The sequence below is a fragment of the Ischnura elegans genome, chromosome 9 (assembly GCF_921293095.1).
Source record: "Ischnura elegans chromosome 9, ioIscEleg1.1, whole genome shotgun sequence".
In the NCBI taxonomy this organism is placed as follows: Eukaryota; Metazoa; Arthropoda; class Insecta; order Odonata; family Coenagrionidae; genus Ischnura; species Ischnura elegans.
In genome coordinates this window covers 85,523,036-85,583,983 of record NC_060254.1, presented here as the reverse complement: position 1 = coordinate 85,583,983, position 60,948 = coordinate 85,523,036, and the positions used below count along the sequence as shown (strand labels likewise).

Below are 60,948 nucleotides of genomic sequence, written 5' to 3'. Positions count from 1 at the left end.
AAAGAATGTACAACAGTCACAGAACCTCTTGTAAGTACAAAAATATTGATGCCTCATTGAATAACCTGTGAGAGACATTTACACAAGAATTTTACACACTGATTTTTCACATTTATAGCAAAAACTGAATGAAAATCATTAGTGACAAACTTCTCAATGAGTGGGGTTAAAAGAGGATATAGGGTAAGGAAACAGCTTCATAACAAAATCTTGCTACTTTCCTTGGCTTTGTTAATGTACAGATATGACATTGTTAAAAATGATCACAAGTACCTTTAGTACAACATTAAACTGAATATTGATGCCTATTATAATTATATAAATATCTCATTTATTTCAATAACTCATAACTTGACAGAACTGTTCCCATAAGAAACCACTCGTTGTTTTGCATATTAATCAAAAGAACATTTTAAATGGAGCAAAATGATACCATTCCCAGTTCAGCTAAATTAAGAAAGCTCATAGGGCAATTTAACGATTAAATGTTAGTTAATTTAGAGTAGTCATTCTCATTTAACGGCTCGAGAATTGTAGATTTAACATGGATCGATTCAAAAGAAATGTCCAAAAGCAGTAATGCACCAAGTATAGTGGTCCATTTATCTAAGCACTCAAGTATATTTAATGCCATGAGACATAACAGAAAGAATACATTTGTATTTGAATACCTGTATTTCAGCGAATTGCAAATGAAAGTAATAATTAGGTACCGATACCTGACCATGAGACTTGAGATACTCCCCTGCATCAGTTAACCCTTTCTTACCCAGAGCTGCTTCTGGGAGAAATTGAATTTCTCATTTTAAAAATGTGAAAATTTTCTGCTCAATCATAATTATTTCAGCATCTGCATATTTCCTCTTCGTACTTTAGTGCAAAAAAGGGCGTGTCCAGTTTTAAATCTTTCCTGAATAGAGCCAAAAATATGTAATTTATGATGTTACTGAGAAGCAACTTCGGGTTATAACGGGCTAAAAGGGGAATAAGTGGGAAATAATAAATCAACATTCAAGGAGCATTAAATAACATTAGTGCTCCCTCCCAACTAACCGCTCCCTTATCGTTAGAGACCAAAACAGGGCAGCTGTCAACCCTTACATGAGTCAAATAGCCTAATACAGTAAAACCTCTTTACATCGTAATGGAGGGGACCAAAATTTGGGCAATTTGATGTATGGATGGTTCACTATAGAGAGGTTTCAGTGATAGGAACAATTTTTTCATATCCTTTGGAAATGAAAGGCACTTCTGTCTTTTATACCATTATATGTGTGTTTAAACAAACATGCATACATCAGTGAACATGTATTTACTAATTAATAATTACAGAAAGCAAGTGCTATCGCATGATTTTCACTAAGATTCGGGAGAAAATGATATGATCTTTCTCAATTCAACAGTCACTTAAAATGATTAGGATAGTTGGATATCTTTTTCTTATTTACTCTAAGGTATGCTCTATGTGGAACAAAATGGCCACAACTAATGGTTAACGTGAAAATTACAGCATATTAAAGGTATATAAGAAAAAAGTAAGAGTGAAACATTCATTGCTGAAAATGTCATTTGATGTAGGTAATCACGGCTGCATTAATGGTCTCTTGTTGTCTCGGTACGATTTGCAGAGGTAGTTAGGCCGTCTCGGGGGTATCTCCTTGGTATGATAAGTGGAGGTTTTACGATATAAAGAGGTTCACTACATAGAGGTTTGCCTATAAATTTACATGTAAATCAGACAGGACCTTAGGGGTGGTATGATGTTTGGAGGTTTATGATATAAAGAGGTTCGCTACATAGAGGTTTTACTGTATTTACATACATTTTCTTAGTGATACACACCCTTACTATCTTAAAACATTAAAAGATATATCACAACATAGGAAATTCTCCAATTTCCAGGGGAAGGAAACAGATTACTGGAGATCTACTTGTCTAACCTTCATCTCAAATATTGGACTCCATTCCTCACTAGTATTAAATTGATGGAGCATGGAGTTACCTTGGTCCATAGAGAATAATTTTAGAAGATTTAAGTATAATAACTCACTAAGGTACTAACTACAGCCATGTCTGAAGCAAGTGCTTTGAGGAGTTAGTATGCTTCACCTATGCAGAAGAGATAATTTGTTACCATATGCACTCATAGCCAGTTCTAATATTGAAATTGTTACCTTATCATCTAGCCTTTAGTAACTATCAGAGCAGGCTTAGTGAACACTTGGGTTGGGTGAACTCAATTGAATACCACGAACGAAGATATACTAATCAGACATCAATTATTATATATTATTCAGACATGGCTTATGTATACTTCGAAACCAATACTAACTCAGGGATTCACGCGAAATTACATTTACATTGTCATGACCATGGTCCTTATATGCAGGTTGCTAATCTCCCGACATATTCCGGCTCGGGAGTGTTGCCTGAGATTCCGCTCTCACCCCTCAAACACAACTATGGGCACAGTGTGCTGTCACTAGCATATACCGCCGCCGACAGTGCAGTTAGTTCCATATTTCCCCTAGTGACAGCGCATGGTGCCCATAGTTGCGTTAGAGGGGAGGCGTGTGAGGGGTGAAAGCGGAATCTCAGGCAACACTCCCGAGCCGGAGATTAGTAACCAGTATATAAGGGCCATGGTCATGACCTAGGAAACATTATCACACCACTTAAATGAACTAATGAATGAAATTGATAACTGTATCAATACAATTATTAACTTGATTTAGTTCAAAAATGACAAATAGGTAGGGCCCGAATGCAGCCACAATGAAAGACCATGTCTATCACCACTGCTGAAAAAGAATAGATGTAAAATAAAAATGACAGATTAATAAATAAATATTTATTGAAAATAAAAATTCAATTATTTACATATCATGATAATCAGTTGAATCACCTATTTCACACTTTTAAGTGCTAATTTGTACTTGGTTTATCCAATAAGAACTAATTAAGAGCTCAATTATGTATTGTTTTTCTCAAACCCAGACCTTCACACATAGAATTCATGTTGACTTGAGATAGATGATAGATAGATATTTACAAACTTTGAATCAAATAGAAGATTAATTTTAGATGTATAGGTCATTTGTCAAAAGCTTTCAAACAAAAAAAATATGATTACCGGATCTTCATTTTCACCACTATCAGGATGTACAGGATGGGAGATCATTTAAATGCAATATACAACAAAACTGCGTCATTACTTCCACCTAGTGGAGTATTGCACAGTCAAAGACTTTAGCACTGAAGTACTTATCTAATATAATATAAACAAGCACTTAAGCTGCTGATGATGCACGTTGTTTCCTACATCATTTCATGTCACCAACAATTCACACACCTAACACCTCCAAGTAACAATGCTTAATTATAGTAATTTCAACTGAGAAATGAAAAAATGAGGCAGAAACCCATTTGAACAATAGGAACAGAAAGTAAAATGGGTCAAAAGCATTAAAGAATGAAAATAAAGAGATGGAAACAGGAACACATTCAAACAAATTTCAAAGAACCAATAACCAGGATGGGATGTACGAAATTCAGAAAATGTCAAATTTTAAAAACAAATTATTAAAAGAAAACGATGATGAGTTAACAAGCGTGTGTACCAGTATCTCTAACAATGGATGTCTCTTATGTACAAACAGATACAATTATCAAAAATTTAGTCAAATTGTAACGCTTGGACTAAGTGCAAATTTCCATTATATGCTTCAACAAGCAGGGCAAATTATTTTGCAATAGTTTCAATTCAATATATACCATAACATTTCTATTACAACAAAAAAGGGGACCAAGTTTCATGATAATCTGACTGGTGGCAGTTGTCATATGACAGGCTGACCTCTTCCGACTGCTGGGCTGAAATTCTTCATTTTCTTGGAATTTTCTGAGCAAGAACAATCTTAATGTAACAACAACATTCACTCACATGCACACACACATAAATTACACACACACACACAAAACTTAAAAAGCACATAATAAACGCCTATGTGCTAGGAGGAAATGACATTCTCACACATTTTCTCTCTCATTCATCCTCGTGCAGAAAAAAAGATGATACTGCTGACAGCTTTTGCAAGAGCATGGTTTCCTGGAATCAAGAAGGACAATTATAAAGAGCAAAACCTTTATGGGAAACAAATGGAGGACGCTGAAGTAACTAACCTCTTGGGAAGAGTATGAAAGAAGCTTGGGAGATGACAGAAGGGACAATTCAATCGGGCCAAAAAATATGTCTCGCCTCTAAAATGAATATTACCTCAAGGATTACTTACGTTTCCTCCAAACTCAAGGAATATAAAGCTGATAACCATTATAAATTCAAGGTTAACTAATTATGAATGGTATCACTATTGCATAAACATGGTGGTGCTCACAAAGTGTCGTGTAGCTCAAAATCACTGCCAGTTTGGAACACATTTGGTCACTCTTTCGAGTCTAATCCCTCCAGTCCCAAATATCCCATCCTAATGCTGCACACTTTTCAGCTAGTAAGTTAAAACACGCAATGATTGTGAGGGCACTGTTCACGTAAAATAATTTGAATCCCTTTACCAAGGGAAGTATTGGAATAAAATCCTATCACACTTCACTATTCTAAAAACATTTAACTGGAAAAAAATCATCCCTAAGTGCTTGGAAGACACAGGAAAAAACATTCCCAGGGTATTATTAATTACCACAACCGACTTTCATAACAACCTGTGAGTTCATACGAGGGGAGAAAATGAAGAAGAAAGGTAAATTTGACGGCAAACCCGAAAATTTCCTGAGTGAAGGAATAGCAACTTAGTAATTTTATGCATTAACTCCACAAAAATTAAGATAAGCATCAACAAAATGAGCTTCAAAGCATTTACGAGCACAAAATGTTTTCCTATATATCTGAAAATGCATTCTATTTTCACCTCAAAAACTGGACAACACACACTCACTCCTAATTCTTCTTCCAGGAACAATCCTGGGCCTTCACTCTATTCACTGAATCCTCTAGACAGGGTAAGAAATTAAATATCTCACTTTAAAACCTATCTCCCTTCCTGGATACACACTAACACTTCCCTAAGAGATCATTTCTGCATTCCCATCTTCCAACCTATTCTCTTCTCTTCTGAATCTTCATGGACTGGAACACCTCGCCGATCAGGAACCTCAGCTGCTACGGGTTGACCTCTTCCTCCCTCTCATGCAATTCTCGGAAGACATACTGACCGAATACTCGTACTGGAACAACCAACAATCAAAACTCATTCTCGCAGATGAATCCTCCATGACTCCCCCTCATTTACATATCTGAATCTTCATTCTGGAACACTGGAACATATCTTTCTTCTGGACTGGAACACAGGATAATTTATCTTCTGTCAGGAACACAGGAACAATCTTTCTTCTCACTGGATCACTGCAAAAATTTCTCTTCTTTCTGGAACTCTGGAACCATCTCTCTTCATGCTGGAACACTGGAATCACCAACTTCATGTAGGTTCAATCTTCAAGCAGGAACGCTGGATCATCTTCATGTTGGAATAACATTGACTTATGCTAGGAATGAACGGCTAAATTCAATCTGGAACTCTGGAACCCCCCAAAAAAATTCTAATATCCCCATTTGACTTTTCAATAGCATTTCACATGTGACACAGGAGCCGGTAAGCCATGTGGTATGCTTTTGTAGACTGATGGGCAACTCTTCTTGTCTCAGGTACTTATTTCAGCTTCATTTATACTGCATTTGTAATGCTGGCCTAATCCAAGACTAATTCCAAAATAAGAAACTGCCATTAGCCTTCAATGACATTTTTCAATCTTCGATATGTTTTCTAAGGGCTCAAGTCTTGACAATACTCCCTGAGAAATTGATGGCGAGCTCTCCATGCTGCTGAAACATTTTCATCCTCCTGACTGGCTAATTCTTCTACTATACCAAACAGCATTGATTTTTTTGATGACATTCCACTCCTAGCTTGCGTATAAAGACAGGTGGATAGCTGCTGCACTCCATACAAAAGCAATTAAGGGATGCAGGCCTTGTCGACTTGATGTGACTTTCCCCTTACTAATTACCTGTTTCAGCTACTCTGAAAACCTTCCACAGAAACTTCATTTCATACTCAAGTCTTTTAACCCATCACATTTCACTGGGTTACAGCAATCTTGGAATCTGACCTTACCAATCACTCAAACATTTGAAAATCCTACCACATACTTCACCTATATCACCATCACCTAGTCTTTTAAAAGGTCCAATAGAAATTTCAAATATAATTCCAGCTAATTTTTTTCTGGAATGATCAGCACTTCCTAGCAAAATGCTAATGATTTTTCTCCCCAATCAAATGATGCTGAACTTGCACTATTACCCTGAGAGAGAGTGGTTATCCATAGAAAACCTACTTATCGCTTAGAGAGTTCCATTCTTTCGAGAGAGATAAATTAACTGTGGTTGGGCTATTCCAGTAGATCCACTAGTGTGTGATCGACAGACGTCATAGATAATCAAAGAAGACAGTGGAGGGGAATGGTATTCTAGTATACGGATCGTGGAAGTTAATGGAGAACGCAGACGTTTCTGGTTCCCTTGTGACAAGGAGTCATTCAGAGGTTAGGGAGGGCAGCCATTGAGGCTTTGCAGTCGATTTTCTCCCCATCCTCTGAGTAAGTAAGGGAAAATGGGGCAGCAAATTCACGGAAGTCCTTCTCAGATTCAAATGCCAACTCCTGGGCTACAAAGATCACGGGCAGGTACTGTCGATAACTGGTTGGGCGACGGAGCAATCCACGGCATTTCAGTCCATGGATTAATGGTTCCGAAATTGGGAAGAGAGAGGTAAGGTTAGAGGAGTTTAATGATGCACAATCATACAAAGATATTGATAAGCATTGCCTGAAAAGTATAGAATAAAAGATTAGACCAGTTAATAGACTATGAATCGCTCTCAGACAAGGATCACAGTTAATATAACTTGCAATGTATTACCCCACATTAACAGCATCTAATTCTTTCAAGATAGGAGTTTTGGCATTAATGTTAAAATATATGTGCTAAGCAGATGCCAAGACTCAATGGGGTAAACAGACGACATGAAATCAACTTGATTAAGACAATATTCACACACTAAGATATTCCTAGATTCAGAAAATTTAAAGTTACCGACCTGAAGATATGCATAAAAGACATCAATGGCTAAAGTAACAATAACTTTGGTTATTTATAACATAGAGAGGGCAGCATGAAGATAGAAATCTTGCATTAATTTGAGCATGCATTGATTTAATAACTGTATAATCAATAAGCTGACTTGTTACTTGGTTACTAAAAGTCACCTATTAAGGCCATTTTGTGCAAAGCACTAAAATACACAAACTGTAGCAAACAGTCATTTCGGCAGTCTATCGTACCAAAGAAAATTAAAATGGCTAGTTTTATGGCACACTTTCACGTGTTGGTGAATTAATAGTCAAAATTTGACACACCACACAATGAGAGAATGACGGCACCTTAGCACAAACTACAGATTACACCCTATGATGTGTTGTGTAAAATAGCCTAATCTCTCATAGCTTCCTCGAACAATACTTACAGCACGAGGCACCATACTGAAATATTGATACCTTTCAATTCATAGTATAGAATACAGATACATACCCACACAAACTGGAACATTGGACAATTAATTTCACAACCAATTTTTAAAAGTGAGATTTTGAATGAGATTTCCAAACCAGTTAGTGTCCAGATAATGAATACAATGTGGTCACGGAACAAATACTATCGAATAAGGTGCTAAAGAGATTCCTTTTTCAGTTCTGTCTTGGAATTATGAAATCATGAAACCACAACTTTTTTACCCTGAGCATGACCTCATCCATTAAATTAACAACACTTTTAACAAGTCATCACCAAATTGAACGTTTCTCAATTAATGATCCAAATCGGAGATTCTCACTTAAAATCAACACCATAATATAATAGTGTTATATCAGAAATAAATGAACAGCTGAAGATTCAGACAGAGAAAAAGAGAAATGCATAACTTGGCCACTTTCGAAGGTAGTCAATTCTCAAGTGGCTGGAGAATTTGAATACTCCCATTACACCTAAGCAAAAGTAGGCATTAAGAGAATGGCAAAAAAAAGTTATTCGAATTCAGTCATTACCCAAGAAACTCTCACTTCTTATTACCGAAGTCAATGAGTGGAGTTGTGCATACCCTAAATTTTATAAATAATCCTTCGATTGGGGACCCCAGGGGTAACTAGAACCCATAAAAGAAACTATGCAATATACGCAGGCGTTTTAATAGGTCTTCTAATCTTACTCACAGTATCAAAATCTGATGCGAACATTATATCAAATAATAAGCAGTGTCCTGGCAATGAAAATATAATAGCCTCTGATAATTCCATCTAATTGCAATCCAAATACATTTTTAAAACTTCCTCTTTCATATAAGCAAAGCACCGTAGCGTAATCCTTAAACTACCACCTGAAAGTATTGTGTAACCTCTCGAGATCACAATGACTAGTAACTCTAGAATGAGATATTTGGAAAATAACATACGAAGTTCCTCTCAACCCCAACAAACCATATGACCCAATAAATGGGCCTACTCACGCTTTTATCATAGCCTTGAGAGCTGCTTTCCTTTCCCGGGGAGCAAACCAATCAATTAAGTAACCTCCCATTCGAGGAGCCAATCTATAGAGTACAAAAAATGTGTGGTAGTTTCCCAAACTCCACGCTGACCGCAAAGCCAATGCATGGGCTATGCACTCATGTTTTTTATCTGACTCACTCAGGGATGCAAGAGAAGTTGTGAGATCTAGAACAGAAATTAAAAAAAAAAATTAAACAGCAACTTTACCACTAGTAAAAATTGTAATATACACACTAACTTGACACTACTAACCAAGTGTATTCTTAGTGAAGATGTAGTACAAAATACGGTACGCGGTGAACTCCAAGCTCCCTTCAACATGTCTTTGGGTCTGAGGAAGTTCAGAATAGAGCATCTTCAACTGAGTCTGACACTGGTTGAATTCTTCATGATCCCCTTTCTCAAGAGCTATTCGGGCATGAGTCTCATACACAGACATTGTGAAGCTATCCCTAATTCCTTGTACCTAAATAGAATTGATTGATCAAAATCAGTAAGGAGGAAAAACAAAAAAAAAAAAAACAAAAAAAAAATCTAAATGCACACTTCTCAGTTCTTCTTAGAGGTTTCTGGTATATCCACAAATTAAATTTAAGATTATACTTGTCATCACAGAAGGCAAACAATCAAGGCTATGTAACCTTTCTAATATGATGATTGAATACTCACCGTAAGATCTTGTCGAATGGACTTGAGCTGATCACATGCATAACGATAGTCTTGCATTTTTACCCACCGCTCCTTTACTCTTGCCAGAGATAGCCTGAGGACTTCTACTGGCCTTACGGAGGAGGCATCAGGAGCCTAAAATTGAAATATTTATTTGCATGTATTTCATGAGTAGTAAGAGAATATATTTCAAACTTAATCTCAACTTAGTTTTAAACAGAGAGAAAAATCCTTCTCAGTTCTTCTTAGAGGAAAATGGCTTTTCTTCAAAATTTGTCTAGATGTATGTCATCATCATAGAAGGACAAGAGCAAGAAATAAATACAAGGACTAGAATATGGAGACAGCAGAACCCTATTAGTGTGTTCCCAGATTTTAATTCCTCGTGAACTTTTTTGGATATTTTGTCAAGTCTTGCCAATTTTAACTCCTTAAGGTCTTTTCACTTCTTTCAAATAGAATACTACAATAAGAAAAAAGGAGGATTTCTTACATGAAGGTGGCCACTCAGAGATGAGGCTGAATATTTATTAACTTTAAGATCATGTCTGGTAATCCTACAAGATTAACTTTCACTTGCTGCTGCTAGTGCACAAGTGACCACGAACTATGGAAAATAAATTATTCTAAGCAGGCACATTTTCTGGTGTGCCTCAATAACATGCATTATGTGATTCATTAATAAACCAAAAGGATACAGCTTTGCGGTTGCAGAGTGTTCCATAAGCAAGTGGCATACGAGGTTAGCCATAAGCCCGGAAAATTCTATAAAGAAATACCCCAAGCAGGACTTCATTTTTATCACATATTAATGATGGCCAACAGTAAGATGAATTTGTTCACGTAACAAGAGTGAAAAGCAAGCCATACTTATTGATAATAGGCAAACAAATACAGTGAGTCCTCGTTTAACGTTGTTGATTCGTTCCTGAAAAAGTCGACGTTAAGCGAAACAACGTTAAGCGATGCAGTATTTCCCATAAGAAACAATGTAAAAAATTTAAATTGGTTCCTAGCCATGTTCCTAACAATCCATTTATTCGTGAAGAATCCAGAATTTCCCGGGCGAGAATCCAAGGAGGCCAATTATCGGAGCCGTAACTTTAAGCAGACTTCTTGACCAATCGGGAGACACCTGAATCAGGCCAAAATGAAAAAAATCTGAATCTGACACTCTGAAGCACGAGGACGAAGGGCGAGTCAATTTTCGTGATGATATGAATTCTTTAACCCGGCGGAAATCGCGAGAAACATTCATTACCGATTATTCACTTCAGCATGATAACGATTCATTCGAAACGAATTTTCATAACGAAAAGGTTGGGAAGAAGGCATTATTAAATGAAATATAAAAACTAAAAAGAAAGTATTTTTAATGGCGAAACATCGATATTTTCAGTAACAGAAGAAATTTTAACTGTAAAAACTCGACCGATCTCTCCAGCAGTTGCACCTTCTTCAATTCTTTTAATAATACCAAGTTTTTATTCTAATATCGCCGTTTTTTCTTCACGTCTGAAGAACCACCAGGATAGCCACTCTTCTTCGTGGACATTTTTTTCGGTCGGCATCAGAAAAATATACGGATAATGGGTAAATGAGGCGATAATTATTCGCTCAGATGCATAGTTAACATACGCTACCCACGCCAACCTTTTCTGTCGAACGATAATTACCAATCGCATTAATATGGTAATATTTACTATACATCAGATGCGCTTGCGTTCTATTCGCCATTCATTTTTTTTTCGCCGCGCATAATTTGAACAACGTTATCGCGAAGCAATAACGACGTTAAATGATCAAGGGTTTCAATTTTTGGACAACGTTATCGCGAAACAACGTTAAACGGGACGACGTTAAACGAGGACACACTGTACATGACCACCCAAAAATACAGACAAAACAAAAATGAACAGTTGGAATTTTAACTTACTGAAGTTAAGCGAAGATAAGGCTTCTCCACATCCCGACAAGTGCCAACCACACGGATCTCGGACCAATCAAGGTCAGCTGTTGTATCTTCTACAAAACCCGAAGGTGAGGAATTCAATGCAGAGGATGGTAATGGGGGCAAAGCAAGACTAAGAGGTCCATTACGCCTCCGTTTCAGAGCAGGAGTAGAAGGTGAGGATGATGCAGATTGACTTTTGGGTCCAACACCACCAAACCTAGCAGCTCTTTGCTGCAATCTCTCCTCATCCTCTTCCACTGTCATACGGCCGTACTCCGAATAGTAATGAGACTTATTCCTATAATTTAAAACATCATCAAGATCAGTATATATTCTGCATTTTAAAAATATTTGTAACCAATGGACTTGCATTGATTTACAAAAAAACACAAGACAAATAAATAAATGGTACAACCTTAGAGGTCAGAATAATTTACAGTACAATAAGAGATTGTTGCATGCCATTTGTACTGAGAGAATTTACATATTGAGCATAATTGCTCATGCTGTTACACAAGCAAAGCAGGCAGAGATAAACGAGAGAAAGAACACACATTTTAGACACTAAAAAAAAAAAGCCACATCAAACACCAATCATGGCTTATTAGCTCATGTAGAGTGTAAGGATTCCCATGCAAACTTTGTGGCACGTTTACCAGGTTGAAATGCCCCATATTGGCTTAAGTTAAAATGATAATTTAATGCTGTCACTAGGAGATATGCATGTTCCCTGACAATGATGCCGGATTAGATAACTAACCTACCAAAATCATCATATTAATCATTGACAGGTCCATCTAGTTTAACAATAGAGAAGCTGAGACATTGTGATTACTACTCGACACCTCAAATAGCTATCCTAACAACAAGAAATAAGAGATAACTTCAACTGCTGAGAATCAGGTGATGTGGATTCATTACAACATAGAATCACGAAGAGGAACAGACATTCGAAATGAGTGTGCCCGAGAAAATGGACCCAACCTTTGTTTAAATGCACAAAATTTAGACAGGGTGTGCCACTACTAGAAGCTGTGTTTTGGCATGATAATGGATATTTTGAAAAAACAGTTTTCTAGCTAGTTGTCATTGAGTTACAGAGCATGATGCAAAATTTGAGTACTTTCATTTATTTTTGGACCACCCTAGTGTCACATGCTACCATGCAGAATGTATTTGGCCCCAGACTCATCGTGACCTTTGAAAACCAAGGCAATCATTTTAGTACAAGTAACACAAATTTAAATCGCCCTTTTCTCATTTGGAGCTGTATTAACTAAAAGCCAAGCAGTAAAATAAAAACTAGTGTCCACAGCGAGCACCAAGCATTAGCAGTTACTTACGTCTTTGGTTGCTGTTTCCCTTGTTTTCCTCTCATCTTGTTTGTTCCCCTAGAGCCCTTGGTTTCCCCATGAGAATCAGAAAACCTCTGCTGCTGTTGCCTACTATGCCCTTTACTTCCCCTAACCAGCGGACGATAATTTTCATCACTACTTGAGGAACTGTCACTGCTATAAAAAAAGAACACAATTCACAGTCTCAGTTTGTACCAATCAATTTTATTACATTAAGAAGCATTTGCTTGATATAAATGCCCACCTATGGCACTCACTAATCTTCATTGCGCAAAAAATAATTAATTTCATAGACTATTGCCAAACGCAAACGGCTTTCCACAACTATTTTTCCCTGGTTTATTTTCCAAACAGAGGGCTTAATCACGGAATATCTACGAATACTACCATAACCAATTTCATTGAATACTTCCGCAAATATTTTTTCCACACGATAATGCTCTAACTCAGGAATGTTTACTTCAAATTACTTGTGATGCTATATTTCTAGGGATGGTCGGATCGGATACCTTGGATCCAAATATCCGCAGATAAATAAACAGAAAAATCATCAGGGGAATCTCACCGTCAGGAATTTGAAAATTCATTTGGATCCGAAAATATCCGATCCGAAAGATCCGGCTCTGAAAATCAAGGATCTGATCCGAATCCCGATTTGAAAGAAATCCTGGATCCATCCATCCCTATATATTTCATTACATTTTTTGAATTATTAATTTCATTCACTATGGTTATCCATTAAGGATAATAAGGATGTAATGAGTGCTGCACATTGCCCTTCATCGGATCCAAAGTCACGGAAGACATTGGATCAGGATCTGAAATTTTAAATAATAGCTTCAGTGAATGCAACGCCCGATAAGGGTGGAAAGAGTTCAGATTCTCTCTTCGAATGAGCCGTCGCATGCGATTCTTGTCCTACTCAGGAACCGTTTTGTTTGAAAGCTCTCGCAGAGGTTACGTAGGAGAACTTGAGCCGTGGAAAATAAAAAAGGCAAAGTACGACTGGCACATAGCGTGACTCTTCCCAAGAGATTGAAAAATCATCAGGGGAATCTCACCGTCAGGAATTTGAAAATTCATTTGGATCCGAAAATATCCGATCCGAAAGATCCGGCTCTGAAAATCAAGGATCTGATCCGAATCCCGATTTGAAAGAAATCCTGGATCCATCCATCCCTATATATTTCATTACATTTTTTGAATTATTAATTTCATTCACTATGGTTATCCATTAAGGATAATAAGGATGTAATGAGTGCTGCACACAATTTTCACAGAACAATCCTAATAACACTTGAAAATGTTCTTCCACTCACAATTAGGATGACGGTAGAAGAGTAAAAGGGATCTTAGATTAAGAAATGCACTATCCTTAAAACAATGCCACCTCAAAACCAATTGGAAAAATTATCAATCCATTACAACCAGAATGAATCTTCCGCTAAAATGCTCAAATAAATCACTTTGTCATCATAAAAAAATCATAATCGTCAATTATGTTTAAAATTACATTAGAGAATTGGCTTGACGAAGTACGACGAATAACCAAATTTAATTAAAAGAGAATGGAAGTGAATGAAACATGAACTTCGTAAGGTATGAAAATACCAGACCACTAACCAAGAGAACACAAGGACCATGTAAAACATAGGATATTGCAAAAAAAATCAGCAAACAGATAGATTTTACTTTATATAATTGAAACCAACAATTATTAATACTAGTAGAAACTTTAAGAGATATGGATATAACTAAAAGAGGAGACCCTAAGCTGTAAAACCTTATTAACAGACAAAAAATTGTAGACATTTGTATTGGTAAATAGAGCAGTCTTTCTGAAGAAAGAATCAAGCTACACCAAAAATAAATAACAACAACTTGGCAGCAAGTGAGAGAAATTTTCCTAAAAAAAAAAAAAAAAAAAAATTTTATAACTGATACCAGCATTTTCTTACACACATGAAATAGATAGAAAAATTAATCATTTATACATAAATTACTGTAGGAAAACATTTTCCCAGACCAGGAATCTAACCACAGACCAATCGGTTTCTAAGAAACTGTAAAAACTGTGTGAAGCAGGTCCCTTCATTCCAATGACAAATTAACTACGATTAATGGTTTAATTATTGATTAATGGATTATGGTAAGTAATTAATACACCAAAACCAGTAGTGAAACAAATGCCATTGCTTAAACCTTTCTTAACATTAAATGTAATTTAATTTAAACATTTGGCATGAGAAGCATTAAAATGAATTTCCATGGAAAAATGATCACTCAATAAGGAATCAAACCACCAGGGGATTTTGATTAAGCCCTGCATAGTTTTCTCAATTTTATTCCATAAGACATCCTTTAAGTTTAATGTTCAATTAATATTTTCCTAATTCCTTCCAGCACCTCCTACTTCATTCATGAAGTTAAGTATTTTTATAGATAACATAAAAAGTTATGAGGTGTTTCCAGAAAATAACGGCAATGTTAGTTTTTTGAAAAATATATGTCTTCATAATTGTTGTCGCATTCAACGTAGTTCCATTAAATATTCATTACCATTTCTTTCCCTTTTTACATGTTTTCATCGGTTGTTGATGTGTAGTTGCTAGCAGCTGCCACAGACAAAGTAAACAATGAATACAGGCAGTCCTCGACTTTCGTACAATTCGCATTTTTGTACGTTCCAAACCGACACCTTTTACTTAACTTTTGTACGCTACATTCAAACTTTCGAACATTGGTCTGTAATTTTTTGAAACCCCCACAATGTTTACTGCACATCCCAACATTCAACGGTTTAAAAAGAGCAATATATGCGAACAATACGAACGTATAAAATCAAGGGAATTGTTGACTTTAATCAAGGTGATTTACAGTGGAACCTCGTTAAAGCGAGTACGGGCTATAGCGACACTCCCGCTATAACGAGAGATAGCCGATGCACCGCCAATTGACCCTTTAATAAGCGTGTTAAATAATTCGTTTTTACGAGACCCTTTTGGTGTTGGCTCTCGCCATAGCGAGGGTTTCAACACTGGAAAAACTTACATCAAGACTCCTTAATCTCTGTAATTGCTAGCGATCTGTTATAAATTAAGTTAATGGAGTGCTCAGTCACAAATTTATGTGGTAAACTGTCGTTCGATAAATAAGTGGTTTATTTTGGTGAAAATATTGTGGCATTAGCATTCGCGAATGCTTCATCTTCTTTTGTTCTTCGGGCGGCAGAAAGCAGTCGGCAGCATACCCGCACGTCCGTGAGGTGCGTTAATAGAAAGCATTTGATGGCAGAACAACATGGCCAAAAAAACACCAAACACGTCTAAGCGAGAAAATAAAAATAAAGGAGTAATATGAGAATGTCGAAATTAATTTCTCTTCCTATTCGCTCAGCAAAATTAAAAAAAGCAAAAGCGCCCAAGGAATGCAGACGATGAAGAGTTGTGAGGAGCTTTGTTCGGGTGGTTTTGCCCATTCAAATCTGCGGGAACTTCTGAGAAAGGGGCCACGCCCAAGCCTAAAGCGGAGTATTTCAGGGATAGATTGCGAATGGAGAATTTTAAGAGTGCGGAAGGTTGATTATACTAATGCAAAGCACCAAATCCTCTCATAATTGCTGGTGATGCCTGCGGTGTAAATCCGAAGTCGTGGAAGAAAGGACTCCGATCATAAGTATCTTTAGAAGTATTCCCCGCGTCATATAACATAGACGAAACGGAACTTTTTTACATACAACTCCCCGACAAAACCCTTGCAGTATGAGGTATTTCTTGCAATGATGCCTCTAAAGGTAGGTAGTGCGCCTTAGCGATGATGTAGGATGTACGAAGCAGTGATACTCTGCGTGAATTGTCCGGATGGACGTATTTATTCTCCGTTGCGGATTTACAAGGGTGAACTATTCGCGTCAGTGGTCGGAGTCGTACTGGCGCTCTCTTTTGTCACGTGGGTGGCCGAGCATCCCCTGGTGGCCGCTGGAAGAACTCACAGAACAGCTAACTCTCGTTTGGAGTGACGTGGTAAACTTGGTGTATTATTTCAAATACGTCGCGAGCGTAACACACAAAAAGAAACTTTTTTCAACAACGGCAATTTTAATCACATCATTTTTCAAGCTTATCAAACTTTTTACCATAGACTATGAAGGTATTATATTATCTGATAGAAAAAGTCTTCCAAGGCGGGAACGTTATGCAACCTTCCACTGTTTTCGCCTGTAGAAACAAATGTAATGCGTTATTTCACTTCACTGCCGCTTAATGTACAGAAACAATAAACATACACCAATGGAAAAATTTGAGGCATTAAATAACCGCGATACTGTTTTATCAGTTAATTTTTGAATTTTCAGTGGAAAATACCAAATTAATAGAATGATCACGCAAATGAACTAATTAAGTGCATAGAAAAATGGCTTCGTCGGTTGTGCATTGGCATAATGATTGACGAAACAATGCTTTCGATGATTTTTATTCAGTGCGGCGCTTATAAATTGTTTGAATAGTTAGTCGTTGTTTGAGTAAGGAAATTTATTGATGCAAAAAAACATCGCCTTTCGTCTGGATTTATGCTTACATTTATCGGATAGATGTTTATCTGTCGCCGCACCACTCCTGTTCCTGTATATTTGTTCGTAACAGGTATATTGGCTATTATTTGCTTCACCTCCGGTAAAGCGACAATTCGCTATAGCGAGTGTTTATTAGTGCACCGTGGGGTGTCGTTATATCGAGGTTGCACTGTATTTGAGAGAGAAACTGCCTGCAATAGGCTCCTTCATCAAGAGAAGAGGAAAGCTGTAGTTCAACCTTCATTGAAGAGATCTTTAAAAATAGTTGACTACAGTGTCAAACAGCTTTCAATAAAATTAATAAGTTCTCCTTTCTAATTGTGTGTTCCCGTTTGAGTGTTGTTTAATTCATGTACACCTTCAGCAACGATATTGCATGAAATATCATCCGATTTCCGTTTGTCTATTTAGAATAACATGTGAAATATACATGCAATCACTAATGTCACCCACTGAGCAATCTTTTTCTTACTTTTATTTACATTTTCTGTGTATTTTTGAAAGAAATTACATAATGTGAGGAATTTTATTAACATATTATTAAACAATTGTTAATAAAAATAAAATCTGAGTAGAAAATACGGTTTTAGTATGTATATTTCGCTCTTTTGGAACGTAACCCCTAATTAGTATGGAACTCAATGGTTTGACTTTCATACACGTTTTCAGGAATGCATGTGTGAAAGTGTGCTTGTGTGCGAAAGTCAGGGACCGCCTTTACAGCTAAAAATTTAAACATGCTTCAGGGGCATGTAAAGCAACACAGTAAAAAAATTGACCATCAGACCATCCTGCCCACAAAATTAAACAAAGTCCCGTTATTTCCAGAGCACACCCAGTAATTCTACCACAGCTGATATTGTTCACACTGACCTTCTTGTTCTTCTACGGCTCCTGACAGGACTACCAGATCCTCTACTAGATGTCAAAGAGCCAGTCTTGCCTCTACCACCAAGTGAGCCTCTGGCTCCTCCAACCTGAGACTGTAGTGTAGATGCACTCCCTCTGCTAACAGGTGAAGATTCCAAGGGAGACTTGCTCCTTGAATTACGAGGCCTACAAACATTTAAAGCAGCCATGAAAAGGCTAGTCATATAACAACAGGTGTCTCAACGAAACAATGGGATACAATCAAAAACAATTAAGCTTATCAATCACATGATTTCATTTACATACTTGAACTTTAATCACTCAAACATTACTATTATAAACTTTTACTTGACATTAAATCCTCCCTTTCTGCCCAAAACCCTCAGGAAAAAGTAAGGGATTTTCCCTACAAGGGAACTAAATTCAATTGCATGATAATAATATTTTCCACTCCAAATTTCTCAAACCTTAAATATAAAATCACCATGCAAGACTAAAAAGGGAATTTAATGCCCAATTAAATTTATAATATGAGGAAGGATCGTAAAATATAACCCAAATACCAATCAGGATTTCACTTAACATCCACATTCCAAGGGACATTCGTATTATCCCACTCACAACAGCAGTATGATCATTTGCTACCAAAAACAGATATTCGTGCAACTCTATGAACAAACCTGGAAATTAGCCTGGAAACTCCAACTTTAAATGGGACAATTGATCCTTTCTTCTGAGAATTTGCAAGAATGCCAGCTGATGGAGAAGATGGAGCAGATGCAGTTGAAGACGGTGGAGATGAGGCAGGAGGTGGGGGTGGAGGTGGAGGCAAGGCCAGGGTAATCTGCAGAGATGGTGAGTTGTCAGGTTTCTTTTGGGATGGGGTCAAATTCTTCTGTGATTCAGTGGATGAGGATGCAGTATTATAAGAGTTCTTAATATCACTCAACATCCTTTCGCTATGAATACTGAAAAGTAAAAGATCCACTCAGACATATTCATAATGAAAAAAACATTTTTTACATAACATCAAGCAAGTTTCGCAACAGGAAAATTTGAAGTAAAGAACTCATCTTGAAAATAGCAACCCAAAAACATGCAAGCAAATTGCAATCACATTTCCACACTTAAAACTCCAAACAATCCATGTATTAAATTCCAAACAATCCTAAAAATATATCTGCAGTCGCATGAAATGAGGCGCCTTTTCAAGTTCTAGGCAACTTGCCAGCTTTCTAAAGCCATTCAGACCATGTGCAATTACCTCTATTTGACATTAGAATTGTAAATCCAACTTGGAATGGTAATATAGAAATTACATTAATTTCTGGCATGACATCAGGTACTCCGAAAAACATTAATATTTATGTCAAAATATTACCTAGGCAGTGGTTCCAGGTCCCAGTCCTTCACCCACAAGGAACCATCATTTGCAGCCCTGGTTATTTTCCCTTTCAAAATTATTTCAACTTGATCTTTATCCACAGGCGTGATACATTTACGGTAGCAACGGTCAACATATTCCCTAAAATGAGTCAAAACACATCAAGTCAAGACATGTCAATGACAAGGAATATCAATTCAATATCAGAAAATCTTAATGACAGATTATAAAATTATAATAATAATATCTGTTATCATTTTTCTGATCACTCCTCTAGTGTACTGTATGTGCCCATGCCCTCCCGGTCGCATGACAGCACAACTATATCTTCTATCCTATGGATACAAATCCGTGAAATGCGATATTGAGAATTAACACGAAAAAACGCACAATCAGTAAATAAAAACAAAATTTAGAGTTTTATGCGATTTTCGGTGACTTAGCGAAAAAATCACATCTAATGAGTCATAATCTATTAAAGCTTAAGCCTTCATTGTTTAACACTGCTGACGTCCACTCGATCTATCACATTACGACTCCAAGGTCAATTGGTTTGTTTTGTCTCCCGCACACTGAATTCGCGTAATATCGTGCACTGTAGTGATGTCTCTGCCGGATTTTGCCGTTAAATTAATCGCAGCCTCATTCTTTGCTTCACATTTTACAATCCTGAAATTCTCAGAAATGTCAAGAATGACGTGCTTTCTCTCCTGAAGTATTAGATATTCTGAATAAATAAAGTGCTGAAAGAAATTTAACCCGGCAGCAAAAGAGCATAATTATAAGCTCACGCACCTGGCACACATCAAAGCAGAGCAGCAATTCTAATGACTCACCGTGACACAGTAAACAGCATTATTGGATAATTTGTAGAAGGAAAAACTTAAGCGTGTATCTAACTTAACAATTTTGTCGACTTGGGTCGAACACAGCCGCTTTCAGACGTGACGACTTTCCCCTGTTCATGGCATGGCACACGGCAAGGCGAGCGAGTCTTCTCGTCCAAAAGTGGCCTGAATTTCACGCCTCCATGCCACAAATTTTAGCAGAGAATAAAACCACTTTCACAGATCTCTACCTATGGATGCTCTACTTTCTCATTTTACTAGGGATGAAATTCTGAAGGTATGAAAAGTAGCATTTTGACCTAGCCACCCTCGCCTTGACAAACACAAATTTATTAGGTAAAATTCTGAGCAAGTGAATAGAATTTATATCATTCAAGTACACCCAAATGCATTATGTATTTCTTCAAACGTAGAAGAACTCAACTATTGGATCAGTGACCTGAAACCTAGTTTATTTAAAATTATGGTACATTGATATGGTAAGTTGATATTTTTGCCAGAAAATTAAACCAGCCAGCTGCAGCCCTAAAATGTAGGCATTATTCCTGCTTTTACGATCAACTACCTAAAGGTCATGGCAAGAAAAACATGGTTCTTGGATGGATATTAAAACATCAAAAATAACGAATTTTTGATCTTATGATACCTAAAGTCTTCAACTCAAGTTGTTTGTAAAAAATTAGAAAATTGTTTCACTATATGTGACTAAAAATTATTTGCCAGCACACTCCCTTCACCTAGGAATTGAACATAGTAACCGTAATTGAACATAGAACCCTGTAAGTAGCAGCCGAGAAGACTACCTTCCAACCTATGGTACCATATTCACTAAAAATACTAGAGTATGAAACTTAAAGATACCTTGGCAAATAAAATAATGGTTGGAGGGTAAAAATTACGAATAATCAACAATAACCAAACTGTAAATTATGGATAGTGGGTAGACTTGGATACTTACTTGAGACTTGGAGGCCAATCCCCTGCAGCTAATGCACCAATACTCTGCGGTTTGGAGGGAGATGTGGTGGAGGGAGGGAGGGGTGGTGGTGGTGGAGGAGGAGGAACTGGGCCAGAAGGAGGAAGGGGAGGGTTGGATGGGGGCATAGAAGAGGGGAGAGAGGGGGGCAGGGGGCTCTGTTGCTGTGGCAACTGCTGAACACCCATGGCACCTCCACCTATCTTCATGGCTTCACACTGTCCAGGCAGGCCACCATGCATAGCATCCTTATTTAAAGAAAAGTAGAGCAATATTTACACCATAATCCACCAAAAAGCAATAAACAGAGCTTATATTATGTGCACTATCTTGTCTCAGTTCTTCTTAGAGGACAAAACTTTTCATAAGTCATCAAATAAGATTGTTCATCATACACAGATAGAGGGAGGGGATCATTATTGGATGATACCAGGGAATCTAATACTACTATTACCTCCGCCCGTGATACATTCACATCAAAGAAAAAGGGACCAATTAAAGCTTTTAACCATTAAGATGATAATAATAATAAAAACTGGCATTACAACAGTTATGACAAAATAATGACAAACAAGTGAGCAAACAGCTTACCCTTGACATGCCCAGATCCCTAGACTCCTCTGCAGGCTCATAATGGCCAGGTGGAGGAGGCTGATAATGCATAAACCTCATGTTATTCTGCTGCATCTGCATCATGTGCTGCTGCTGAACCTGTTGATGGTTCATGTTGTTGAACATCCCATCCATCGAGTGGCGCATTCCATTGTTGTATTGATACGCATTGCCTTGTTGCTGCTGCATTTGCTGCCCATTCTTGTTCTTCTTCCGCTTCTTTTTCCCTCCACCAGATCCCCCCTGAACACCCATGTTTGTATTTTGTACACCCATATTACCACCCTCATTACTACCAGTATAACCTAAGCCTGGACGTTTGTTCGGTAAATTAAAACGAACTGGAGTTATACCAGGTGGTTCTGCAACAAAAGAATAAGTTTAAGGGTTAATCAACAGCATCATTGAAATATCAAATGAACAGTTTTCAGAAGCCAAAGCAAATGAATCAGTAGCTTCATTAGCTTGTAGGGTGCGATTCATAGACAGCACTAGAATTGCTCACTTTACAAAGTCTCTCTTTACGGTAAAGTGGGACTTAAGCTAAATTTCGTTTCATAGTCGTTGCAAGGATATCACTTTATAAAGTGGCACTTTAGCTTCTTAAGTCTCAATCAGGCATTGAAATTTTGAGTGTTGGCAATGAACACTGTGAAAAAGTGAAGAAAAAGTTGACACGATAATTAATTAGTACTTATTTACATGTTTCTGGCGACTGGGTTTCCGTGTTGTATTTTGCTAAGATTTTATTGAGCTGCATTTTCTCCTTCTCCCATATTGTGTGCAAATGTAAATGAATACTGCATTATTGAAAGCTTTTCCCCACTAACTTTTTTGTACATTAATGACTGAGTTGGCTGAATAAAGGCTCACTTTTAATTAGCTTCGTGCATTGGTAATGCCCAGTGAAGTAAATATTCAAATGCTGACATTTTCACGTCATTTTATGATCATCTTGTATGATTAACTGCATGTTGTTTGTACTACATGTTAGTCGAAGTTTGATGGCATACGTTCATTGAAGGTGGGTGAAATTCTCTCACGTTAACTTGAAACTGTACCAATTAATTTGAAGATTTACCAATCAGTGGTTGTCTCTGGTGGATGCATATTTTGAAGGAGGTATGGGTGTATATTGAATTGCACTTCAAATGATACTTCGACATATATGAATATTAGAGATGGGTCGAATAGCAGATTTCTCGAACTCGAATATCGAATATTAAATCATTGCACGAATATTCTAATACCTCGAATACTATAAATGATGAATGCGGGAATGTTTGACTTGGTTGCTTATGCAGCAGGAAACAAGATTTTGGTGAGTAATTGTGATTTCCTTCAAAGTATTCAAACAGGAATTTAACTGATTAATGGAATATTTTCATTTTATGGAAACAATTTGGGCATATAGTTGATTCAAATAACATTGACTCTATCATCTCAGGTAAAGAAAAGCCATCATATTTATTTCATAAAGGGCACCTCAGGTATCTCACCGCATTTCATTCAACCCGACATCTACGGTCTCAACTGGCTCTTAAGCAACCAAATTATCCTACCCTTTGGTTCAACTATAATATGATTATAATCCATTCTCTCTTGATAAATACCCAGGGTTAAGTTTTTCACCGATGGAGCAAAAAATGTGTGATTTGTGCACTGCTCCGGCTTATGATTTTCACACTTCTTACCCTAAAGATTATCTACAGCTTTTAAGAGCCCCTAGTAACTTAATTAGGGTGCATAAATGAAAGACTTTCCCTGGCAGAATAAGTATTTTTCTCTTCAAAATAAAACTAGAAGTTTAATTTGAAAATTGATCGTTTATGTGTAAACATAATTTTAAGCAAGACAATAAAATCAGTAACAACAATCAAAAATGGTAGATATGTACAGTAGAGGGCCAGCAGGGTGTTTCAGAGTCTCATAGGATTGGCGGCGTCGGAAACGGATTCAGTCCGAGTCGATCGGGAACCTACCCTACGCTCGTCTTCCGTGCGTTTCAGACATACTATCGGAAAGCGTTCCGCTTTTGGTATAACGTCAACAGTCATCCTAAATGGGAAATGTGAAAAACGTCACAATTTTCCAGAGACAAGTGAGCAGCGAAAATAACCTCCCGCAAGGTGTGACACTTCACAAGGGAGGTGAAAGGTATATACGGGCATACATAAGTGCTAATTGATACTTTGTCACATAATTGCCGTTGTTGCGGGGTAAAATTATTTTAGAATTGTCCGTCTGTAGTTTTTTTAATGTAATACCCTGTCATTTTGTGCGAATTACGGGAATGAAGGTAAATTTTGAACAAGTTTGTTCTTTCATTATCGTGAGAGCATAGTTGATAGTTAAATTCGTGTATCGTAAGAACTTAACTACAGGTAGTTGCGAAATCCATCATTTTTTCCAACAACATATGGCTTACTTACTCAACTGTTTAACCAAAGTGTCATATTTTTATTCAGTATCTCATTTAAATATGAATATTGACCATCATAAATGATGTTATGGCCTTCATGATATGCCATTAACATCTAACAAATTTTCCGTAAAAGTGGAAGGAAATACAGTGATTAAATTAGGTTGAATAGTGTCCATTATAATTAATGGCTCGAGTTATGTACGTTAAAATAACACAAAATAATATGGTTAGTTTTTTATCTGTTAATGACGTACTCGGCTATTTTTATACCTCCATTTTATTTGGTACGAAAATGACAAACAGCTACTATTGTTGCACCTTTAAATATATCTTTGAAATTATATTTCAGTGTGCGATAATTCAACAGAGAGAAAAAAAATAATCACTGCAATAGGGAATAGAACACATAACCTTTGCTTCATGGCCTAGTGCCTTAACCTAATGCACCACCGATGCTTCTACCTTGCTAACGGAAATTTGTGGACTATAGATGACATGATGGTGTGAGGGGGACTCCGTATAGTTATTACTGTGGCTATTCCCGTTATGCTTGAACTAATATTTCTCACTCAATACGCACTCAATCATATCAAACTAGACAAATTGTTATACTTTCAAACCAACGGACACGTTTCCAATGCATGCTACCTACATATTTGTAAGTCAACACGCCATGCATTCCAACTTGTTTCACGTTCTTGTTGCCAAATTACTCGTCCAAATAACATGCAAACAAACTTGCGCCAAGAATGATAGTCTGCGTATTTATTGTCTAATTTACACGAGAATTAAAGTCATTTACAACTATATTATATTACTCTATCAGAACATTCACATACATCAGCACTGATGAAATAAAGTGGTATTATTTTATTAGAGCCAAATATTTAATAAAAAACAGCATTATAACATATCACCAGTCGCAACAGGAATGAATTTCTGGCACCTCTAGCCCACTCGACTTCTATCCTATCGGAAAGCAGTCCTTGAGTCGATAGGAAGCAAGTCTGAAACGCACGGATTGCCTCACTGATAGTAAGTGACGTAGAATCTGCGTCAAGTCTCCCGATCTGCTCGGAAAGGGAGACTTTGAAACACCCTGCAGGAGAGATCTTTGACTGATTTTAACTCACGGTTGTAGTGGTGCTGCTCTGGAGTGTGATAATATGGCATCTGAGATCCAGGAGGCTGAGGGGGCAGGGGTGGTGGGGGTGGAGGAGGACCAGGGGGCAATGGAGGCAGCTCTCCTTGTTGCTGCTGCTCCTCATGTGCACTTCCTTTCTCATCCGCTCCCTCACTGGCCATGTTGCTATTGGCACCACCCTGAGAATTATTGTTTGACTCCTGGCCACCTTGTGGCATACACTGGCCCATTCCCCCTTGATGAAAACCTGAAAAATTAGAACAGCAACAGTGAAAAGGAATTCAGTCAACATGAACAGGGATAGAAATTTAAGGAGCTAACTTTAAAGAACTATGTAATATTAGATATGAGTTAATTTTATTATAACGAGAACAATGGATTTCATTGAATACATGTGCATTTTTAGTGCACTTGAAAATGAATTTGCTCGCTTGCAACTGAAAATGAAGTTTTTTGTGGTTAAGGATTGTATTTAAAGGCATGTTTACACGATACATTAACACGTACGAGTTAATGTACGTTTGCGTGAATGATTTTTGTGGACCGGAACCGAACATGTACGAATGCATGAACCAAATTAGAACAGGTTCTATTTTCTGTGCATGCATTCGCACAAGTTGGGAGGTTACACGGTGCATTTTGGCGTTCATTCTCGCGTTCATACATTTAGACATTAACCCGTACGTGTTAATGTACCGTGTAAACAGGCCTTAAGAATAAGATCACCGACATTTCGAACAAATGAATGAATACAGAAAGGACCAAGATGAGTGGACCAGCAAGAATAAATGCAGTGGTGGTTTCCTAATGACAGTGAGAAACAGACTAAAATCTGAAGCCAGTTCCCAATTAGTAGCTCTCGGCGAATTGAGTGTTGTAGGAGGAAGCATGTATGGCAACTGGAAGAGAGGAAGAAAGAATGGAAACGCTATTGCAGGAGGAGCGATGTCCATTCATTCGGATACGCAGGGGGTTGGAGGAGAAGCCAATGTAAAAAGTAGGGGGGGCCTTCTGGCACAGCAGTTTACATAAATACACTGTTTTTCATTGTGCAAGAAAGATTTGACACTGAGGGGAGAGGGAAGGTGAGGAATTTATTGGGAAGGGGTTTGGTAATGAGGATGCAACATGTTTTGTGTCTTGCACGGTTGCAGGGTGACGGCTGAGGTTTAATAGATATATGTATTATGCTTGTACAATGGTTTAGCTGTTTTAAGGATGCTGGCCAGATTTGGTGGTTTTTTGAAGACGAGTGAAGGGTATCGCAGGAAAAATAGAAAAGTGGTTGTGTTGTTCAAGAGGACAGGGAAAAGGTCCATCCAGAGTCCTATGCAGTATGTCCACGCCTAGAAAAAAGGTCTCGCATAGGGAAAGAGACTATGAGGAATAGAGAACTTGCACATTTTCTGGAAAAAAAAATAGAGGATATAGAGAACGATGAACCTTGCATGACGCAAAAAACCCGAAGGCTAGGTAACAATTGGTTCCCAATATGAAAATTCTCAAAGTTGTCGATATTCCAGCGGCGCAAAAAACAGAGATTGAAAGGGGGCATGATTATTTTGGGTGGGTCTGACGTCACATCTGCCGTTCCGAGGGCTCCAAGGCAGTACCGCAGTGGCACCTGCCCTTACGGCCACTTCCTTGGGGACTCAGGGCAGCATCTACGGAGAGAGGGAGGTCATGATGCCACGCTGAGAGCGAAGTATCTTAACGATGCTTTTATGCTAACATCTGCGCTGCTGTAACTTCTATAACAGGAGGTTCTACATCATTAAATGATGGAATGATGGGAGAAATAATGCTCTAATTCCACAATATTTATAACCGGGTCTGATGCTACCACTTCAATATCCCTTGTGAGGTTATACCCTGGATAATAACTTGATAATGAGTATGTAATTTAATTAAATGACGTGGAATGAGGACACAGTGCATTGTTTCTTCTAACTATATTCTCCTAACAGGCAGCTCTCGTGTCTTATCGGCTATTGGAAGCTTAAATTTCCCACCAAGGTCTGTCTGATTGAAAATGCAAGCAAAACGAGTTTGAAAGCGTATTTATATCTTGCCTAAATATAATTATATGAAGAAAAATAGGCATCAATAAAAAACTAGTCATATTTTTGTTTGTTAAATGGAATAATGTTTATTTTTTGAAATTTTAGTCAGTTTGTTTGCGATTAAATTGAAAAATGAGTCCCATTCTTTGACTTGAAGGTATAATTTTGGCGGCATGTAACTTCATTTTCAACTCATTAATACAACATTCTTCTCAATCAAATAAATTTGTAGTATTTTTAATTGCCAATTGTCTTTGCTTGATTAGTTCAAAACTATTTGAAAAAGCAAAGTTATCTTGATAACAGGTGAGTCTACCGCCAAAAAATTTATTGGCAAGTAAAGAACCAATTTTGTATCAACATGTCGTAATAGTTATCTATGGAGACGTTAAAATATTTACATAAGACATGAGATGATCAATTTTGCATTTTTACAAAGTTGTAGAGCTGTGACGTGCCAAAACAACACTTTACCTACACAAAAAGGACTCCTCAGTGGGCCAAGAGGGCCTCCTTCCTAAAATCGCTCCACTTTTGCCAACTGATTATTTATGGTGGAGACAGTCACTGGTTTCGGAAACACCTATGTTTTGTAATTATTTTATAACTAGCGAACTACTGAAAATTAGAATTGGAAAATTGTGAATCTATTAACGGGATTTAAGTATCAATTAATTAAGATGGAAATTCTAAAAATACATAAATGCAATGAAGCTGAATGTAACCAAAGTTACACCGTTCTCTACGGAGTCAATAACCGGGCCTCGTTTTTTTCAATCTTAAAAAAATTACGTTCCACAATCTAACGTGAAATGAAACAGGCTCTCAATTGCTTGATGTATTTCTCATGGCGTCATTTGTTAATGAATTATAAGCTTTCATACTTGAGTCTCATTTACTTTTAAAAGGACCGGGCTCCGCTAGAAACTATCGCTACCCTTTTAGGGCATGAATTTTTTGTATCGATTATTATCTGAGCTCCAACGGTTGGAGCTTGGATACACCACTACCAATAGGTGTTCCTTATACATTTTCTACTGCAATATATTATTAGCCCATTGTAAAACGATAATTCTTCAATAAAACCATAGACAATATTGTAACCAATATTTAGGAAAAAGTAATACTTTACGTACTAGATTAAACCTTTGGTGTATATTAATAATTTACAATCATTACTTATCATGCTACGCTGTATGCGCCATAAATGAATGAAAGCTTATCAGGGGAACAAAAACATGAAGTTACACTTACCATGGTGCATACCACCCTGCGGTCCGGTTGGATACCCCATTCCCTGGAAAATTGAGCAATGAGTATGTGTTCCAATAAATTAAATTCTAATATTTCGTAAGAAAACAGAAAGGGTTAAGGATAGTACCTGATCAAAGTAATTGTAATTTCCAGGATGGCCATATCCCGGATGTCCATACGGATACCTAAAATGGACATTAATGGACCTTAATAATAACCTCATTAAAAAACCAACAAAATACTCACAGGCTAAAACTTACCCGCCGTAAGGATTGTACATGTAAGGAGAAAATTGCCATGGGTTGGGAAGAGCTTGATTCTGACATTTATCCCCCATGGTGGACCAACTAACCAGTAACAACAACACGAATCGGAATAAATGAAAAGAAAGAGAAAGCTGATTCTTAAGACAAATCTTAATCCACGGAGTGAGTTAACTGGATTATCAGACAAATTCTCGCACAGCACTTCACGAACTAGTTCGCTTAATCCTCAATTTCCATCAACAACCAATGCCGCCATTTTGATATCACAAAGAACATGGCACAAAAAAGACCATGCTCTCGGATCAACACAAAAGACGGATGTAATGAACAGTTACCTCTAACTACCACTAAAAGCTGCTCGCGATCAATACCTAGCGATTAAAAGAGAGCAAAATTTCATTTACGCAAAAGAAGATTGTTTATCCTCCATTGACACCATAGACACGCACACAGATAACTTTTCCCACCATTACAGTACAATCAGCAGATGTATTGCTTCCAATTTTTGCCACTCGAGACGCAGAATACCCAGAATCCCAGAATACCCAGACCACCACAGCGCAGCGTGAAGCGCAATCGACGTAGTTATCTCCACGGAGCGGTATTTAAACGTTCAAATATCAATTATGATTTACCTTTAGGGGTTATTTATGAATTAATTTCATTGGATCCTAATGTATCATTTATTAATGTTCCATACCAAATTTAATCAGCCGATAGTAAGTAACATATTTCATATTTTTTCTGAACGAGTCAAGACTTATTAAGGAATTATTTTCATCTCAACTACTACAGGCATATAGGTTATCTCTCTGAGCACAGGCGATTAAGAGAATGAGCGTGAGTCGGGAAGGGGTTCGCCTCGCACTTTAAAGAAGTTCAGTTTACTCCAGTAGCCGCATACCCAGCCGAAATATCTTCATTTGGTCGCTTCTAACTCAAAATTTCCCTAGCACGGTCTTAGAATAAGTTTTTGACATTTTCACTCTATCATCTGCTACCATTTGATGATGACTAAAATTCTCCTTGAGCGCGGTAATACATACATACATTACTTTGTAAACCTCATATATGCAGAGCTGTGTTCATAGTTGGTCATGAATGTCTGAAGCTCCACAGAGACAATCATGAAATGACCATTTTCACATACAGTTATATCAAATTGCATGCTTGTGGCGGGTTCAGGGATCCAACCCTGTACCATCCAAAAACCAAAATTCAAACCCCTCATATATGTATTGGAGAGAGAGACTTAACCTCTTAAGTATCCCCAGTGAACCCCCCAAAACCTTTGTTTTGAGCAACAGTCTACAGGGGCTGATTAAGGTTATTGTTTAGGGGGTGGGTCATTATTTACCTTGGTGGTATGCAATGCTTCGTAGTGATAATATATTTGATGTCTGATAAATATAGGTAAGTGGATTCTAGATATTCATCTATTTTGGTTAAACTTTGTTTTTTAAGCCAGTATAATTTAAACTTACATTGGAGATGCACTTCAAAAATTACCATCTTTTCATATTTTCTAAAAATATCAGGGGAGCATCCCCCCCTTGTTTCACGGCCAAGTGTCACAGACAATCTAAACCCTTATAGCCCGAATATTCTGAACTGATGCCATGCTTGGCCAGGGGCACCATGAAATAATGGCTCAGATGTCATAGTCACAATCTTTAAGAGTGTGAGGTAATGACGAGATTACATGGACGCCTAAATTGCGCCTCTCGTTCCAAAAGTGCAAAGACGCCCTCTCCAACTTTGCCCTCCTCGCCCACCCTGTTCCCTCTCTCCCCCTAGGCCTTTTTACCGATGCCTCGGATTTTACCCTGGGGGCAGTTCTTCACCAAAAAACTGACAATGGCTGGAAACCATTAGGTTTCTTCTCTAAAAAAACTCAATGACGCAGAGAAGAATTGTAGCCCATATGATAGGGAGCTATTAGCCATTTACCGTGGAGTTCACTTCTTGAAACACATGTTAGAAGGCCGAACTTTCATGATATTCACTGACCATAAGCCCTTAATATATGCATTCCATCAAAAGTCCGATAAGTGCTCACCCCGGCAATTCCGCTACCTTGACTTGATAGGCCAATTTTCAACGGATATCCGTCACGTAGCGGGGGCCAATAATGTTGTTGCGGACGCCTTGTCCCGAGTTGAAGAAGTGACTCATGCTATTGATTTTGAGTCACTAGGCCGTTCCCAGGAGACAGACGAGGAACTGGCCTCCCTTCTCATCTCCCAGTCATCATTAATCCTGAAGAAAGTGCCAATCCCCGGGTTCAGTGTGCAGTTAATGTGTGACTCATCAACCTCAAACGTTCGACCATATGTCACACCAGCTTTCCATCGCCAAGCATTCAATTCAATCCGTAACCTTGCTCACCCTGGAGTGAGAGCCACAATCAAATTAGTGACTATGTACTCGTTTTGTGTGGCCATCAATAAACAAAGATTGCCGTCAGTGGGCTCATTCATGCATCCCCTGCCAGCGATCCAAAATAACACGGCACGTCTCCTCACCCCTTTCTGATTTCGCTCTGCCAGGAAGGAGATTTGAACATGTCCATATTGATCTAATTGGTCCCCTCCCCATATGCCGTGGTTATTGCTACTGCTTCACATGAGTAGACCGCTTTACACGGTGGCCTGAGGCCATTCCTGTGGAGGACATCTCTGCCGAAACCGTGGCACGTGCCTTCCTTTGGGATTGGTTGTCGCGCTTCGGCATGCCTCAGCAAATCACCACGGACAAAGGCAGGCAATTTGAGAGTGCTCTTTTCCACCAGCTCTCCAATATAGCCGGTGCAGTCCACTTAAGGACATCAGCATATCATCTGGCAGCAAACGGGATGGTGGAGAGCGCTTCCACCGCCAACTAAAATTTGCCATCCTCTGCCACGACATGCAGCAGTGGGTGGATGTACTGCCGGCGATACTCTTGGGTTTCAGATCTGCGCTGAAGGAAGATATTCAAGCCACCCCAGGGGAGCTCGTATATGGCGAGCCACTACGCCTTCCGGGGCCCCCCACCAGTGGCCCCACCCCAACGCCACCTACTTCACCTCCCAGCTCCGGAAGCACTTCCGAGGCCTGAGTCCTCGTCAAGCAGCATGCCATGGCACATGGCATGCCTTTATCTTTAAGGACCTGCCATCAACGTCCCACGTTTTTGTGCATCATGATCCAAGTCATGGTGCCCTCCAGGCCCCTTACAATGGCCCATACAAGGTCCTACAGCGGTATGGTAAATGCTAACATTGCCATTGACCGCCTGAAACCTGCCTACATCATCTCTGAGGAGCCAATCATCCCTGAGGAGAGGAGCGAAATCCTCATCCCGACCACAAGGAGGCAGCCATCAGCCCATGTGTTGCCATCTACTAGCATCCCACCAGCTGATGGCCCAACTATTACACCTGCAGCTCAAGGGGCAGAACATACACTGCTTAGCGGCCGCCCTAAGAGGCGCATCTGTTTCCCTCAGCATCTGTTGTACTACCAACTCTAACCTTTTCAAATTTTTTTTCCTCCAAACATTTGCCAATTTTCTGCCTTTTTCTTTCTTTTCCCTTTTTTTCTCTCCACGTTAGGGTAACTCACTGCCAGGGGGGTGATGTGGTGGAGCTCTTAATTTCAAGCGCCGTCACCAAGGCCAGCCACCTGGTTGAGGTCGTTGCCCTGGGACCCTGAGGTCCATGCTGCCGCCACCAGGGTACGCGGTACTTAGCACCAGGAAGGTGCTGCGAGATAGAGACGCTGACGAAATGGCAACGGAGGACTATCGTGCTTGAGAGACATTGAGCAAGTATATCGCTTACCATCGCAATAAACGTGGTCGAATTTACCTTTATTTACGTTATTGAAGTGAGGTCAATTACTGGAGTACCCCTCTCCCCTTCACCCACTTTATTGCTCTCCAAGTCTGCCCTACTAGGATCAGAATAAAATACTATATTATTATTATGGTATTCTACTGATTAAGGTAGGTTTCCATGGAGTACTAAAGAAGTAATCTGGGAGTCTACCTTTCCTTCCAGCAGTGCCTTCTTCAATTCACTGTAAGGCCTACTCCTTTTAAATCTATTTAAAAATCCTATTCTCTTCCTTCCCCTCCCTCATTTACCTAACACTCTAATACCGTTTTCAACATCCCCTTCCTGCAGTGTACCCCTTCCATCCATACCTTTTGTCTCCTCCGTATCTCATCTTATAGGGTGCCTCTCCTCACCCACCATGTCCAGCACTTTCTCATTCCTCCTCCTATCTGTCTATTCCACCTCCATTCTTCTCCATACCCACATCTCAAATGCCTCCAATCTTCTCTTGTCCCCCTTCTTTAGTGTCAATCTTTCAGCACCGTAGAGAGCTACACTCCAGATCAAACTCTTCACTAACCTTTTCTTTAAACTCTTACATAACGATCCTCTCAGAAGTTCTTTTCTGTTCATGTACGCCTCCTTTGCTATTGCAATTCCCTTCCTGATGTCCATGCTACTGTGTCCACTTTCCACTAATGTGCTGCCCACATAGTTGAATTGCTCTACCTGCTCAAGTTTTCCCCCACCTACTTTTATCTTGAGTCTCACATTCCTCATTCGTGTTGCTTTACAAAACCGCATTACCTTGCACTTCTTGTGATTAATCATCATCCCATACCACTAACATCACTCAACTAACGCATCCACTAGTGCCTGCAGTCCCCTTGCTGACTGGCTAATGAGCCCCTGATCATCTGCAAACATTACCGATTTAAATTTCATTCCTCCCACTTTCACTCCAGCTTCCAACTCGTACTTCGCTTCTCTTACTATCCCCTCAGCATATATATTATAAAGCAGCGGTGATAAAGGACAACCTTATCTCACTCCTCAGGCAATGTTTACCCACCCAGAGTCTCCTGTCTGCCACCCTCACTTGTGTTATCTGGGCCATATACTACATATTACGAATGAGTCACCTATCCCTTCAATTTACACCTATTATTATCTTGAGAATATACATTAACTTCACCCAGTCCACCCTATCAGGCTTTTTATAAATCCACGAAACAGGCATACACATCATGGTCATATTCTAGATTCGTCTCCCCAAGGGACCTCATTATTGCTATCGCATCACGAGTTAACTTCCCTTTTCTAAAATCAAATTGATCTTCACCCAAATACTTGTTTTCCCTCGCCTCCATTTGCCTGTTCAATAACCTCAGTACCACTTTCGCTGTGTGCAATATTAGGCTAATAGTCCTATAAACTCGACATTCCACAGCTTTCTTCTTGTGCCAAAATTTTGTCTCAAAATAGTTAAAAATATTTTCCCCCATAATGTCCCCTTGCCACTCTTGTTCTCCGAGCGACTCGTGTTCGCAGAGAAACTCCAATTTAAAATCCCGCCAGCCAATCGCTGTCATCTTCTACGCTTCTGCATTTCCCCTCTCTTCCCCCTCCCTACGCTAGCTAGGGACTTCCCCTCAATTCGTGCCGGCAGTTTGGCAGGTGGGCGGACACCCTCTCTTCTCTCTCGGACACGCACCGACTAGGAGCTCTGCAGTGACAAACTTTTCCTGTCTCAACCCGTCTACGGCCGCAAGATTGCAATGATTGTATTACGGTATTTCGCCTAAGGGCACTATGTATTCTATTCTTAGTTCAATATATGCGTTCCCTTGTGGGACAATGTGGTAATTCTGAATGGCTGTCTTGTATTCATTTAATTCTGACCCCGTCTGTCTCCCCAACCTAATCAGTTCGAATTTGAGCGACTACGAAACCATTTCGTACGTTGCATTCTTTTTTGGTAGTAGCATTAAAACCTTCTTCACCAAAATCCTCCAGACAACATCCCTCCTGCATACTAGTTCAAAAAACGTTTCCTTACTATCCTTCCCTAGATTCTTCAGGAGCTCACACAGGATATTGTTCACACCCACTGCTTCCCTAGACTTCATATCACAAAGTGCTCTCTCGATTTCTGAATCTAAGATCACCGGCCCAAGATTGTCCTCCTCCACTTCACTTTCCTCCTCTAGAGTCGATCTCAGCGGCCTGTTCCTTCCGTCATACAGATCCTCCACGCATTCCTTCCATCAACTCTGTGCCTCTTCTCGCTTGGTTAGCATCATCCCATCTTTAGCCTTAATTTTAGACATGGCTTTTCCTCTTTTGCTGCTCGATAGTGTCTTAACTTCGGCGTACAACGTGCCTACCTCTCCTTCCTTCTGGAACTTTTCCACCAAGCCTCCCTTGCCCTCTTAGTTTCACATCATAATCGATTGTTAAGTTCCCTATACTTTCTTTTGTCCTGCTCTATGTCCACTAGGCCGGCCCTTATTTTTCAGAATTGAGAAAAGTTATGTTTTCCCAGTCTCAAAATGATCCAAATGAGGTTCATATTCACGTGTTAAAATTTGGTTACTTTAAAATAACGGCAACCCGTGCCCCAAGGGCCCTAAGTACTGAGGACCCTCAACTGAGATTTTTGGGGTTGAATAGGTGCCATTTCTATGTAAAACGTAAATGTAAAGTCCTTCAGGACTGATTTTCTCTTTGTTTTGACCTATCTCTAAGCGTTTATGAGATATCGTCCGTCGTAATGCAATCCAACCCCAAGGGCACCACCCCGCACCACGGCGCCGTTGCAGTACGGCCCGCACCACTTACTAGAGACTTCCCCTCCACCCCCTCCCCTCCCTCAGCAAAGAATTTGCTCCTTATGGCAAGATGTAGTCTTTCAAGAAATGTGCTTATGTTAGAAAGAATTTAATTGCCATGGCAATACATACTTCCAATGAAAGTGATCAATTTACTCGTAATTTCACTTGCCCATGAATTTCAGCACATATTATCAAAATACATTTTCCTATTTCTAATCTTTCACTGACACCCCATATTTGGCATTTAAAGTGTATTTGTGGACGTTAGGGGTTGTGCTGCGATGAAAATTCACACTTATTGTTACTAATTAATTGTGAAAGCTCTCTTCCTTCGACGTGGTTGACTTAAAATCTTGAATTAGTTTCACCCCTCTCTCTGCACATTCATCTACCGCTTGACGACCCCGAATAATTTGCAAGTCGTTCTTGTAATCAGGATGTTCATATCATTCTTGCGTGGGCACATCAAAGAATGCAGTTCATATTTCCAATGCATTAAAAAGCTTTCCTGAATTAGCAGTGACAAAATTTGATATAGATACCGTGATCAGGTCTTTACGTTTATAGAATGCCATCTTTGGTGGATCATATTTTCTCTCACGTGTCCTCATTTGGTGTATCACGTTTTCCTTTTCACACCCAGAAAAGGATCCGTCAAAGAATGACAGGCCTACCAACTCCTCATTCAGGTACCACAAGTGGTTTGAAAACCTCTTTTGTACTCCTTTCGCTATGTCCAGGTTAACACTTTCGTAATTTTAGGATCTGAAAGTCACTGCTGGGAGCAGATGCAGCACAAGGAGCGGAGAACCAACACTTTTTCTTTCTTCTTGAGCATATTGAAATCAATTCCATCAATAACTGCATTTCGTGCTCCTATTTGATTGCATAAGAATGTTACTTCTTCATCCCACGCACATTTATCCGAGAGATTAACTGCGTGCGTCAAAACTTCAATGGCACCACCCATTGCAATGTCAAACAAATCATCAAGTTTTGTTACAAAAAATTCTCATCTCTATATCTCCACGGTAGATTCCACTCACAAACACAATTGTATGAAATACTTATAACATTTTGTATATAAAGAGCAGTTTTGAACAAATCATGCGGTAATGCATGCCATGGTGCTCGGTCGTATGGTGGCAACAAATTAAGGTTTAAGGGGTCGGTGCACAGTACATAGGACGACGTTGAAAGGTTACGATTGACATTGTAGGCTTTAAAAACATTAATCATGACACGAGAGGAACAACCTTTTCAATTCTGTACCACTAGCATGTAAATCTTGCCAGCAGGAGCAACGTCTTTGCCGAGGGAGGGGAGGGGGTGGAGGGGAAGTCTCTAGTAAGTGGTGCGTGCCCAAGGAACCTTGGTGCAGGCCCTACCTCAGCGTCGCCGCGGTGCGGGGTGGCGCCCTGGTGGGTGGATTGCATTACGATGGACGATATCTCGTAAACGCTTAGAGATAGGTCAAAACGAAGAGAAAATCGGTCCTGTAGGACTTTACATTTACGTTTTACATAGAAATGGCACCTATTCAACCCCAAAAATCTCAGTTGAGGGTCCTCAGTACTTAGGGCCCTTGGGGCACGGGTTGCCGTTATTTTAAAGTAACCAAATTTTAACACGTGAATATAGACCTCATTTGGATCATTTTGAGACTAGGAAAACAACTTTTCTCAGTTCTGAAAAATAAGAGCCGGCCTAATGTCCACGTTCTTTCACTTCCTTATATCCTCCATTTCTTTCACCATTGCCTCAATAACCCAAGGATTCTTTATCCTCCTGCTTTCAAGTAGCCAATTGACTTCTCCGCTGCTTTGACCATACCTGTTTTATATTATCCCACCCTTCTTATACAGTCTGTGTACTTCCAATCTCCCGTATATTAATACCCACTAGATCCTGATACATATTCTCTCCTCTTAGTGCTTCTACATTCCATTTCCTTGCCTTCCTGGCTTTCATAAGTCTTTTGAATCTTACATTGCATTTCTTGAGCACTAGCTTGTGGTCTGAAACCGAATTCGCTGCATGGAAGCTGCGTGAGATTTTCACACAATTCCTTAACCCTTGTCTTACCATAATGTGGTCTATCTGAATTCTCCCCACATCCCCTGGACTTTTCCATGTGTACCTTCACCATTTATGATGATTGACCCATGTTTTTGTGATGAATAATTTGTTTATCCGGCAAAATTCTGCTGCTTTTTTCTCCTGCAGTTCTGCATTCCTAGTCCAAAATCTCCTATGTAGTGTCCATCCCTCCCCTCCCCGACTGAGGATTTCCAGTCCCCCATCACTACTAGATTTTTCTTCCACCAGGTTTCTCTGATTATTTCCTCGAGCTGCTCATACACCTCATCTACAGTCCAGCCTGCGAGAGTTGTCCGATGACCGTTCAAAAGGAGGGGCGGAGAACCCAGCGCCAGCACGGTTTGCAGCCAATCGCTGTCCTCCAAACGCACCTCACACCCTTGCCTAGTCATACAACGTTGTCACGTGCATATGAAGCACCGAAAAAAGCCTGAACCACCAAAGCAAGTCCTTTCTTCGAATCACTAAAACAAAGGATTCTGCCATTGGGTCCTTCAAGCTCGTCGTCCTATCTGGTTCCTTTCTTAAGGGAAGCCTTTTGTTTACATGTGAAGTGGGCATTTCCCTTTCTTACCTGGCAACCTTGCCCCCTACTCCTTTTGCCTGTCATCGGACAACTCTCGACGGCCGGACTGTACTTCTTCCTCCCCATGTTTACTAGTGGGAATGTAAACTTGAACCACCACAAGGTAGGTGGGGTTTGCTTCAATTTCTACCACCAAAAGCCATACCTGGTAGGCATAGCAAATATGTCACTTAAAATATAAGATTCCTCTATATCAAGATTTCAATTCATTACAGAAAAACTGGATCTTTTCAGTTAAAGAAAAAATATATTTTCTCATAATGTACACAATAAATACAGAGGACTAAATTTTCTTAATTGACATTAATGCGCAATCATCACAATTTTGTACCTCAATGCATGTTGCTCTCATGTCCAGAGTAGCCACTATGCAGATTTAAAAAAAATTTTAGGAGGGATACAACGTGGAAACATGAGTCTCAATAAATAGATACAGTGATACTTCCTAAACCACCAATAAGGAAGCCTCATTTCATTTTTAAAGTCAACAAGGTAAAATCTACTTTTTCTATGACGTCATTTATGCTTTTGACATATAAAAATAAATATATATTTGCAAACTGAAATAGTTCAAGAGAAAATCTTTCAGTAAGCGTCTCTAAAACTTCTAAATCATCTACTAGTACATTTATGACGCACTAGTTATGTAATAAAAATATACATTCTATTCATTTGTATTTACACAAAGTCTTACACTGGTTGAAGCATTAATCTTACTTAGCCAAATTAGCTGCACAAATGCAGAAGTCTTATAACTCCCTCCCTAGCCTTTCAATTTCTTCTATGAAGAAGTCCATGTCATTGTGGGTTAGAGCAGAGTTTTGTAGAACCAGGCGGAAAAAATTTGGTAGATTGCCTTGAGGTTGGTAAGTTATCATCATGGTCCCATGGCGCATCATTAGCTCCTTTATTCTTGGTGCAACCTACGGATGTAGAGGTAATAATACATAAGTTTATATCACCACATTAAAAGCCGAGTCAATACATGGTCATAAATGCATCCCTGATCAGTGTGCAGTGAGGGGGGGGGGGGGAGTTTTGGGACATCCCCCCCCCCAGAGCTCAGTGAATTTTTTATTAAAAAAAATTTATTGTGACAAGTGTTGTAATTAATATTAGGGGGACGGATGACTTGCAAACAAACATTCAAACTCACCATTGATCTAAGTTTTCCCCAGCATATCACGCTTACCCTGGTGAGCATTCCATACCTCCTAGACCCCAGTATTTGTTATGCCTATAACCCCCCCCTAGCCTTGATTTCTAGGGAGGCCTCTGTCACTGACCATTTTTATTTAAAGCTATAAAGAGACAATTGCCAAATGTTTAAATGGCAATTCTCACATCAATTACCATGGCTGTATTAGGAATTGGTCTCAAAGTTGAGAACCAATCTTTTATGTTTTGAGAGAAAATGATTTGAAGTACATATCCCCTATGACTATAATTTAATTCCTAAAATTTTAAAGGCCTTCACTGAGTGCCTTTATTGACCTTCCCAGCAAATTTTCCTGGCCATCATGGCCTGAATAATCTAAAACAATACCACCTCTTAGGTCATATTCCAGAAGCAGACTCAACCTTGAATTCTCCAGGGCAGATCCAAGATTTCTTTCTTGGGGGGGGGGGGGGGGGGGGGGGAGGGAAACAAGCATAAGGCCGTATCTAGGATTTTATTCTGGGGGGGCACAAGGATACCTCTTAATACAAAACGAACGCAATCATAATGGGACTGTATTAAAAATCTTTCATATTATTGAGGGTCCGGGTGGGGGGCACATGCCCCCATGCCCCACCCCTGGATCTGCCTATGTAAGATCTCACTCAACCTTGGTGGTTCACATATCAAACAAGTTGACTGAGTGAGAGTTTATATTCAAGAAACTACATACTTCAACAACTCAGTTGAGCTAGATTAACTGAGGTAAACAAAGAAAAGACGACAAGAAAAGAAGACATTAAGGTAAAATTTACAAAATAATACCTTAACTATAACTATTTGAATTCATAACCTCCTCATCATCAAAAACTCATTACTGGAGTACACTGTAAAATTGTGGAAGTTTTTTTACTAAAGATAATTCACTTGTACCTAGTACCATGAGCCTCTGTATAATTGCCTTGGGAATTAAAGAACCTGGATAGCATAGTGGTTTGGAAAGCCAAAGGTTCAATTTCCAGTCCAGGGAAATTTCTCACGGCAATTCTTGGAAACGATATTTCATTTTAAAAATGTGAGGCAACGGTGGTAGACATCTTGAAATATGGAGACCCAATTTGAGTTTGGACATAGAAAAATATATTGTTATACCAATGTGGCAACCAAGTCTAGTTTGGGTTTTGAATTAGTTTGAGTTTGGAATAAGACTTAAATAGCATTCTGGAATATCCATCCCTTAGTCTGGATCATCACGGAACAGGGACTTAGGTCTCATAGTCACACCTTCGTAAAACTTTCAAATATCTAATGTAAATTAAGTTTTAGAGCACTCCACTTAGGGGAAGACAAAGGATATCTTCTTCGATGCTCTAAAATTCCGTTCTACCAGAATTACAATAAAATATTATTCAGCGATAAAAAAAAACCTTGCTATTTCACCGGTCGAATTGCAAACAATATACATTTATAGAGTTTGGTGCCTAAAGCACGACTCACTCTTGTCAGTATTGATTTCATGAAAAACTTTTGATCAGATCATAGTGAGTGATAATTGCGATTTGCTGATTTGAGAGTACATCTTTGTGCTTTGATTAATTAAGTGTTGTATTTGATTTAATTACCAATAGATTGTAAGTGACACCAGTGGCACAGCGAGGGGGGGTTTTGGGAGATAAAACCTCCCCCAGAGCTCGGAGAAATTTTTAAGTTTAATCCATTTTACTTAATTGGATTGATATAACTAATAGAATTATAGTGTAAGGACGAATAAAATATACCTCAGGAAGCCGTAAAACTCACCATTTTGAACCTTTTTATCTTTAAAATTCCGCAATTTATTATTCTCGCACCTATCGCTTATCCTGGTGGGTATACCATATCCCCAAACACCCCGCCGTTAGTTGCACATAAATCCCACCAGCCATAATTCCTAGCTGCACCCCTGAGCGACACCATAGCATATCCCTTTCACTACAACCAGCACTAAGCTAAATCATTCATGACATTGTCGTAACAATTGGATATCTATTGGGGGCTTATATTGGGATGTGGCCTGCAGTAGACTAACTCAGTCTTTCCTACTCTACGTAAAGTTTTAAGAATACAGTTCCCACATCCAATCAACATTTATCCAATTATGAAGTATCAGGTGTTTATATATTTACAGTGGCGAATTTAAGGACAATAACACTTACACATATCTTCCCATATGCTTACATTATCACAGGAGATTTCACAAGAGCGGTGATCCCAACAAACCCTTTGGTTGAATGGCTTTTACAAGGACATAACAAAAAATATAAATTCCCAGTACGAAAGAGGTCAATGAAATACTACATCTCATAGCAAGAAGGAAAGTTGATGCAGAGAAAAGCATTCCTCCTGAGATTCAATACAATCACAATTATAATGCATGCACAAGGGTAATACGCTCACACTCTCCAGGGGTCAACACAAAAACTTGACCAAAAATTATTTCCATGGAATGTAAACCATGTAAAAAATTGCATTTCATTTAAACATACCTTATGTAATTTTTCATTGAATCCAGAATTGCCTTCTTCGCCCCTCAAACTCTGGGGTATAAACCAAAAACAAATGTTGGTGCACTGAGGCTCTGGAACAACCAGCTTGAATCCTTCCCTATGTCGTATTTTCTCAGTGAAGTATGCAGCATTTTCAAATACTGCATCAATATGCTTTTCAAATCCACGTGTTCCCTGTAATAATGTAATGAAGAAATCTTAGCAAAGGCAATTTCAAAAATATTTTCGAAAGTGCTATATAATTTTCAACATGAACTTTTCCTATTTCTGCTTGTCAATTCTTACCTTTGCCTTCCACATGAACCAAAATTTGAGAACATCAGGCCTCCTCCCACACTGAACATGTTTATCTCCTGTGTCAAGGTTTGTGTCATAGAACTTGTCCTTTTGAAACAGATAACATGCAGATGTTGAATGAGTGGCCGAGAGAATCCCAGGAGAGCCATTTTGACTCCTCCCTTTCCTCACATGGAAAGTGGAGCACTGCTGAGGTGCAGACAGCAATTTATGTGGATTCCAGGTAACAGAGTCTGCACTGTAGTTGAATAAGAGATTTTCACCATCAGTTTTTTGTCATTTAGACTAGAATCGTGACCTTCCTCTGCACACTTGTATAGTAAACCTGACCCACACCCAGTACCATGTCTGACTTAGGTCAAGTGTTCAGGCCCCAAACATAAGTACATCACAGTTGGAATAAAGAACTTAAAAAGATTAACAATGGAATATATTTGTTAAATATGCAGTTAATAGTTTGATTTGACCATTACATTTATAAAAATCAATTTTTAATTCCTTAAAATTTAACATTAACTGATTCAAAACTCTCAATTTTATTTGTTAACTTCTGCAAAAGATGCAGAAAGAAAACTGCAAGATCACTGCCGGATATTGCCATTATAATGGAGATTTCCAAATCTAAATTCATTTGATGTGATTAAAATTCTTTCTACTGTAGAGAGACACACCCCAATTATATTCTGACTCATTGACGATGGGCTGCCTACAGCCTGGGATTGGCAGAATGTAGTGTATCATTTATCATTAATATGATACCAAACAGATGTCAATTGATGACAGCTAACACAAATATATCGGCATGGGCATAGAACTTTACTTTGAATGAGAGAGCCTGTTTTGCAGTTATGAAATTAACTCAGATTTAATAACAAAAATTACTTACCGTTCAATTCCAGATAGTAAGTGCCGGTGCTTCTTTGACATTAAAGCTCCCCCACCCCAAGCGGCGTCGACATGGAGCCAGAGTTTGTATTTCTCACAAATATTGGCGATTTCAGGAATAGGATCAAAGGCTCCTATTACAGTTGTTCCTAAACAAAAAATATTTCATCCCATTAGAGCTTTTTAAGAGTTGCCCTCCATAGAAAATAATTGTAAGTTCTAACACATTTTTAAGCCGATGATCTAATGACAACTGTTTTCCTCATCTATGAGCCAAACTCATTATGTAGTCATTTTATCATACTATGCAACAGTAAAGAACCAACATTTGCATGATATTTATGTGCCAATGCATTAATTATTGTGTATTTACTTGTGTTTGATGAAGTTATTGTCAGTGTTAGTTGCTAAGTGGATACTAAAAAGGCCATTGAAAAATGCAGCACACAGTCATACAGAAATAAGGGCATTGTCTGAAGGAATTTTCATTGTATACAGTTTCAATATACCTCATTGAATTTCCTTTCCTTTTATTATTAAATTTATTACAGTTGTGCTGGGATGTATTAATACTAACGTACATCCATGAGTCAGCATTTTTAATGCATGTACTGATGGAACTTCAGGCCAAACTTCCATTATCTTCTCTTCATTTGCAGAAGGTATGTCCATAAAGGTGGACATAAATTACCACACGTCCTCATCTCAACCGTAAAGATACTTAACATTGTTCAGAGATATCTCATGTCCCCAAATTAAGGTATGTATCTTATAAAAAAATATATATCTTTAAAAAATATATATCTTTAAAAAATAATAGTTATAAGAGGTTATATCCTCTTATACATAATATATTGAATGATTTGAACATGGTGTATCTTTTATGCTAAAGAAAGGAAACCTAGGGAAGTTTTTCACCAGTCCATCGCTTCCTTGGAAATGGATATTCAATTAAGTTTCCCCAGACAATGATCTAATGATCTCAGGTATGACAGTCTGTATCTGCATCATGAGTCTAGCTCTCTCGTGTGATTATTAATTGATAGAATAGAGAAATCTGTAGACTCACCAATTGCACCACGTTAATATTAAGTAATCATCACAGAACAAGATTTTTTGGTCACCATGAAATTGCTACCAGAGGGAAGAACAGTCACGAAAAAATTCAGACCTTACCAGCAGTAGCCGAAACCATGAAGGGCACTTCTCCTGCATCCACAGATAATTTGATGCACCTCTCAAGGTCTTCTGTATCCATCTGCCCTCTTTCATTACATTTTACAAGGTGAACAAAATCAGAGCCGAGTCCAAGTAGAGAGGCCATCTTGGCAATGGAATAATGTGCATCCTCTGATGTAAACAAGGACAACTGTGGTAAACCATGTAATCCCTTGGTCTGAAAAAAATATACAGCTCGTTAGTGATTATGTATTAGAAATAGCTTGGCATAGTAAAAATGTGGAAATTTATTTACAATAAGCGAACTGAAGAAAATATCCTAAGGAAAGTATCCAATACCTAATGATAAATGATACATCTCATTAGGCAAATTAAAATTTAAGAGCAGTTGCATTAAAAAAATCATGTGAGGGACTTTAGGGAGAGCAGGAGAGATCTGGACAAGAAATCTACCCTATTGCTGTACATGTATCATTTATGACAGTAAGAATGTGGTAGTCAAAGAGGAAATGAGTTAAATTTTACAGGGAGAGAGTTGGTATATCATTGATCTGATTGATTCCTTATGGTGGCTTTAGTAAAAAGACTCAACTAAAAACTGGAGATGGAGATGAGGGGGTAAAAGAGTGAGCAGAACACTATACACATTAGGGTGGTGCGAAAAAAGTCAAGTTGTAAATTCAGTGTCGTAATAGCGCGGAAAAGTTGCGATACGTTAGTACAAGAAAAACAAAAAAAGAATTATTAAAATCGGACATCATCTTCCGATCCCGCAAAGCACCTGAAAAAATGACAAAAATGAAAAAAAAATGGTTTTTTTGGTTGTACAAAAAATTAAATAAACTTTATATTTTTTAACGCTATTGCTAAAAATGATTACAAATAGTATAGGTTATTAGTAATATATACATATTCATGGCTTCAAACAAATATATCCGATCGCGAAAAATCATTAAAAATGTATAAAAATTGCAAATTAGCCGATTTTTCAGAGTTGTGTAATAATTACTTGAGGTAATATTTTAGTCTAATATACATGTTTGATTATGCAGCTCTTCCTTTATTAAGATATGATTTAATAATATTTAAACATCCCAGAACTCTCCGGGGGGAGGTGGCCTTACTTCGGGTTCAACCCTTTCCCTTCCCTCAATCCAACCAATTAGAGTTAGTGCTACTTACAATATTAACATTTTTGGTCCTACTTTTAGCTTTTAGTTTTTGAACGCTACTTTATACTACGATTTGGTGGTGAAGTCTGACATAATGGACCTTGATTTGAATATAGCCCTAATAAATCCATCTCTGGATAGATAACCACAAAGCTAAAGCTGTCACCAATTTCACTCACGACTCCACTGCTTGCGTGTGACATGGGAAGATTTAAAATCCCAATCTGTTTTATCGCCTGATTCAATGAAGGAAGCTACTTCTTAATTGATCATTCTCCGAGGAAGAGGTGGAGTAGATATTTTTACTATATTCCGGTCAATCAATTCCATATATTCAGTTGCTTTGAATTCCATGGTAGGATTAATTAAGTTTCCGATGGGTTTGCCTTTTGGTTAAGTCTGTGGCTTTTAATACTCTTTTTAGCCCTTGCTCTCTAACGTGCCTTCTATAATAAAAAAACCATCGCCATCAATACGTTCTCTGGTTGAGCAAAGTAAGAGTTCCGTTCAATAACCGGGAAAACTACTTTATTTTAATCTTAAGTCAAGAATCAAGAGGTTTCTATTGCTCTGTACACACGAACAGGCATGTAAGGTTTAAAATAAAAGTAACTACGTCTTTAAAAGCATCTGAGGGGTTTTCGGAACTTACGTAAAGTCGGAGAACTCGATTTGGATAGGTAAGCCATCTAGCATGTGAAAATGGTCCTGGATCACGGTTTGCTAAGTCATTTGGAAAGTCACCACAAATAATTGCTTGACTTATGTTAATAAGGTATCTTTGGCCCTTGCTCAAAATTTATCCATCCACTTGTAGAATTTCATATTCAATTGTTTGGAAATGCAGTATTGGAAGCTTTCCATAATCATTCAGTTTTATAATTCCCACTTAAAGATTTTTGGCCAGTTAATTCACCATCCAAATACTGAAAAACATGGCGGCAAAGTAATTAAATGAAATGAAGTAAACAAACTGCCCACTGCAGAGGATGTCCAATGTGTTCTTCGATCTCTCTCATAGTGCCACCTTTATATCCAATGTTGGTGCTGTGCCATCACAGCAAACTAAATCTAAGTACTTCAACGATACTCCTTGATCAGAGAAATGAGATAATATGAAGGCCAAATGTCTTTAGCAGACCCGAAGCTTGGATAAACATGACTTACATACACAGAGGACGGTTCTTTTATTAGGGAATGGTGTTCCTCTTTAACTGTCCAGCGGTACTCCTTCGAATCAATAATTTCTATTACTAGGGTATCGTCTATCCTTCCCTCCAAGTATTACCCGTGTAGTTCACCTAAATCAATTTTCAATCACAATGCAAAGCTGTAGTTTGTAATTTTACCCATCTGGATTTACTGTAAATCGCTTTTAGTATTTTTCCTTTCCCTTCTAATATCACATCATTCAATGAACTTGAAGTATCTCCTTCAGTTATAACACCAATGTCTTCACGTGCACTTGATTCTATAACAGCAGCTGCACGGTCACAATCATAATGCAAAGCTGTAGTTTGTAATTTTACCCTCATTTGCCGTGGTGACAAATTTTTCTTGGATGTACTAGCTATAGACATTTAATCTTCAAAGTCATCAAATTGCTCCTTGATTGTTAAATTTTGCGTGGCGTCATTTAAAACCTCAACATCTTCACTCTCCATTTCAACAGGGCTAACATGCTGCCTTTTTAAAGCACAATTTTGCCTTTCAAGTCTAGTGGTCAGCTATATTGTCACCTTTTGATCTACTGGATTAACTAAAACTTCACTAAAATTTGTCATAAGTAATTATTACATAACTCTGAAAAATCGGCTAATTTGCAATTTTTATACATTTTTAATGATCTTGTGCGATCGGATATAACTGTTTAAAGCCATGTATATGTATGTATTACTAATAATCTACACAATTTGTAATGATTTTTAGCTATAGCGTTAAAAAATATAGTTTATTTAATTTTTTTTACAACAAAAAAAAACATTTTTTTTTCATTTTTGTCATTTTTTCAGGTGCTTTGCGGGATCGGAAGATGACGTCCGATTTTAATAATTCTTTTTTTGTTTTTCTTGTACTAACGTATCGCAACTTTTCCGCGCTATTACGACACTGAATTTGTAACTTGAGTTTTTTCGCACCACCCTAATACACATCCTTAAATTTCATGGCAAATGAAACTGAAGAAAACCAATGTCACAAATCTATGCACATAATGACCTGAATTTGATTGTAAATATATCTTACTTTACATGACGAACTCCATCACCATAAATGCACCATCAATGGATTTAAAAAAATATTTATATAATAATAATTACCATTTATCTAATATCACCTCACCTTGACTTCAGGAAATGCATTGAACCTGGCGCAACTAATTGCATATCCATTGGCCATTGATCCACCAGGACAGAATATACTATCACCCTCGTCGCCATCTGAGCACCATCCCAGTATCTCTCTCATCTCATGGAGGACTACTTCTTCCATGAGAGTGAATACTGGAGCAACTTCGTATGTGTAAACACTCCCATTGAGAGCATCAGTTGCCCACTGACCCACCAAGCCATATGGATCTAGGCTGTGAAAGAAAGGAATACATAATGATACACCATAACATTAGACAAATTTAGTTACCCAGATCAGTGGTGCAGCGAGGGGGGGGAGGAGGAATTGCGGGGGATAAAACCCCTCCCCAGAGCTCAGAGAAATTTTTATTTAATCCATTTTACTTAATGGATCATTATTACTTATCGAATAGTGTTTGGATTATTCAAATATCCCTCAGAAAGCCATAAAACTTGCCATTATGAACCATTAATCTTAAAATTTTTCCGGCAACGCCCAATTACCCTGGCAGGTATGCAATACCCCCACATGCCTGAGTATTAGTTGTGACTAAAAACCCCCCCTAGCCTTAATTCTTAGCTGCACCCCTGGCCCTATTCTAACAGCAACATTTGTGCAGCACATCATGGTGCAAAAGTACATTCTAAGCTTATAATATTAATTTACCTTGAAAACAGCTGATTCACAAAATGAGGATGGCCAGTCTTCACACTGTACTTAACAACATCACTCAGCAATCCCAGCAGTTTCTCATGAGTTTCACCCTCATCTTTCATGTACAAGTCAACCTCTGAAGCAAGTTTCATTGGCTCCCTCCATTCTAACACTTTGGAGTTTACATTTGTTCCTCCAAACACTGCATCCTTTAGCAATAAATCCACTGCATCTCTTAAAAACCTGAGGTTAGAAAAAAAAATGCAGCTGTAAAATCTTAGCTATGCGACAGAGTTCAAAGACACTGTGCGGAGTCCATAGAAGAGATTACTTTATTTGTTCAAAGAGAAAAATTATAATATGCACATAGAACGTCAAATAATTGCAGTACTTAATATACACAACAGAATCAAGGTATAATCACTCATTGTGTACTCTAGTAAAAAAGTTTGTGGTTTTGTGAGAAGGTTTTGTTTTCATTGTTGCAAAAAATTTGCTGGTATAAAGAGTTCAAATAATTCAAAGCTATGAATATCTGTCCCTTGAGTGCAATTACTCAAATACCCCAGCTGAATGTCCATACACAGCATTAGGATAATAGAGTTTCAAAGATTAAATTTCATGAGAATAAGCAGCTCAGAACATGATCACGAGGAGAAATGCTTATTACAGCTGTGGGCACATGTCCATAGTTGGGGGGGGTGAGGCAGATTGGGTGCCATCTGACCCGGATACTTGCCCCCCAATAACGTATACTTGTTGCCTGACCTAACATATCCCCCCCCGGCCAACAATCCTGGCTACGGCCCTGCATGGGCACCAGTAGAAAAGTTGTCTGGGGATGCATTCAGTGCCGCCCCTGGGGGGTATGTTGTAATGTGTAGCGATAACCCATTTTCTTAAATAATAAAACGACAGTAAGTAAGATAAGGACTTTTAGTTCGCATCTGAAATTTTTCATCTTCTGAAAACACACTTCATGAAAATAAAATAAGACTACAATCATTTCCTATAATTTTTCATGGTCAAGGGGGACGCAAGTACTACACCCAAATTCCGACGCCCATGATTGCAGCAAGCCAATTTTAGAAAACCAACCATAGCAACAGAATCGGGGTTTGGGCACACTGCGGATTAGGATTGGCTGAACTGCAGCACATAATGAGAAAAAAATAAGTAATATGGGAAAATTTTCCCATTCATCGAAACTCTGGGTTGAATGGGCCATTACAAGTTGAAAATCCAAAATTATAACATTGTTCTTTCTATAAAATAGTATAAAACAACACCACGAAAGGGATTTCCAATTGGTTGAGATTGGATTATTTCCAAGCAAAAAGACGACTGTTCCGTTTAAATTTAAGTATTTAGGCGGGCCAATAGGGTGGTTTCCTATTATTTTTTTATTGCCTAAATCGAAAGATTATTACTCCTTGAGTACGCATTTCACGCTTTTAGATTTTTAAATGACGATATCTATTTTTCGCGATTAAATGAAAAGTGAAAATTTTCAAGCGCGCGAAAACGCGACGCGTAAGTATGAATGCCAGGAAATCGGAAATCTCTCCGTGTGACGTATTTCTGGTTCCCGCTGCCGCCCTGTGAGGTGACCTTGAGGTGAGTTGAGCGCTGATACGACGCAGGCTGCTAGCGGGTAGCTGAGTACCCAGCTGGCTGGTAGCGCTTGGCATAAATAAGGATTATTAATCCTTATCAAATGAAGAAAACTTTCCGACCTTAGCCAGTTTTAATAGGTGATTATTAAGAGATGTTTCCCTGAGCTCTGTGCCTCATGCATGCATTTGTAATCTCAGACGATGTATAACTCCTATCTTCTCGTATAGAAACGAGGTCCCTGTGACGTCACGTGGAGTGGAATCGCATGGGCGCCAATCTGGCCTTTTTCAAATGAGGATAAAAATGGACCACTGCCATTCGTCTAAACCGGTATTTCTAAAACTAAATAATTTGTATATTATGAATACAGTAATGGCGGGTAACGAATCGCAATCAATGCCTTCCGTTTTCTTTGATGAAGGAAACTACCCTATTGAATTATGAAATGGTGTGTGCCTCATAATTTTCTTAGTACCCATGTTCAATGAAAGTTTTTAAGGTAATTGATTTTTTATACACATATTTCATTGAATGATTACCAATATCAGGTAAAAACTTCGATGAGTCGAGAAATTGATGAAATACTACAATAGGACATGAGTGTATAATTAATTCAAATTAGAAAATCATTTATATTAAATATCATTATTTTGATATTGGCAACTCAATTTCAATGTGGCATCTGAGCATAAGCGCACATATATGCATCTAACACGACGGAGATACGAGATATCAGTTCCAGGAGGCAGAGTGCTACATGCGTTTAAATTAGTTATCTCCGAAAAAAATTCACTTTTTGCTCAGCAGAAACCAATCCCTTTGCTGAAGTTTTATGGCATTCGCACTCCTTCGCCAATGAAGGTGCATGAACGAACTTTAGTCCATCTCCGTCGATTGCCTTGATAACTTTCGGTCGCAAGTACTTCTTGACAGCTTCTTCGGAAATTTATTTCAAAAGGTCTTACGGAGCAAATAACTCGCCATTTCAATCAGTGACGAATGTACAGGAATTTAGTATATGCATATCCTAGCATATACCTACCCAATGAAAGTGAGATGAAGTGAAAAATCTTACATTCTTTTTCATTGCGTAGACTTCATTAACTATCACCGAAGGTTGACCTCTGTGCTGGAAGGCTTATCCGTTAATTTCACTGTTTTTTGTGTATTTTAATAGCAGAAATTTCAAGTATATTTTGCTTTTAATTTGAATACAAATCGTAAACCCTTGTTGTATATTGATCTCTTTTTTCCCGCAGTGTAGTATGTACTTTGGTAACTTCACGTCCAGTCGAATTTTTATTCCACTGCCATTACCCCAAAATTTTCACTAAAAATTTTGCAAAAAATTCTATGTTACTTACAATTTTTTCGCCCGCACTGTAAAATTGGGTGCATTCATCAAGTCCGATTTAAGCCGAAAATTAAATTCATATATATGACCAAGCAATTCAACAAAGCCTATTGTTAATAGAATACTAAAAATAATATGAATAAAAAAATCATGTTTCAGTGGTTTACAAGGAGATGGGAGAGACAAGGAAATAATGTGCCATGGCAGCCAAACGGGACTAATGCGACCGTCATTCGAGGGGAGACATCCCAAGGCGGCGACGGCCCTTTGTTCCTAGCGAGGTGGCCGCTACACCGTTAAAATCTCCGTTCTCTATTCCGTGGAATATTCCGAAAATCTAGAACAGTTGCCAGCTTACACTGTGCGGCGGTAAGCACATTCAAGTGTCAGATCAATCGCTCGGCGGTTAGTCTAATCGCTTAGACTAATTTTAACACTTTCCATAATTGAAAAAACTTCATTTTTCAAAGAAATATTATGTAAATTCACGATTTTTCAATATTTTGTTATTTTTTGAAGCATGGTTGTTATGTTTTTATTTTTCAGGGGAGGGGGTCCGGACCCCCAGGCCTCCCCACTGGCTACGCCACTGAGCAAGACCAAAGCCGCGCATCGGACGCATTAGAATATTTTATTTAGAATTGCAATACATCTGAAGGAGAGAGAATATCTACCTCTGTGAAATCGGATTTCCTCTAAGACGAGTATTCCGATTTCTGCTCGTGAAATATGAAAGCGTAGCCAGCATTGGAATAGACAGGTAATTCCTATGAAAGAGCCCGGTTGAAGCGTTATGTTTGAGTCCTCATATGATATGGCAAGAAGTTCATTTGACGGGATTAAGATCAAATCTTATTGCCACAGAAGTGGATAGTACCAAGGATAGTCCCATTATTTAAAAAGAATTAAATACACAGATATATTCATGGATAAGGGAATATCAGTACATGAAAATGAGATGCGACACCTAAGGAACATCGGCAGCAGGATAGCAAACCTACACGATTTTTCGACACAATCATAATAATATCAACTGCAAATGTCGACTAGAAGTTTTACCGGGCTTCGCACAGAGCCATTGAGTTTGTAAATGCACCAAGAACCGATTTTACGAATGTAAAGGCCAAGAAAACTTCATAAATACGATCCGCCTGGAATCCATGAATTCATTAACGACTCAACTAGAATTCTTCACTAATAAATCATTACTTCACCCTAGTATAGTAGTTTGGTCTTTCGAGCCTACGCAATTGTTCACAGACACCAAATAAAACTGTGAATAACTTACTTTTCGTGTTTCGCCTTGTCGGGCTGCGATGTGTACGTGCAAGCGTCCTGCGACGGCCTCCGGCGGCTCTTCGCCTCCGCATTCAACCACGGCGACTCGTCTACCACGGTGGGCTGAAGGAACTGCGAGGACTCCGCGGCCGTCGGCATCTTGGCTGTACTGCTCAGTGATGGTCGAGGGTGTCTGGCTGGCGACTGCGGGAAGCAAGGAACGAAGCGGCCCTCATAAGGTGCCCGCGGCCGTCGAAGGACGGGGGTGGGGGCTGCACTGGGGGCGGGTGGGAGAGTTGAGGTGGGGGAAGAGAACAGCGCCAGTGGAACCCCGAACCAATCAGGACTGCCATTAGGAGTACCTGCCGATTTCCCCTAACGATTTAGCCAAGGAGACGACGTGAATCACCAAGAAAAACCACCCACGAACGTAAGTAGGTGGCTTGGTCAGGTTGGCGGGATTTCGATTCCGGACGGTAGTTTGTGTTCTGGACGATCGACCTCCCACTCATTACAGGGTCTTGAAATGCTATTTTGACACGGGTCCTCGCAATGAATTTCGGGAGAGAAACTGGGCGAGGAGACTAGATGGTACCACCTCCCTCTTCTCCCCACTCTGGGTGACGTCCACAGCTTTCTATCCATAAGGATTCGATTCCGGCCACTGGAATATAAGAATTATACTATTCGTATGACCTAAATGACAATATTACGTTGTATGTCACAAAAAACTTCAACTAAATTGTTAAAGCTTTATTAAAGTTACTATGTTTTTACACGGAACCACAAAGTTAATTTTGACATTTACATAATGCATGAGTTCTGCAGAGAAAGGCTTGTGACCCTCGATGATCCCGGTATTACATTGTACATATTCAAACCCTTTACGAACATGCTCGATGGGATTTGCTTTGTTTCACGTGCTGAAGAGTAAATGAGTAGGAGCTGAAGACACAACTAACCGCAAGAAAGGGTTATTGGTGGCGCAAAGATAATAATACTAATATATATTTTACTTTCATTCCTATTTCCTTTCAAGATCCCCATTCTCTCCCTCCCAGACTGTCCCCGACGTAGACGACCTACGCTACTGCTTGCGTCTGCAAATATCCAAAACGTTGGGCATTTATCTCATTCACATCGGAGGAAGCTAGAGGGGAATTTAGGAAGAAATGGTATTTCTCTTCTGAGTGGAAAATGGGTGGGGATGGAAATAAATAACGGATCTTGAGCCGTTAAGTTTCGGATTTTGTAATACTAAAATTTTGCCACCTTAGGTATCATAGAATGGCGCATATTTTCCGAAGTCATGATGGTAAATTCCATTCCTTGACCAGGTCTTTTTTCTGCTATTTTTCTCACGGAAACATAAATTAAGCCACTTTCCTAGGCTTGATAAGAGGAACATCGAATTAAAGGAATATCAGTAAAATTGAAATAAATACATGATTTATAAAATGGGAAACGTTTGAAATATGGAAAAGAATATTTTTTCCGAATTTTCACTTTCATTCGCCATGCTATACAAAATTTTCAGCAGATCCGAAAACAGATAGGGAATTCATGATAGTGGTGTTGGATTTCGAAACGTTGGCACTTAACTGCGAGATGTTCAAGTGAGAGGCAAGAGGGCGGGAATTTAGGGAATAACTTTTCTAAAAAATCTATACTTGAAGTTACAATGAAACGATTGAAGCCTATGCCAGCCTATGAAGTGGCGGACGTGAGCAGGGATTTTAGCACTAGTCAAGCGGTCTTTCCACCATGTTCCCCTTAGTTCACCATTGAATCTCCTGCGGAACATCCTTAAGTAAAACTGAGATACTGCACACACCAGGAAAACATTCAAACATTGGGCAAAACGAATTCCCCGCGACTTCCGAAAGCGAAACGATTACAAAAAAAATCCTTACCATTGAGGCCAATTAGACCGTTATTGTGGAGCACATCAATTGGTCACCTTGACTCGTGATCCTTTCTCTTTACACGGGAAGGAAATGTGCTCGTTGATTTTTTTCATCTGAGTGACTTCAAACATCAGCCTGGAAAATGCATTCACTGGAAAAAGTGTGCGCAGATTGCTCTGTGGGCATATCTTGGTTTGGGACAGAAAGCTATCATACATCCAGGAGTGGTCACTCTGTCAGTGGCGCAGCGAGGGGGGGTTTTGGGGGTTAAACCCCCCCCCCCCCCAGAGCTCAGAGAAATTTTTTAATTTAATCCATTTTACTTAATGGATTAGTATAGATTATATAAAAGTGTTAGGATTAATCAACTATTCCTCAGAAAGCCGTAAAACTCGCCATTTGGAACCATTAACCTAAAAAAATTTCTGGAGGAGGGCCCCCGCAACTCCCACTTACCCTGGCGGGTATGCAATACCCCCACACCCCAAAGTATTAGTTGCGCCTAAAACCCCCCCTAGCCTTAATTTTTGTCTGCGCCTCTGCAATCTGTCAATCACAATCAGTGCTTCAACACGAAGATTTGGTAGGAGAGTTGAGGGTAAATGTAAATTTGAGAGATTTGTGGAGCTGAGAGGCCACTGACTTTAAGCTTTCCGTCCTACATTTCCTGGAATACGCATTAGGAAATCCACATTTTTATGAATCCATGATAATTGATAAAGACAGTATTCATACTCTTGTATAAGCTTTCGTTAACTGTTGATTAATACAACCTTGTGGCGACTAGGGGGGGCTCGGAGTTCAAGCCTCCGCAAAATGTTACGAAGATACGGGCTCAGGAGGACTAATACAACCCTCTTTACGTTTCACTTTGTCTTTCTGTCGACTTTGTCAGCATTTGCCTGTTTCTGAAATATGAACAGTTCGTTTCTCAGAAGTTTCTGAGGTAAAATTTTCAAATTTACGCGATAGAAATTTATGTAGAATATTTCTAAATAACGCAAGGAACTCTACGGAAAACTTCGTCGATGCCGCAGAAGTTCCTTCTCTAAGGAAAAATGGTTCACGTTCCGTTGAAATGCGTAGAAAATTTTCCGTATAATAAACGTGGACGCCCTACTTGACTGTTTCCGTACAATCTGTTCCGTAGAAAAGCATTCGGAGTTCCTTTTCTAAGGTTTTTACAGGACAAGGGTCCATGCTCCGAAGAACATGAAGTATGTGTGTTAAATGGGCAATCCACACTGATACGAATGCTTCTACCACAGAACAATGGAATTCCCTTACTTCGTGATCTTTAAGAGACCTTCACAATATGGCATTGCCATCTACGGGTGATTTAGAATATATGATTATGGCTGCCATTTTGCTTGATATTCACCCAGATTCAATTATCGCACGATAGATCTTAATAACATAAATTTTCCTTACAAGGCCATTACGCCAGAAGGAAGCTCTTTGCTATAATTCACGGAATTTTTTACTTTTTCCTTACCAAATGCGATTTCTGAGAGGAAAAATGGAAATAATGATTATTGTTCCCCTAAAATGAATTACTATACTTATCACAATCTGGCCCTAAAAGGAGTGAAATAAAAGGTGACGAATCGGGACTTCGGTGAGGACATGCTATGCTAATGCTAATAATTGGTAATCGTCTACAACAGGGGTTCCCAAACTTTTTTGTACCACGCTACACAGATCAGCTTTCCATTTTGTAATACCCTATTTCCACGGTGCCGTACATACCAACTCCTATTTGTACAAGTACTTGTACCCGCACAAGTATGTGCCTACTTGATACAGTGAGTAGGTAGATTATTTTGTTCACTGTTGAATGCGGGAAACGCAGAATGGAAATATTACAATTATGAAAACTTAGAAAGAATTTATTTCAAAGATCTGAGGAAATTATTTTTGTAATTTTTTTATTTATTTCATTTGGGTGTCACGCCCCCCCTGAACTTTCTCCACGCCCCCCCAGGGGGGCGCGCCCCCCAGTTTGGGAACCCCTGGTCTACAATATAGCTATACTTGTAGCACAAGGTAATATGGTGATGCAGTGATCTGAGAAAATAATTTAAAAGCCATAGGTCATGCGCTCCAATCTTTCTCCTGTTGTATTTCCTTTCGTTTATAAAAAAATATTTATCCTTAAATAGCGCTTAAAAATTTTCTAAAACATTTTTTATGATTTTTAAATTTAAATTTTCATAATCGTGCAACAATAAAATTATGATAAGGAATCTATACTGACAGTTCTAAGGAATTTTGTAGAACTCTACAGGTGCTACAAAGGAATTTTGTGGAACAGTAATGCTAGGGAGTTCCGGAGAACTTCTACGGAGCCTGTGAGAAATTATGTAAAAATTACTCTTAAAAAATGTTTCAATACTTTAAGTAATTGTGAGCAAAGCCAGAGGAATTCGGTAGAAAACGATATAAGGAATTTATACGGAATTTTATAGCAGTGTAAGCAGAGGCAAATGTTGAACAACGTCTAAAGTATGTACTCTCAGGTTTTCAAATGATATCCAAAATGTTAAGGGAGTAATTCATCGCCATAAAAGAGCGATCGAGTGGGAGCCGAGAGGCCTGAGTACTTAGTTTGTAAACTTACTGCTGCGTACTTCGTTAGTGTAAACTCTAGAAATGAACTCCCACCTCCGAAAGGCATTCCCCGCCAAGGTGAAGTTTTCTAAAAAGTATTTACGGATCCAGCTGTGTTCGTTATATCGAAAGGATCACGATTGAAAAAACTTACGACTCGTCACCATACTTATTTTCGAGTTGTTAGCACAAGAATGCTGCAATGGGTTAGTTTCCTTCATCAAAGAAAACGAAAGGCATTGATTGCGATTCGTTACCCACCATTAGTGTATTCATAATATACAAATTATTTCGTTTTAGTGACGTCACAGGGACCTAGTTTCTATACGAGTAGATAGGAGTTTTACATCGTCTGAGGTTACCAATGCATGCATGAGGCACATACTTCAGGAAAACATGTATTAATAATCACCTATTAAAACTGGTTAAGATCGGAAAGTTTTCCTCTTTTGATAAGGTATTAATAATCGTTATTTAAGCCAAGCGCTACCAGCTAGGAGGGTACTCTGCCACCTGCTAGCATCCTGCGTCGTATCAGCGCTCAGAGCCTCGCCCCAAGGTCACCTCACTTGCGGCAGCGGGAACCAGAATGACGTCACACGGGAGTTTTCCCGGCATTCACACTTACCCGCCGCGTTTTCGCGCGCTTGAAAATTTTCACTTTTCACATAATCGGGAAAATAGATATCGTCATTTAAAAATCTAAAAGCGTGAAATACGTACTCCAGGAGCAATAATCTTTCGATTTAGGCAATAAAAATAATAGGAAATCACCCAATTGCAGAGCCAGTACTAACCGGACACTATATAATAGGATGAATTCTCTCGTGCGAAAATTCCACGGGGAAAAAATCATTCGCTTTGACCGGGAATCGAACCCGAATCCTCCTGGATATTGATTTTTTTCTCCGTGGAATTTTTCGCACAATTTGTGCATTGAGGAGAACTCCGTAAAGTTATCACCGTGGCTAGTCCCAGTATACTTAAATACTCCTACTCTCCTTCAACTACCGAGCCTGATTCAAATTCAAACATAGGGAGAGGAAAATTTTCCAATCGATGTAAACCAGGTGACAAAGTGCAATACATCGAGTCTTGTTAGTGTAACTGACCTCTTAGATAAACTCGGATGGGAATCTCTGTCAGCCCGTAAATTGAAAAATAGACTAAACCTTTTAGATAAATTCAAGGTCATTGTTTTTTCTACCGAAGTTAACCATATCTTACGGACGCCAACATACTGCGGAATATCAGATTATATAAATAAAATAAGAGAGATAGATTGTAGAACAGACAGGTCCAGAATGTCTTTTTTTCCACGATCAATAAGAGATTATTACGGCAGCGATAGAACTCATAAATAGATTGCATGACTTGTAGTGTAGCTTATTAACCTATGTAAAACTTAATGCATGTATCTTAATTTTATTATTATTTCTGATAGCATATGGTAGTATAATTTGTTAGTATACGTGACGTTTTTTGGACCGTGTTGTGTGCATGTGGCATGCTGCATGCTGGTGATTGATCACCCCCTGCCAAACACCCTAGAGGTGTCTCGCAGGGTATTATGTAGATGTAGGTGAATAATAATAAGAACATATGCAGCGCTATGAAAGAGGCATAATTTAAAAAAAGCATAAGCAAACGTAAGTATTTGCTTTGAGTCGCGCAGAAGCGGCTTCGCAAGTGGTGACACAGATGTAATTCTTCCCACCCCGACTCTCCGTCAAAGCGTCTGCTCGATCTCGATGAACCCACCTCAAGGTCCTTCTGGTTGGCCCTTTCGCCACTTCCCAGACCTTTCTCTTCCTACCAGGAAACCTTCCTATCCCAATGCCCCCTCCAATGACCACTCACTCATCGTCCGCCAGCGAAAAACCGGTGATCGCGCCTTGAAGGAAAGAAACGGGGTTTTTCTCGGCGCGTGGCGACGTCGCACCCGATTCTGGGGTATGAAACCAGTGAATATGATATGAAACCAGTCGTTTGATTAGCTACGAAATAGCCTCTGGGGCCTCTTTCTGTTTCGGACAGCCAGCCATTCCAGCCGCTCAATGTGGTAGATGAACCAGTAATAGTAAGTGCCCCCCCCCCCCCCATTTATGGAAGTGTGAACTTCATCTCATAGCTTAGTAAGCTTGTGCGGAAATTATCCTTCCTACTATAACGTCACCAATACATAACAACATCAGGGTGAAATCGTTGAATGTTTGAATGGTGGAACGAAAGTCTTAATAATCCATCAGCCCTGATTATTTTAATGGTATGCAATCACAAATTATCTGAAGTTTTTTTTCTGATTTTTCTCATCCTCTTGTTCGATTATGTTTCATCTCATCGTTTACCTGAGGTAGTGCTTCGAATGTATTGTTTTTAATTTTTGTTGCAAATAGTAATGTGCCGGATAAATTTATTTTTATGGTGTCAATTATATTTGTATAATATAAATTTATTTTCTGTTTTTGTAGTTTGTGAAAAAATTATTGTATTTTGTATTTGCTCTAATGGGGAAATCAAGAGCATAAATTAACTTCATTGATTCATTCATAATCAGACGGCAGAGGAAAACCGGCTATACACTGGACACCCAAACTTAGCAGGATGAGCAGTTTGTGCTGTGATTGCGATATTATGTCATTCATTGCTCTGGCTCACTACACGTCAAGTTACGCCGAATTGAACTGTCGTGAACGAAAGAGCGTTGAATATACAGCGAGTGAAAAAGTATTCGGATAGCTCTTTTTTTCCAGCCACTAATGGTATTTTGACTCAGTGTCACGGACTCGATATGAATATAGTACCTATTATCAATGACTGCTCCGGTATACGTCCATCCGAAAGCCGACTCATCGTACGGGAGATCAAGAAGGACCCTAAAACTAGCGCTCCAAAAGTAAATGCTGGCCTACAAAAGCGTGATTTTTGCATATTTTTGAATACCGTCCGGAACTTCTCCCTCAACAAGATTAGATACTCTCTTGGCATTGCTACTTTAGCTGATCGCCGTATCCTCAATGACCGGAGACTCATCTTAAATATCATTAATGGCAAATACAGATCATCTGACCTTCTTTCTTTTTTTCCGCTTCGTGTTCCTTCGCGCACGACGAGGTCGAGTGACCTATTTCATTGTTCCACCCCCCGCCTTTCTGTTTCTAAACGTTCTTTTCTATTCCGACTTCCTTCTTCCATTAAATCCTATGCCAAATGTGTTCCAAACTTTGATCCTTTTTTTCATCCCTCACCCAACTTGCACCATCACTATCGTAATTTTCCCCCTATTCCTCACACCACCCCATGAAATTTATTATTCTTTATTATTTATTTGAAAATACTGTTGAATATTTTTTGTTCATTATTGGTTACGTTGCTTAATATTGTGAAATTGTTTAACCTGTTATTGTAGTCCTCTGTAATTGGCCTCGTGCTGTTTTTGGATTAAATAAATAAATGTGTTGAAGCAGAACAGGTATCACGGCCGAGTAACAAGATGGAAGCTGTGGATCAGCGTGGTCAATCGCAAGAAGCG

At 38.8% G+C, this 60,948-nt stretch overlaps 2 protein-coding genes across 3 annotated transcripts; both read right to left on the bottom strand.

Annotated features, from left to right (window-relative positions):
- Positions 1–2,836: 2,836 nt before the first annotated feature.
- Positions 2,837–29,580, bottom strand: LOC124165986 (leukocyte receptor cluster member 8 homolog). Of its 2 annotated transcripts, none has more exons than XM_046543550.1 (16): positions 29,405–29,580; positions 29,064–29,150; positions 28,931–28,988; positions 28,804–28,846; positions 25,476–25,733; positions 21,897–22,279; positions 21,288–21,553; positions 19,479–19,622; positions 18,778–19,065; positions 18,101–18,283; positions 12,643–12,810; positions 11,282–11,597; positions 9,346–9,480; positions 8,929–9,142; positions 8,634–8,841; positions 2,837–6,772 (listed from the first exon to the last, which is right to left on the bottom strand). In XM_046543550.1, exons 2-16 carry the CDS (start codon positions 29,138–29,140, stop codon positions 6,613–6,615), a joined length of 2,901 nt encoding a protein of 966 aa, XP_046399506.1. In that variant the 5' UTR covers positions 29,141–29,150; positions 29,405–29,580; the 3' UTR covers positions 2,837–6,612. The 2 variants fall into 2 exon arrangements, with proteins under 2 accessions (XP_046399506.1, XP_046399505.1); XM_046543549.1 differs by having other exon boundaries at positions 29,474–29,576.
- Positions 29,581–38,641: 9,061 nt separating this feature from the next.
- On the bottom strand, positions 38,642–53,260 carry LOC124165725 (cysteine sulfinic acid decarboxylase). The gene is made up of 8 exons (XM_046543210.1): positions 52,910–53,260; positions 48,663–48,893; positions 47,988–48,228; positions 44,473–44,692; positions 43,298–43,445; positions 42,400–42,649; positions 42,094–42,288; positions 38,642–39,332 (listed from the first exon to the last, which is right to left on the bottom strand). The coding sequence occupies exons 1-8, from the start codon at positions 53,056–53,058 to the stop codon at positions 39,159–39,161; spliced, it is 1,608 nt and encodes a 535-aa protein (XP_046399166.1). The 5' UTR covers positions 53,059–53,260; the 3' UTR covers positions 38,642–39,158.
- Positions 53,261–60,948: the final 7,688 nt, after the last annotated feature.

Excerpts from the sequence above, each read along its gene's own strand:
- LOC124165986 (XM_046543549.1), bottom strand. The coding sequence starts at position 29,508 with ATGGTGTCAATGGAGGATAAACAATCTTCTTTTGC. Across the intron at positions 28,989-29,063 it reads ATGTACAATCCTTACGGCGG|GTATCCGTATGGACATCCGG; the intron begins GTAAGTTTTAGC and ends TGTCCATTTTAG. Across the intron at positions 6,773-8,633 it reads CTCAAGGCTATGATAAAAGC|TTATCGACAGTACCTGCCCG; the intron begins GTGAGTAGGCCC and ends TCGCCCAACCAG.
- LOC124165725 (XM_046543210.1), bottom strand. The coding sequence starts at position 53,058 with ATGCCGACGGCCGCGGAGTCCTCGCAGTTCCTTCAGCCCACCGTGGTA. Across the intron at positions 48,894-52,909 it reads GACAAGGCGAAACACGAAAA|GTTTTTAAGAGATGCAGTGG; the intron begins GTAAGTTATTCA and ends TTCTAACCTCAG. Across the intron at positions 43,446-44,472 it reads CATGGTTTCGGCTACTGCTG|GAACAACTGTAATAGGAGCC; the intron begins GTAAGGTCTGAA and ends TTTTTTGTTTAG.